Source organism: Lygodium microphyllum, chromosome 6, assembly GCF_053477565.2.
Source record: "Lygodium microphyllum isolate KBCC chromosome 6, Lygodium_microphyllum_v1.1.10, whole genome shotgun sequence".
Taxonomy (NCBI): Eukaryota; Viridiplantae; Streptophyta; class Polypodiopsida; order Schizaeales; family Lygodiaceae; genus Lygodium; species Lygodium microphyllum.
This window is the reverse complement of record NC_141140.1, coordinates 125,280,345-125,352,433: the sequence shown is the minus strand read 5'-3', so window position 1 is coordinate 125,352,433 and position 72,089 is coordinate 125,280,345. Positions and strand designations below refer to the sequence as shown.

The window sequence follows — 72,089 nt, the reverse complement described above, 5'->3', positions numbered from 1 at the left end:
GGGGTTGGGGTGAGACTTTGCCTTATGGGAAGAGGGGTCAATGTCTTAGCTCCCTCTCACTTATCACTCTCTTTGAACCAAGTGCAATATGGGTTTGCCTTAGTTGAAGTTGGTTTACATAAGAAGCTACATATAATTTGACTGGGGTCCGGTCCATGGATCTTCTTTCCGCCGCATCGTGCTCAGGTAGTTGAAGAGAGATAGTTCATCAAGCTGTTCGCAAGGGCCAACTCGATTCTCTTCCCCGGGGATCCCTACGAGATCCGGGAGAGCCTCGAGCTGACCCTTGGATTCACGCATTTTTGCTCGGAGTCAGGATCTTTTTCTGCCCCCCCCCCCCCCAAAAAAAAAAAGAGAACGAACATTTAGCGACGGGAGATTCTTGTGGGCAAGGAGGGATTCGAACCCCCGACACCGTGGTTCGTAGCCACGTGCTCTCATCCACTGGGATTGGCTTTGGGCTCCTCTTGCGCAGCTTAGGTGGAAGGCGAAGAAGGCTCCTTTCCGGGGGGGCCCGAGCCGTCAGTGAGATACCACTCTGGAAGAGCTAGAATTCTAACCTTGTGTCAGATACGGGTCCCTCGTAGAACCAGAACAAATTGCGGCATGCGTCGAGGGATCTGCGTGCTCCAAGCAATTGTCACGATTCGGGAAACTTTTTCTAGTTGCGAACCGGGAACAAAACCTTCACGCTTCATCCAAATGTTATCGGTTTGTACCCCAACATGATTCTACCCGTGTGGAACAGCCAAGTAGTCACTGTTTTTCCTTGATCGATAATTTCGCGATGAAAGGTGTTGTATCATTTTCATTCTTTTTTATCTATTACTATTTAATCAATAAAATAGAGGAATAAAGATCTTGTTAAAAAATGCTTATATATGGAAAACTTTGATGGGGAATCCACCTCACTTAGGATTCCCCATAACTTCTAAGAGATTGGATTTTTATAACATAAAATGCCCTTTTCCTCTATGAGTTTAAAACTGGAACGTCTATGGTGCTTCCCGCTTAGCTCTTCTTCTACCCTCCCGTAGTATGGCATGAAGAGACCCTTCTGAATTATTCTGGGTACAATAGAAAAACAGTGTTCCGGACGTTGCATAAAACGGAAATTTATCATCGAAGGTACGAAGCCATGAATTTCGTACTAGATTTGTAGGTCTTTACCTACGGGAAGAAAATATCCAAAGTTTTTTTAAGAATTACCGACGAAAAAAAATTAATAAGCGTCAAAACTTTTATTTTTGGAACCGAGATATTCCTACCGGTTTGGGTAAGTACCTAATGCGCTCCCCCACAGGAGAAATCATTTTTGGCGGCGAAACCATGCGCTTCTGGGACCTCCGCGCACCTTGGTTAGAACCTCTCAGAGGCCCGAATGGTTTGGATCTGAGTAAGTTGAAAAGAGACATACAACCCTGGCAGGAACGACGGTCAGCGGAATATATGACCCACGCACCTCTAGGTTCTTTAAACTCCGTGGGTGGGGTAGCTACCGAAATCAATGCCGTAAACTATGTGTCTCCCCGAAGTTGGTTAGATAGTCTTGCTACAAGTGTTTTCCACTCTACATTTTCAATAATGCATATCTACAAGCCCTTTTAACTCAGTGGTAGAGTAATGCCATGGTAAGGCATAAGACATCGGTTCAAGTCCGATAAAGGGCTAATTGAACATCTACTGGCAGAATTAGATTCCAAGATTAGGTTCGGTTTATTATTTTGTTCCCCCAACCCGTCTTTATATATATATATATATATATATATATATATATATATATATTTATATTTATATTTATATTTATATTTATATTATGAATATGTTATATCTATTTTTTTTTTTACTGCTATGCGCTACAGGCATGACAATACTGCGTTTTTATAGATATCGATTCAACTTCTTTTTTTCTATAATCAATAGAATATGATTAATATCATAATGTAAAATTAATGACAAGGGTGGACTGCCAGGTAAACTAACCCCCCCCATAAAATATTTTGAAGTGTTTTCAAAAATTCTTATTAGTTATGTCTTCGGAAGCCCCCGCCCAAACGAGTATTTTACAGAAACCCGGCAAGAAGTTCCTTTGATAACTGGCCGTTTTGACTCATTAGAACAAGTTGATGCATTCACCAGATCTTTCTAGGAGGTACCAATGACTCTAGACAGAACCTATCCGATCTTTACCGGTCGGATAGAGTGGGGGGGGGGGGGGGGGGGGGTGCGGAAGATCCCGGTCGTAGTTGATCCCGTCATGGTTTGGCCTACCCCCCCCCCCCCCCACACACACACGGCGTACTGATCAATAACCAATCACGAGTTTTTCTTCCTCCCTTTCCGAGAAGCATGGTAGAATAGTCACAGTATTTATTCTGGTAAGAGTCTCAGAATGGAAAAAAAACTCTTTTGAAAAAATAATTAATTATGAAAATTTATTTCATACACGTTTCTAATGTTTGAGTTGGTCTTTGGGAGATCAAGGAGCAGTCGCAATAATCAATAAGAATTTGGAGCTTTGTGGAACGAAAATAGCAATTTATGGTAAAGGCGGAATAGGAAAATCAACAACTAGTTGCAACATATCAATAGCCTTGGCCAGGCGGGGAAAACGAGTATTACAAATTGGATGTGATCCTAAACACGATAGTACTTTTACACTTACTGGATTTTTAATACCTACGATTATAGATACTTTACAATCAAGAGATTATCATTACGAAGATGTATGGCCGGAAGATGTCCCCGCAAAGTCGTAAGACCATGTATGGGGGCTAGATAAACTATTAGGCACTCTTAAAATTTATTTAGAGAACCTATTTTTAGGTTGAACCTCATGTATATAGAGCAAAGCTTGCTTTGTAAGTTAGACTCAAGAGACCCTAGGGAACAAAATCCACAATATCCCAAGGGAGTTTTGGATGGCTTTGCCTAAGCCTATTTCTTAATAGGCTACTAAAGTTGTGCCATCAAGGGTTCATTTAGATAGGCACGTTACACTTTGCCACACTGTCTAAGAAAACGTGTGTGTGTGTGTGTGTGCGTGTGTGTATGTGTGCGTGTGTGAACATTAGTGCACCCTAACCATCCTTTTACTTTCCAAAGGAGCTATCTACTTTAATTCTCAAAAACAAGGGGTACCCTTGCTCTCTCTATTCACAAAAGTAATGGCCACTTTTTCTTTTTCTAAGGTAATCTTTCATACATGATTCACCATGACTCCATTGTATAAGCATATGCCCTAATGGGAAATGCTAAAAAAGAGTAACAAAAGAAATAACCAACAGAAATAGTAGGAGTTATGTAGTAGCCATGAGCAAGTCATATGCCACTATCCACGAATGAGTCACATGCAAGAGAGGCCGAATGCCCAATGTGGCATTGCTAAAGATAAACTAGTCTAATCTAATTAACAAATTGTGCTAGCCAAAGAAACAACATACAAACAATTTGACCTACCCACCAAACCATGTACAACCATGTGGCTTAGGAACATCTATAAGCACACACAATTTCAATCATATATTACCATGTAATATAGCATTTGCAGTGTTTTCTCTTTGTCATATCCATCAAAGTAATGAACTCATGAGACGACTACAACCAAGACATGATATTTTAGTGTATTTTTATCATCTAAAAATCTAAAATACTCATTAGAACTTTTGCAAAAATGAAAAGAATTAGATTGGTTGATAAAATGTTCATTATAACACACACACACACACACACACATTCATTTTGTGTGTGTGTGTGTGTGTGTGTGTGTGTGTGTGCGTGCGTGCGTGCGTGCGTGCGTGCGTGCGTGCGTGCGTGCGTGCGTGCGTGCGTGCGTGCGTGCGTGTGTGTGTGTGTGTGTGTGTGTGTGTGTGTGTGTGTGTGTGTGTGTGTGTGTGTGTGTGTGTGTGAAGCCCACTTCATCATCCTCAATCAACTCTTGTTGCCCTAGTCAAGTGTTCCAATTGTCGTCACTGTTCATCTTGAATTTTGATGAGTGGTCAATATTTGTGCAACCATGAAAAGTACATGCTTTCAATCACAAGTTTCAAAAACCATCATTTTGATGCCCATTTTTTACAGCTTAAGCCCCAAAATAGGCATAATGGCTTTGGCCAAACCATGTCAATCATCTACATCTACAATCCATCTAGTTGTTCGTTCAACCATTGATCTTTGTATCAAATTGTTTTGTGATCTAAGAGTTTAATATATTTGTTCTATTGCCCACTGATCTTTGTATGACATTATTTTGTGATCTGGGAGTGCAATATCTATGCCATATTGCACTAATGTTTTCATGTAAAAAGCTTTATTTTAAATCCTAGCTACTGTAAACGAATGGTTTCAAACTAAGGTTGTTGTTGTCCCAACTTCACATACTAATAATGATAAAGCCCCCAAGGACAAGGTTGTGCAGCAGTTCCTTATTAGAACATTACGGAACAAGCTATTGTTTGAAATGTTCAAGAAGCTTGTGTCTATGTTGGTCAAACTATATGCCAAGATATAATAGTGTCTCACATGCTATAGTCTCCCATGTTGTGCAAGTACAATTCCACATTGCTCACAAAATGAGAGAGCATCCATAGCTCTTCTAGTGGAAGAAGGATATGCAAGCCAAACCCTTATGTGAATATTCTTGGTGTTACGAACTAGATGATGAGGCCCATCTTGTCATATGCCATCTTAAATTTTGTAGGACTTGATTGCTAAATTTTGATGTCATATGGAGGCAACCTTGTTTGCTAGGTCCACATGGTAGTAGATTTGGAAAGTAGAGAGTCTCATTTTTTTCTCTTTTAGCTGTAATACATGAGTTTTGCTATTTTAGTCAATCATAAAGGTTGCTTCATACCATGAGCATCACACTCACTTTGTGTCTTTCTTTTGTGAAAGATTGTGCATGTGGGCCATATACTTATTCTTTTAGAATTTCATGTTTTCTCCTTTTCATAAATAATTGTTCTTATTCTTCTCCATATTGAGTTGAAAAATATTTATTTGTGAGATTCCAAAATGTCTAGATAATAGCATGTTTTGATTATTTCTCAAATGTCAAAATGACCACTCTTTTTAAGGTGCCAAGGTGGCAAAGCATGCGTGTGCACGCACACATGTACGCACGAATGCACGCACGCACACATGTACGCACGAATGCACACACACACACACACACACACACACACACACACACATGTGTATATGTAATTGTAGCCACTCAAGACTCCTATTATGATAATGAATATTGAAGACTTTTATCATGTTACAATTGACATTTTGCTCATAATATAAATTCATGACTAAACTTTCTTGAGAAATTCTATCTTTAATTTTTCATGTCATACTTTGGTCCTAGATGTATATAGTTCAAGTTTCTTTAAGGGATTTTGTTACAACACATGCACGCATGCACACACGCACATGCAGATGCACACGCACATGCACACGCGCACGCGCACGCACACGCACACGCACACGCACACGCACACGCACACGCACACGCACACGCACACGCACACACACACGCACACACACACACACACACACACACACACACACACACACACACACACACACACACATACTCCCATTATCCCTATTAACCTCTTGCTAGATTAATACTATATATATTTAAGATATAAAGTATGTTTATACTTCTTCTGATTGGTAAAGTGCTGAATACATGGATCCCAAGAACTTGGCTATGGTACTACTCTCATTGGACTTGACCCACCACCCATTGTTATTAAATCTATTTTAGTCCACTTTTAAGGGCCAAACTTCTTAAGAAGCTTTTGGATTTTCAAACTCAAGCCTTTGATCAACCAAACCCTATCTACTTTTAAAGCAATTTTCTTAATGACTGAATTATCCTTTTAGTAAAAGCTAGAAAAGAACCTAACACATTGGTTGCTAATCTTACAAGGCTATTGGTCTCTCTTTCCAACATGAACTATGAAGATGCTTGCAATCCTTAGTTTTATGTCTCGTCCTTGCCCGATATAGTTAACGGATTGTACCAAGTCAATGGTCTTCCATTGATCCCTCTACCCTCCACATGTATTGAAAGCAAGGATATTCCTCTTATTGACCTTGATCTCTTGGATCCAAAATAAGAAAAGATAATATCTCCTCGCATAGAAAGAGCCACCATAAAGGAAACACAATTGTTTTCCTAGCCTTTGCTGGTGTTGTTCCTCTTCTTCGTCCCAAGCAACTAGACCTTGATGCTCTTTGACTCAAGAACAAGTTGTGGGATTTCAAAGTTATCAACCATTGTAGTTCATTTTCCATTCAATCCTTAGCCCTCATTTGTAGTTTTTCTTAGAAAGCCATAAATCAATGTAAATCTTGTGCCATTCAAGCCCGACCACTCTTATCATCCAATTGTCATTTTGATCTTCGTCTTATATTATGCTATCTAAACTTGATCACCTAAATGTTCTAGTCAACATTTCATTGCTTGTACAAAAGACGCATTAAATACTAATAAAACAATTGAACCCAAAAAGTTTCTAAAGAACTATTGGAGCATTTTTTAACCCTTTATTAAATGTCAATGTAGTGCATCCAATAATCCATGCTCATCCTCCATTATATGGGCTAACCATTTGCTTTGGTTTGTGTTTCAAAATTTGCTTGGATTTTTCCATTTATCATTTGGACTAGCACAAATGTTTGCCTTCATATATAATGGGTCTCTACTGTTGTAGTTGAGGTTAGATCTACTCTCATTATAAATTACTACTTCCACTCATACATGCTTGTGTCAAAAGTGGATGTAGCAACGGAAGCATAAATAGATTATGTAATAAACCACTAAACACAAGGATAGCAAAGAAAAACATTGCAAATAAAACTCATGAAGAATGCTCAGGAAATGAAAAAGGAGGGGTTGTCAAGCCCTTTCTGCAATTTGAAAGAGATGATCATGTCTATGCCTTGGCCTTGGCTAAAGAATCTGAGTCAAAGTCTGAGGGAGAGGATGACTCAGTAGAGGAGTCCAAATCCTCTTCTTCTTTCTCGAAGTTGCTAACTCTTTGCAATCCTTGTGCAAATGTTCCTTCTTACCACAGTGATAACATCAGGGCTTTGACTTATTCTTCTTGTCACCCCTCTCTAAAACAATAAGGGCCTCACTGGAACCACTAGAATACAATGGAAGCCTCCCCTATAATTGTAAAGATGTCTCATACTCAAGGAGTATTGAGTACATCTATAGAAAACATACAAGTGTCGGTGACATCTAAGCCCACAAAGCATTGCCCACTCCATCAAACTCCAAAGCGAGCTTGTAGAGCACATTCCCTATAAGATAAGCATGTGGGAGGACAAGACGGATGTGTCGAAGTTGGTATTGTACCTATGTCACACAAAGTAATAAGGACTAAAATGTATCATTCAGCTCAAACTTCATATGTTGGAGCTATCCATAAAGAGTCATGGTATGCATAGGCAAAGGAGCTTGTACAACATGTGAAGCTTCATCCAAATCATGGGAGAAGTCCTACAGGTGGTGAGTATCAGAAGACTTCTTTAAAGATGCAAAAGGGCAGAATATGCATGGACATCATCAATATCCTATGTGTGCAGAGCTTTTTCATACTTGTCCTCATCAAAATTGGCAAAAAGAGGACTAAGACACATAAAGCTCTATATACAAGGTACCATAACCACTTTTGTATAAACTAAGCTTTCATAACAACACTCCATGTTAGGTAATCAAGGTCGTATAATTTGTCATTAGTGGAACAACAAGGGGGAGCCATCTAGAGAGGATAGGGAGAGAGAATATAAGAATGAAGAGGATGAAAGAGAGAGGGTAACCAAACCAATAGTAGAGACTGCACAATACAAAGTTCAAACGCAGTGTATACAAGCTAATCGCAAAAAACACAATGTTGAAATCACAGTAATCTACTAGAGACACAACCAAAAGATGTCACCCAAAATTGTGCCAATAACAAATATTAGAAACGTAGATATGCTAAACAATCACCAATAGTTTAGGAGCTTCTTGGTGCAACACAAGGATAGCAGACTACAAACATAGGTATAGAAGGTCAAAATGTTGGTTGGCGATACAATAAATACAGTAGATGACAAATAGGTGGGATTGAAAACAACACAATTTCAATAGGGGTTGCCTAATCAGCAAGAGTCATTCGAAGATCTGTAATCAACAAAAAATAGCAAAAGGTGAATAGATCCTTAAATGTGATACCATGTCAAAAGTTGATGTAGCAATGGAGGCATAAACAAATGTTGCAATAAATTATTTTAAAAAATCACAAAAGAGAAAAACACAAAGGAAAATTGCAAAGAAGAAGAAAACTCAGAAGAATGCTTGAAAAGTGGAATCCATAGACCAAGCATGAGAATGATGCATACAACAATGAGTCATTGGCTTGTAGGCATTGGCAATAGCTCCTTCTCCAACAAAACCTGTGGTGATGATATAACTAACTAAGGAGAGAGCCCAATATAAATAGGACAAAAATATGCCATAAATGGCAATAGGTCAATCAACATTTAATGATGGTCAGCCATAAATGTCCAAATGCACATCATAATGACCATTAAAAAATTCATAAAATATCTAGCCATGCCTAGCATAGCTCAACTCACACAAGTTGTCTAGACTGCTAACAATTTGAAGTTGCTAAAAATCTTTATTACTCTTCTTCTAACCCACCTCTCTGGCTCAAGTTAGCCAATACCCCATATCCAATACCAGTGAGCTTATATTGTAGCCACAAAAAGAAGAGCTTGGAAACAAAAGGATACTCCCTTCAACCCCATCCAATCAAGGGTCTTTATCCTCTAAGAACCCAGATAATACAAAGGAACCATGGACATGCTCGATATTACAAAAGCATTGGAGTACTCTGACAACCCTGAATCAGTAAGATCACTTATTTGTAAGAATAACAAACCCCTGAAATTATGCAAACAAAATAGCAAAGGTAAGAGGTTCATTTATGTTAGATTTGCTAATAAAAAGGGATCCATTTAAGGATCTATCTATAACTTTATATTGTAGAATATGAGTTGATTTTCTATCTAAATAAAAGAAATCTTATAATCGGTCTGGGGAGTACTTCCAATAACACTTATAAAGATATAAAACTTTAAAAATGTTGTTTTGAGACCTATAATATGATAGCAAAAGCACAGAATGAAAGATAATTCACAATCATATAAATGGAAAGAAAATTGTATGACTAAAGCAAGGTAAATCACAAAATACAAAATTATCAATGCTCAACCTTGTTGCAAACAAATATCTATGGATAATATATTCATCAAATATAGGGCAACATTGATCTAGATTTTCTATTAAAGAGCATTTATATTCATGTTTATTATATACAAATGAAAATGCTTGAATGTCTCCATCTAGTGGCACTAGGTACTTCATTATTTTCATCTAGGCTTGTTAAAGATGTTGCTAATACTATCAACCTTGTATTGATATCCACATGATTTTACTAAGCATGAAGAGCATGTTATGTCTTTGAGGAATATTCAAGATTAATACTAACTATAGGTCTTGGTTGAACAATAGTAATACCAAAAGAAGCAAGAGAGGTTTATGAGCTAGAACAATGCTACTTACTATAGAAATCACAATAAATTTTTATCTTATAAAACCCATTGTTGTGCAACAAGTCTTCTTTTATTGAGATTGCATACAAAATTTATACCAATAAACATCATACATCTACTTCAATGTTGAAGTGACAAATCTCACCCATGTCAAGAAAAATGAGAGTTTACCATTTGGAGCCTGTCTTGGCAAGTTATGGAGCTTATAAGTCAAAGTGCTCTACAAAATAGCACGCATGAATTTTATATAGTAGTCTAAAAGAGCAAAATTTAAGGTACCTATTCTCAAAATTAGGTAATGGTTTCTTTTGGGGAGTTGCAGCGTACCTTCTAGGCTCCGATTCTACTGAAGAAAGTTTCTTAATTCACCTTACACAACAAAACTTATATGCAAATTTCAAGATGTTAATTTTATAAACAATAGCCTATTCATGACCAAGTCTAATATATGTGGTCATTGGGTTGAATATCTAACATGTTATAGTCATGATAAGTTATAGGGTTTGAGGCTTCTCCAAGACCTAGTATCCTTTCTATCTCCTATGGTGTTGTCTTGGGGGTTGATAGAGGCTAGCCAACAATTCATATGCCATAAATTTGAAAGTTGGAGAGGAAAACCAATATGTCTTTCCTACTAAATTGGTCCTTCTTCCACAACACCTCACAATGCAATAATAGTTCATTTGAGAGCTTTATAATATTACAAATTGAAAATCATATTATGCCTTCTCACAATCATAAGAGCTGAAACAAGCAACAATTGAGATCCTCTAAAGGATGCCATGGATCAATCTTAGATTTTTGTGCAGCATGGCAATCAAGTAAAGTGAAAGTTGGGACATCTATCATCATAGGTTTTCATGGGCAACGCAATCTAAGGTATTGAAGATGAGGAAACAATTGTCAACTAGAGAAAAGGGGCCAGTGATTAGCTTATTGTGAGAGACGCACAAGCTATTGATTATTACATCAAGTGTGGTATGCTATGACATGCAGGCTATGGGCTTTGTGTCATGATGTTCAATGACATCAGAGGGAGAAAAGAAAGCATGGAAAGGAGGACGATTGTGAAGGGGAGCAATTGTTTTGGATAAATTGCTACCATGGAAGACTAGCTATCAAAGAAGCTTACAAGCCATGCAATATATTACTATGAAGAGTAAGGGTGGCTTGATCCACAAGTTTTTTATAATCTCCTAGTCCATAAAGTAATTTTTATGGAATACATTATTTGGAAGGTGACAATAAATCACAACACTCTTACTTGAATCATAATATGGCAGGCCGTATTTGACAATTTCAGTAGCAACATATGGTTCAAGATGATGGATTAGTGAATGAGAGGCAAGGAGTTTTTTTGGGAGACTTGAATATTTTGGGGTCTCTTACTAGCATGCAGATCTATAACCCATGTTCTCATCCAGATTCAGTTGTCACTAGCTTCCTTAACAAACCACCATTTTGAAGTTCCTAAATGTTGTTGTCAACTATCGAATTTCTTGGTTGGCAAGCAGTTGACAAAAACATAGAGAAAACCATGAAATAGATCTTGGAGTCCTCAAGAAAGTTTAGCAAAAAACACAAGTTATAAGGCATTAAAAGCATGCCAATTTGGCAAGAAATGATGTTGCATACACAAGATGGATGTTGTAGCAGTGCACAACAAGTCCAATCAATAGCAGATGAAGGTGAACGTAGACCTGAAGCAATAAAAAATAGCACTAAAGCCCCTAATATGGATGCGTGATACCATGTCAAAATATTGATATAGTGATGGAAGTGTGAAAAGGCTATTATAATAAGATACACGAGCATAGAAAGAAAGAGAAACAATGCAAAGAAAAGAAGAACCCAAAAGAGAGGTGCTTGGGGGATGGAATCCATATACCAAGACAAGAGACAATACAAACCCAACAATGAGTCATTAGATATGGGCACCAACCCCCTCTCCGCAATAAGACTTGAAGATATGGTGTATGTTGAATGAGTGAGATGAAGGGAGTGCTTGACCTATATAGGCCGTAATCATGAACTAGTTGGCCATCCCAAATAGGACCTTAGATGGCTAGTCAACCCTCACAATAAATGCTGTGCAAATAACATAATGTAACCAATAAAGTACAAGATAGCCCATTCAATAACCAGACTTGCACATGAGCTAACTAATCTATCAACTTCTTTCACTATCTATACTAGCATGTTTAGACACTACCAGCAACAAGATCAGTCCCTAAAGCTACTCTAAAGGAGGCCTAGCCTATAGCTCCTCTTAGCGTTGCTCTTGAACTCCTAGTGATTTTGTTACTCCATACATGTATGGGTAGAGAGAGGGACTTACAAAGGGTGGAGGTGCAACCAAATGGAGGATATGGTGTAGTCAAAATGTGCATCTCATGATATGGATATGGTGTATGATTAGGTCTTTCCCTTCTCTTAAAGATTTTATCTTATAGTGTATGATTAAGTCTTTCCTTTGATTCCTCTTGCATCTACAACAATCTTATGACACAGCTAAATTGCTGCTTTTTTTGAATCAATTCATCTTTGCACTCCCATGTCAGTTGCATGTCCTTTATCTTCTTGACTATGGTATCTATCCTATAATTTCCTATCTATCAATGCTATTTCAATAAGCAATTTATGATTATTTAATGGCAAATAGTTCTTCTAGATTTGCAACTCATTCTACATGCAAATTACAGTAATAGGCGTTCACAACAGTGGCCTAGCAAAGCCCAACATGTGTAGCAGTATTGAAACACAATATCTTATTAACCAACTAACAAGCACAAATCACAATAGTTTTCAAAGAACAATGGGCACACCTAAAATTACAACATATCTAGAGCAATAGACCTAAGAAGCAACAAGAATAATAACATTATATTTCCTAACATTGGCTACAAAGCTAAAATAGTGGGCAACAATAATTACAATAGTAGATATGTTTGCTATAATAATAGTAAGACTCATAAAAGTAATATTTTATTGTGGTTTGAAATCTTAGAATTACATGCATTTACAACATGTAGATTTGAAGGTAGCATCACAAGATACAAACAAGACTATCTCTAGCAAATCTAACATGATGTATAAGGATACTAAACCAATTCATGCTTGAAGACATGTTTTGAAGCATTGTTATGGTAGGGATGTGGCAAGTGTACTCTTTGATTTTTTTCAAAAACTCTATTTGCTCTTGTTGTAAGGCAATTTCAACTTGTAAATCTCAATTACTTTATAGCTTACATGACTCATCTTTGTTGAAGTAAAGATGATAGCAAATACCAACTCCTTGTATGTGATTACACAAAAAGGTTGAGTTCTTTTCTTAATTTCAAGTAACCACTTTGAATACATGCTCTCCCTGACTAGAGGTTGAATGCACATCTCAAGGAGTTGGATTACAAGATTTTGGGTTTAATCAAACATGGATAGTGTCAATTGCAATTAGCTTATGGGTTTGCTAGTCTATCTACAAGAAAATTCCTAATCATGACTGCTTTGTATTTGATGAGATTGTGAGGATTCCATCATTCCCATATGTACACACACAACACTCAAGAATTGTTGCTTGCAGCCTACACAATAGTATATTTGTACCAAGAAGCAGAGATGGGAGAAAGGGGAGAGGGAGGGAAAAAAGTAAATGAACACATGCACTTCAAGAACAAGACTAAGCAAACTTCCAAGCTTAGGAGCACTTGTTATCCCAAGCTATGAAATTGGTAAAATCATATGATAAGATCATCATCAAGACTATTCATTGGTTGCATTATGCTATTTATGTAACCTGAAGGCATTACTACCTTGTAAAGTATGATCGATAGATGAGTATTAATCGCATTAGACTTTCTTTGAGTAGCTTGCTTGATGCTATCAAAGTCGATAGTCTTCTCAAGGCTATCTCAAAGCTGCCACTAAATATATGGACTGATGTTAACGGCATTTAAGCATCAATCCATAGGAAATGCTTGAGAAGGTTGACAACCACAATGACACCTCCAATTGCAATGATCACAATCTCCCCACCGAAGACAATACTTCTTGCACTAAGAACATAAGACGTATTAGTACCACAAGAACACACAGAGACACCACAAAGTAAAGAATTATTAGAATAGCTACTTGCATATGTACTAGACGGACTGTTGCAGGTGGACAGACCGATCTCTGATACTAGCCCACTTAACAATTTGTTAAAAAATTCAAATCCATTAAACTTTAATGATGTGTGACCACAAAGGCAAAGAGGTTAAAGATCTAGCTTTCATGGAGGGCCTTGCAACCTAATTGCACTAACCTACACCACCTTGATAATGATGATGATGATGACAAAGATGTTTCTACATGAGGAAGCTAAATGCTGAAGAAATGCATTCTACTATGATAAGAAGAATGCCTGCCTCCTGTTGTCCTGCTCATGAAACTCATTGCATATACATCTTAAACGCCTACTTTTCATATCAATCCAAATGCCCCAAGAGCTGAGAGTGTCAAGTGAAACTCGTTCACTGGTCATAGGATCTTTAAGATGCAAGAAAATGGCCTGTTTGAGTCTGGTAGCTGTTAGCTCTGTTGTGACAGCAGCATTCTCGAAGGAAGAAAGCTATGGTTTCCAGCACATCGCCTTTGGTCATGATGGAAGTAGTAGACATGGTGGCATCGCTAGACAAGCCCTTCGTAGATCTTGCCATGAAAAAATAAGTATTAAAGAAAAAAGTAATGAATTAAACATGATAATAATGGAAATTACATTTCAACAATAAAAACAATTTATTTAGTAGTACAAACATGCTTACTAAATATTGTACTAAAGTCATCATTTTACATGGAAGTTTGTACATTAGCAATGTCTTATATTAACTCTCTTTAATTTATAAGACACGCAATCTTGAGCATTTGAATATATCAAAATCATGTTGGAACCATCACATAAATATTTTGAGTGGTACATTCATAGTAATTTTTTAAAAAGAATGTGGTATTGTGTTAAATGATTGAAAACATATATGTCATCTTTTAAAAAGGAGACGATTCTAACTCACCTAGCTTAGTTGCTAGACTTTAAAGCTTTATAGAATGCTCTAAACAAAGAAACCTTCTTGCCAACCCCTCTAAAAGCAATCATTACATCAAACCTACATTGCTAAAAGCTAATAGAGAAAAACCTAGAGATCCTTTCAAAGACCTTTCCATTCTTGTGGGTCCATATGTTTTTGATTGCCAGTGCTCTAACAACATTGCAAAGCAATGCTTTGGCTTCTTACAAGCCACGCAGCCTTACGTACATTCCCAAAAACAATAATGAGTCATCTCCATTGCACCACCACATAAGCCAAACTTAGAATTCGATTTGAGCCTTTGTGAGGGGGTGCTCAACCATACTCCCCTTATCCTTTTTTGATAGCATTTTCCCATCTACAATAATTGAATGCCATTGCAAGTATTTATTCCTTACACATAGGCCAAAGCACAAAAGAGCAACATGGATACCATGGAGTTTGAAGAAGATATGAAGTAGAATAAAAGCATGTACGTATACCTAAAGGATTCATTGATTGCTCTTTAATTTATTTGTGTTGGAGAGACAATGGAGTTGCTTGATCACAAAACCTATGGACTTTTCTTCCTTGTGTTTGTTAGAGTAGGTAAGGCAGCCAATAAGGCTACACTCCCCCAAAACAAAACACTGCAACCATTAGAGATTGGCAATATAGAATGACAATGGATGGTGTATATTTCATCTCCAACACCATCAAGTGGCTCTTTAATTTATTTGTGTTGGAGAGACAATGGAGTTGCTTGATCACATATATGAGTTGTCTTTGACCTATGGACTTTTCTTCCTTGTGTTTGTTAGAGTAGGGTAAGGCAGCCAATAAGGTTACACTTCCCCAAAAAAAAAAACATTGCAACGATTAGAGATTGGCAATATAGAATGACAATGGATGGTGTATATTTCATCACCAACACCATCAAGTGGCTCTAATCTGGGTGTGTCTATCTACAAGGTGGTCCCTTACATGTCCCTTGATGAAACCTTCGATTGTTCTTTGTGTTTAGCATGGTCGATGAATATTTCATAGTGAAAATAGTTGTATCACAAAGAGAGAGAGAGAGAGAGAGAGAGAGAGAGAGAGAGAGAGAGAGAGAGAGAGAGAGAGAGAGAGAGTGTGTGTGTGTGTGTGTGTGTGTGTGTGTGTGTGTGTGTAAGATTACCAAAAATATAGAGAAGGTTAGGTTAACAGGTCATTGCACTATATACATGAGTATATATGTGTGAGTCTACATGCATGCATGTGAGTGTATATCTATATAATATGTGTAGAAAGTGTGTGATATTGTATGAGAGAGGACATGTGTTCAACTAAGAAAGTATGTCAAATGTGCATGTATCAACAACTATGACCTTATAGATATTTGTATATCATAGTGCTTGGGTCACATAGGAGCTTAGTATGGACAAGAAAGAAACAATTTAACAATAACATGTGTATGTGTGAATTAGATCAAGAATACTAATGAGTGTGTATTAGTCTCTTAGTGAGAGGATATGTACTATATATGTCCTAATTTAAATGAAAATTTCAAAGTCAAGGTCTCATTGTGTGTGTGTGTGTGTGTGTGTGTGTGTGTGTGTGTGTGTGTGTGTGTGTGTGTAGGAAACTAGTAAGTAAGAAAGGTAGAGGTGAAGAATGAAGTGTATATATGTGTGTGTGCTGAGAAAGAAAGCAAGAGAGACATAGGTGGAGAATGTTTCTTCTCACAAATAATTAACTAATTAACATCTATATAAACCTCAAGTATAGGACTATGTGGTGAATCATTCTCTATATACCCCAAAACTTATGAACATTGGGGCAAATTTAACCTTTTTCTTTTTAATTTCCTTTCACATAAATTGTGAAAGAACCTTTGTAGCTTCAATATACCTTAGAAATGTGGGTGAATAAAAAATCTCAAAGTTATAACTCAATCTACTCAACTTTTAAAAAAACATTACAAATATATAAAGTTTTAGCCAATTGGTGAATATTAGCTACTAAAGTGAACACTACTTTAGATCTAATTCCTCTATTACATCAAGTAGGGAATCAATCAAATGATATATAAGTTTGTTTGGTTTAATCAGATGACCATTTCATGATGGTGGCAAAACTGGCCTTTAGGCCATAATCTAAATGGCGAGGGATACATTCATAACACTTTCTAATATCAAATGAACAAGCACAATTTTTATACTTTTTGGTAAGTTGATAAATTCTAGTGTGGATCCAATAAGCCAAAAAGTCTATATTTTCAATCTTGAAGTTAGGAATATATGATTATTGAGTATCTTGCATTCTCTAATTGCCTCTTTGCATGGGAGTAGTAGAGAAGCACAAAGAGTGGATACTTCTAAGTAGATACATTTAGAGGCATTGGAAACAATTTAAAGTTTGATTTATGTGCTTTGAACGAGGCCATGAGGGAAGGGATGGTTGGAAAGGAGTTCAAGGTTATATTTAGTTCTTTGGTAAGGTTAAGGAGTACGATAGCAACATCCACACTATTGATAGAAGTGTGTTCAAAGTTTGCAAATCAATGCCATTGTTAGGACTATCAAGTGGAGATAAAGAAATGATCAATTAAGTCTTTAGATAGATAGTTTAAATCATCATGATAACATAGATCATAATATGAGATGCTTTCAAGTCTATTGTGAATCAAGTTCTTAAATAGAATAACCAAGTGCATTTTATTTGAGTTACATACTTTAAGAAAGCTAATGAATGCTTCTATCAATAACTTGTCCACACTACATGGCTTGTGTGATTGTAAGAGGATGTGGTTAAGACCTCTCTTTTTTGTTAAGTATAATTTCCAATTCATATGTTCCTACATGTTTCTCAAGATGTGAGAAGTACAATTTGGAATCGTAGAAGTGGCAAAAACATTGTTGCTCATTTATATTCAAGAAGTATGCTTTCACTTGATACAATGCATCTTTCAAAGATGGGCTAAAAGACCATTCAAACAAAACTGAAAGCCAAATGTTACTAGGCAAGGATATATCTTGGGAAAAGAAAAACTCCTTTAGAAAGGATTTGAAGTGAAGCCTTTTAACAAGATCGTTAGGGTACAATATATGGATAAAGACTCCGCGATTTTTATTCTTTTATAAAGTTCTCCATCCATGTAACAACTTTAGAAATTAAGCATGTCATCAATCATACAACAATACTTTAAATATGCTATTGTAGTCATCAAGAGAAACACCCTTTCTTTTGAGATTACTAAAAGTAACACTTCTACTTGACAGTTCATGTAGTTCCATTCTATTGCCAAAGTTTTTTGGATTTGCACCGTACTACACGCATCTACTACCATGTGAGAGGAATGTTGATTGAGATTTCCCTTTTTTTTGTAGATTGTGGAGTAGCTTTTTATTTGTTCCTTAAAAGATGAAGGATACATTTATCAATGAGTTTTTGTCTTTTTTTTAATTGAGTGTGCTATACGATGCTCTAGTAGTTTACTTTTCAATAATAAAACTTCATTTTTGCACAATACAACAATAAAACTTCTTTTTTGCATAGAAGAGCAATAAGACTTCGTCCCTTTTGATACATCTTCCATAGGCATGTTAGGTGGAGACTTATTTGCCTAAGATGCTAACTTATTCAACTTAGACCTACCACTTCCCTTTGCTACCCTCTTTGATATTCCTAGATTCCAATCATCTTATTTCCTCTTTTCCTCCACAATAGCCTCAATATTCTAGGTTTTTGCAACATATGCATACACAAAAGAAAAACCAACAAGAGCATTCCATCCCATCACTTATAGAATACAATTTCCCATCTTGTTCAAGTCATCTCTTAGAATTTTTCCTTTTTTTGCAATATGCATTGCATGTGTCCAAAGTTTCATTTTCTTACCAAACATAGTCTCACAACTAGGATCCTTCTCAATCTGCAAGCATGAAAACATGATTTGATTTTCATGCTAGTGAAAACCAAGTAGTGTACCATGCTAGTGTTGGGACTAGCATGGCAATATCCAATCCTAAATACGTATTTGGGGAGTATACACAAGGGGCTTCATTATGTTGATGTGTTTGAGATCCATAAATCTCAACACCATTGTACAAAATGCACAAAGCACTGGAGTTTGGAGGCACAAGCCAACTTGTTAAAGGCTATTCAACAATGGATAGGAGATTGGGTGCCATCAAGTGGTAAGCCTTAACTTGCACCAATGAGTAGTGGTATATGATGGGAGATGCGGTTAACCAACCAAAAACGGTGAACAAGTAGACACAAATGCAAAACCAAGTACAAAATTTATATCTTGGGTTGGCCAATGACTACAAAGTGGTGTTGACAACAAATAATTGTGCAATACAACCTTACAAGAAGCTAGGCTTATCTTTCTAGGAAAGGATGTCCCTAAGATAAGAGTAGTCTTCCAAACGAAGGGGAATAAGAAGGGTGATAAAGCCAATGGAATGAGCTATAACAAAGACTTGTATTCGTAATAATGCAATAGGCTATTAATTTGGAGAGGTATTGTCCACAAAGAAGAAACAAAGCATTGAAAAAGTACATCACCAATTAAGCATACTACACGTGCAAGGCTAGATGACTCGTAGCCTAAACTTAAAAGCAAAGCTAACACACATGAATGTGGCACCGCCCGCTTGTGTATCCTTTATGTATATGTAGCAATGAATATAACAACAATTAGTATTGGGCACAAGATAAAGTCTTTACATAGTGTTAATTACATTATTGCAACATAGACTACGTGCCCAAAGGTTGCTAATAGGCTAAGAAAATGGCTTGCAATCAATACGGCAACTAGCAAGAGCTACGCCTACAATTAGCATGAGACACAAGACATAACATTTATACACAACTAATGGCATAAGTGTGGTAAAGAATGCATACTATTCTATCAGCAAGCAAGTCAAATGGCCTACCATCAATAGCTACTACAAATATGGCAATAAACACATGCTACAAGTATAAAAAATCAAGTAGCAACCATGGAGACTAAGCTAAGAATCAAAAGAATGTTGATAATATAAAGGAGAGCTGCCAAATCTCATAATGGCGATATTAAAGGCAACCAATGAGGGGCTAGACATATTGAAAGAGGCTTGTAGAAGGCTCACTATGTGGTTACATCATCACTACTAACCAACTATGCTCAAGAAGGGTGAGAGATTAAAGTCTCAACAAGTTACTTTTTATAGTGCGATCCAAAATCCTAAAGGGATCCAATGCCTCAATTGCAAGACTTATATTAAATTTTAAGGGGTGTATAAGAAGTTAATATAAGAGGTAAACAAAAGTTCTTTATAAATGGAACTTTTTTCAACCATCATGTTCAAGAAATGTCTCTTATGTTTAAAAATCCGCATGGTAGAGAGAGAGAGAGAATAAATCCACATGGTTGTGTTTAATATAAATTTCTCCTCAAAAAGAAATGAATCATATATGTTTATTTAAAAATTAGTAAATTGACGTAATTTCAATAATGGATTCAAAGATAACCAAGGAGATAAAATTAAAAGTACACAAATTTTAAAAAAACTAATTACACTAAAAAAGAATCCTCAAGACCCAAAAAAGATGTAATTTGTCCTTTTGAATGTATTAAAATAAAATGTCATAAAGTATACAAAAAATGATGAATTTTATCAAAAGGGAGTCCTTGGGAGTAGCCTTTCTATGCTTGAGTAGGTAAAGGGTTACCTGAACATCACAATTATGCACATAGCTTGTGTCCCTATGCCATTGAAGCATCCATTGGTGCATCCTTCCAATGCCAAAAAGACCAAAAGGTGAGATATCAAGATAGGCAACATTGTAATGTTCACGTATTCCTTCGCAAATATATTAGTCTAATTCGTTGCACATTGATTATTCCTGTATATTATACATGTGGTCTCAGACGGTGCCTAAAATATGGCCTGATCACCGATAACAATGGCTATATTAAAGATGATTTTTCACAAGGCAGTGCCAACAATAGAGAGCCACCGCTTATAACAAAATTAATGGTCTTAATGATACCTAAGGTTTCAGATTTAGTATACAGAGGATGACAAAGACAAGGGAGGCAAGGAAATGTCATGGTGTGTGTGTGTGTGTGTGCGCATGCGCGGGCGAGAATTTGTGTGACATAACAGTTGTTAAAACTAGATTAGGTTGTGCGCATGAGCATGCGCAAGCGTTCATGTACGCATGCATGCTTGTGAAAGCATATGTATCTAAGAAGTTTGATCAATGTCCTGTAAGTATGTGTGTCTATATTTAATTTCCTGAACGTGGCAAAGCATGTTAAGTATAGTGGTTTGAGCTAGGCCAAGTAATGTGCCTAGCTCATGGTTATTGCAGGTACACTATAGCTTTCTGGAGAATGATTTTCACAAGCATGGAAAGAACAGAGTAAATCGTAGATGTTCCGGTGATGCATGGAGCCCATTCAGCCACCTCTTCAGTTAAAGACTTCCATTAGTAATTCTATAGGTACTTAAGTGACTTGAAAGAAATTTGATGATACAAAATTTCTAAAGCTGATCAGTTGCAAGTTCCACAAATTACAGACAGGTGCACCTCATATTTTTCTGACGAGAATACACGGACATACCCCCAAACTGTTTTGAGTCAGAAACCTTCAAGCAAACAAAAAGCCCGCTGTTGCAGGCTTTGAGGAAGATTCTTCATTGCACTCTTGATCTCCTGTGAAACACTGCAATTGCTCAGCCAATAGTTTTGAAGATATGCAAACAACTGGCACGGCTTTGGATGTCACAGCATACCTCCACTCTATAGCGTGCTGAAAAGTGTATAAACAGGATCCCCTTATTCTGAAATCTGTCCGCCAAAGCAGCAACCTGTATTGAATCGTGTCACCAACAACAGCCACATCAAGGTCAGCACATGCACAACAGCCGGTGGAATGGCTAAATTTAATCTATAGCAGAATTTATACATATCAGCTGTTTAAAAAAAAAAGCCAACACCATGTCAATATAATAGAGATCCCAATATCAAACTTTTGTAAGGATGCAAACATGAACCTTATCTGCAGAACACAGATAAGAGTACAATACGGAGGACAGAAACCCTGCTTCTGACTCTCGGAACAGCTAAGGAAACTGGAGAATGAATTGAGCTCTAATCTTTACTTAAATCTATGCCTCAGCTTACCTCTGATAAATGTGTGTGACCATATTCACGTGCATGTTCCACAGACATCATATCATCAACAAATGTAGCCTGCAGGATGAAAGGGGTCTTGTGAGTGTTTGAGCATAATGGCTGCCCATTGTACCAGTCTGCATACAATCTTAATCCAGCTCAATCTGTAATTTTACAACCAAACTCTTTTCCTCGCAATAGGAGCCAACAAAGGCTTCATGAAGGTCCTAAGAACTTCACAGTTTTCAAAAACAATTTCAATTTGTCTATTAAATTTTTATAACGAGAATCAAGGTTGCTCTAATGCCACCAAAAGGCTCAGAATGTCACAATTCAGGAGCCTTGACATTTCCCCTAGCTCAGCCTTTGGAAATGCCCAATTTGCATATAAAAGAAGCAACCAGAATGCCAATACAACTAAGATTAAATAAGTTAAAAAGTACCTCCATGACAAGCACTTTAGCTTTTAAGGCATCTGTATTATTGTCATCAACAATAAAGTCTGCCATGGTATCACCTGTAAATGCCACCTCAGGTACCCTAATCTCATTGGTAATCTGTCAAAAATTAGATTCGCAAAATTCTGAGACTCCAGCATTGCATCTAGATATGTAAAGTGAGGTTATTAACTAAAAGGTGAAATCATCAACTGTATGCTATGACCATACATGTAGTATAATCAAGCAAATTTGCCTGTATGATTCCATCTTCAACAACATGACAAAGTGCAATAAAGCAACACTACATGCTGTAAACTATCTACAGAAATACTAAATGTCTGAACCAAATGGCATACATTAGCAAGACTTTTGGGCATTTGAACATACAGTGTCTGGATCGTGGCTTCAATTTTACTGAATTTATTTTGGAGTTCTAATCTCCCAGTTATAGAGATGTAAGCATCATACTTTTTCAGAAAGAGGGTTACTGCCAGATCATTACTAAACAAAGGACTGAAATCATTACTGGCAATCCATAAAAGAAGAAAATAACCATTGTTTGGCTTCTGTCCATCTGATCCCTTCTGTTTGCCATCAATGAAACAAATTCTCAAAGCAATTGAATTTCGAAAATGTGTCCTGTGAATTTCAATGGGGATACAGCAAGTCTCAAAAGCTGACAAAAGATCAATCTTACCATGCTTTCATACACTCTGGAGAGTGGAGACTTCACCATGACTTGCCAAAAAGCGACCAGCCAAAAGGTAGAAAGGATACAACAAGCACTATATAAAAGAGTTAATAAACATAGCATGTAGCACCCCTTATTGGATTATCTCCATATTTCCCCGATCAGCTAAGAAACAATTGAGCTACTTTACTGCTTTTTAGAACCCAAGCTCTTTACTTTTTCGCTGTTTCAATCTATGTATTGGAGATAAAGTTTTCAAGCATTTGAATATATCAGTGGTCAAACGAAGTATCAAGGATTTAATGAAAACATGACAAAGTTGCAAGCACTAGAAAATTAGCGAGGACCCCCTGCAATGTACAGGACACATACAGGTTCCCCTAGCCTCACTTCACCAGAACCACTTAAGTTCCACTTCTTGCTGCAAGTACAAACTTGAGAAGGAAACTATTTCTGTAAGCAGCAATAATATACCTCAACAGCAGACTCTTTCAGATTCTTTATCTCCTTGCCAGAAAGACCAAGATACTCCGACTTCAACTTATGTCTCACCGAATAAATGATGTACCCCTGAGTTATTAGATACAAGCATTTGGTCATATCTGATAACCACAGCATTGATATTAAACACCTACTGGAGAGCCTACCTATAAAAGAAAGATACATAAGTCTTGGATAAATGCATGGGCATGTAGTATTCTGAAGAACTTGTAATAGACCTGACTGGGTATGACATGGTAGGTCTTGAATGCCTTTACTAGGAGGCCCTTGCCCATATCATAACTTTCTCCAATCTGATAAGGAGCAAAGAGATTTTCCTGCTCAAAAAAGGGATGCTATAAAGGAGTAATATTTAAAATGTGAAAGGCAATAGGCATACCCACATCCAGACCTATTAATTGATGATTGAGCTCTGACCCATCCAAACTCCTGTATACTTCAAAAAGCTTTTCCACGGTCTCTTTAATAGATTTGGGTACAATAACAGTTGGGGGCTTCATCTTGTATAGACCTCGGGTCGCAACATACATCGCCACTCCACCCTGAGAAAGCATTAAAATGGTTAGTCTTCAAACAAACTACTACTCTACTTTAAAGGCTCAGCACCACCAGCTAGCTAATCACACACTTGAACAAATATAACGGATGAAAAAGCATCCACAGCTTAGGATAAACACCAATTAAGATCCTTCATCATCTTCAAGAAAGGGATATAAACAGAAGGCACAGACAGAAGCTAGGTGTGTGCTGAATAAGTTGATGTAAACTTTCTACACAGCTAGGGGCCAAAGGCACAGACAGAAGCTAAGTTCCAAATTTTCCTGGTGGGAAATATGTTAGCATAGAATGAGTTCTTGGCCAAGTGATGCCATCTTGGTCAATCAATCAACAAATGACCTAGGTGTTAACCCTCAAACGAACGAAGGTGGAAAAGGGGATGACCGCCCAAAAGGGATTTAGGGTTTTGTATATAAAATTGAAAAGTGAATGAGAAGCTCATTCTTGTGTGTGGCAAAAGTAGCTCTCCTCTTCTTCTTCTTCTTCTTCTTCTTGCTTGCTTGAGCTTATGCTTGAGAGAGGGAGTGTGAGAGTGTGTAAGGGTGAGGGACCGAGGAGGAGAAGCTCTCCATCTTCTCCTCTCTTCTTCTCTTCTCTTGTCTTGCTCGTGGCAATGGAGCTTGGAGCTTGGAGCGGGAGGATCGAGCTTGCTTAAAGCTTGCACTTGGATCGTGGAGCTAACGGAGTGTGCGGGAGAGGAGGTCTCGAACGGCACGGAGGTAAGCTCACTACACCCGTAGATATGGATGGCGCGTCGGTTATGTGAGAGGTAGCCATTAGTGCTCGGCTTGGAACGCTTGAAACAATAAGCGGTCCGTGGGCCTTGGCGGTTGAGTGAAAGCTCCCACATTTTGGTTCCGTTACCGGGACTAACGGATTCAAGCCTTGAGCGCTTGCGCGCTTCGAATCGAGCATTGGAGTAGGGTTTTCCCCGAACCGGTGCTTGAGATAGGTAGGAAGTGAGGGGGTTGAAGATGGTATTCGATCTCCTTGGCAAGTAGGTTTTTTGATTTTTTGAGATTTATGTTGTGAGATGGAGTAGTGTAGGTATTTACTTTGTGATTTGGATGCATTTAGGATAGGAAAAAACAAAGAAAAAGAAGTAGGGTTTTCTGTTGCTGTATAACAGGCTAAAACAGAAAAATAGGGGCACAGATCCTTGGAGTGCCATTTGATTCGAGCACCATAGTGATTCCAGGCATGTGTGGCACTTCCTGGTAGTGTTTTGTACCTATCTGGAAGGCGCTGGCTGATTCGGTGTAGTAGACGTCAGTCTAGAGGCATCACGTGCAACTCGCGGGCCGTCGGCCGCGTCGTCAAACCAGGCCGTCCAAGCCCCAGAATCGGACCAGTTCAGAATCGGACCGTCCGACTACTAGAGTCGGACCAGCCCTGTCCGATTCCCAGAATCGGACAGTCCGATCGAACCTGCCAAGTGGCACTCGGACCAGGCTGTCCGAACCCCAGAATCGGACCAGGCTGTCCGAACCCCAGAATCGGACCAGGCCGTCCGAGTCCCAGAATTGAACCACTCAGAATCGGACTAGGCCGTTCGATTCCCAGAATCAGACCACTTTTTGATCCGACTCCTAGAATCGGACGTGACCAAAATCGGACCACTAGTCCGATCGGACCAACCCAGAATCGGACGTCCGATTCTGATAATCCGACTCCTCAAAATCGGACATCTGAGAATCGGACAGAAAACTGTCAAAATCGGACAGGTATCTAAAACACAAATTCTGACGTATCTAAACCCCAAGATTGACCCCAAAGACCATGTAGAGCTAAAGGCACATCACAGATCTTCACTGGACTAAAATTTAAAGCACGTAGTTCAAAATTTGGCTATAAACGGTCCTCCAAATTGTGCATGGATTTTACCGTAACGGCTCTGCGGGCCCGGGGGGACTGCCCCCCCCGAACCCCCGTAGAGGGGGCTCTCAGCCCCCTCCGCACCTCTCCCAAGTAGGTTGGAGGGAAAACACGCGCCGTGACAGGTCCTCCAAATTAGACCCTAGTGTAGTAATGGCTCTACACGAGCATGGATCCTCACTTGTAAAAGAGCAACCAAAAGCCCATACCCGAACAGAGAGAAACAGAGACCCTAGAACCTCAACGGGCCAATCTAGCCATCCAGGGCAAAAAGGCCACACCACAAGAACACATGTACATTGTGTTCAACCTGCGTCTAGTCGAAGCAAAATGCAGCATCATCGAGCTATCAATGCGAGGATGACTAGACATGACACTCTTGATGAGAGATGTACCTTGAGCAACACTGCACAGACAACCCAAGACATTGGTGAAGATTTCACATCTGGTCATACAAATGGGAACTCAAGGGCATTTGTCAGAAGGCTTAAATTTACAAGCCAAGACCCGGAAGATGAAGACATAGTACCACCTGCTTATCTTAGGGTCAAACTCACCGCAGAAAGAGAGGATAGTGTTGATGCTCTCATTGATGAAGGAGCAGATTTCAATATCTTGACTTACGAAGCATGGACCCTACTAGGCCAACTAGAGCTCACACCGACTGATGCAACTCTTAATCCTTACAGGGAACACCCACAAGCACTTCTAGGGAAGTGCAGAATCCTTGTAACTATTGAAGCAGAAAGCTTGCGACTCCTGTTTTATGTTCCTCCCAATAGCGAGAATGGTGGAAAGGAAATCCTCCTAGGAAGGCCCTTCAAAAAGGCTACCAAGTGTGAGGCTGACTACGTAACTCAGAGGATACACTTGACACTACCGAGTGTGAGGATAGTCACGACCTTTAGCAAGGGTGACCTCAACAAACCTCGAGGGAAAGGCAAGGAAGGTGCTGACGTAGCAATCAAGCCCATTAACAAGAGCAAGGACTTGTTGGAAGAGTTGATACAAGCACAGGTCGAACAACGAGAACCAGTGAGTGAGGCCATGCTTGAAACAAAAAGGTCAGGAGACAAGGCCAAGGATGGAGTTGGGACTTACAGATATCATAAAAGTACACGAAAGAAGTCCAAGCCTTATAGATGCAGGCATCGATGGAGGGTCAGCACAACGCCGCGATGGATATCCAAAGCGTCGCTTCGTGCTCAAGGGTACTACGCAAGCAACCGATGGATTTGGATACCAAAACCTCCTCTTAAACCTCCTTTGTTGACTGAAGGCCAAGACATATCAAGAGCAAAGAAGCGTAAAAGGAGATCGAAACGAAAAACCAAGTCCCAAGTCAAAAACTGTGGAGTGACCGAGCCCCTCATGGTCGAAATCAAGAAACCCAACGGGACCAATTGGAGGGTAGATCCTCAGCCTAGTGTGCTTGACAAGCAAACATCAGATGTAATCGTTGAGGATATGCAAAAGCCACTAGTGCCCAAGGAGCTTTTGATTCCCCAAGAGGATAGCAAGCATCATAGGCACAACATTGCTCAGGGCAAGGTTAAATGCTCAACAAAGCAAATAGCACAATCATCTAACAGCCACGAGCAAATCTCCTAGCCAGTGTCAAAGCCACTTAGGAGTTCCAAGTCTCCTACACCCTCTTCTCCTAAACGGACACAGGAAGCACAACACTCGTCAAGTGCGGCTACTCAATCCCAATCTCGACCTACACCAAAGCTTCCAAATGTCCAAGACGCAAGACACGACACCACTCTTAGCTCTCAACCTAAGGATGTGCCTGTGCAATCCACCGTGGCTAGCTCAACCGCTACTCAATCTGTACAAGTGAATACGCAAAGGGCAAAAAAAGGCACGACCACTTTTGATCTGCCTAAGGACTTGACACCACAAGCTACCAATGGTAGCCAGTCCACTGAGCTAGCCACCACTACTTCCAATCAGAAATCACAGCAGTCACAACCCTTGGCCGTGATAACGCCCCTTGTGGAACATGTCCTTAGTAGTTTACCTGTGGAGGGGGTGTCGCAACCAACTTCCTCGACAACTCCAGCACTTTCAAAGTGCCTAAAGCCTAGGCTGGAGGAGTTAAACTCAAGAGAGTTGGCTGAATAGCTAGACTCTCCGAAAAGGGAGGTAGTTATGCTCTCACAACCTAGCAAGGCTATTCAGCAGGCCACGGCCATGTCCCATAAGGACACACTAGAGAAAGATAATGCTAAGGCCCAACCAACCACATCAACGGTTGACCTAGTCCAGGGTCTTGAGTCGTTGAGAGATGCAGCTTCACTGACCAAGAAAAAGAGGAGAAAACAACGAAGACAACAGCAATCACAGGTGGTTGTGGACCCCAAGAGCGTTGAGACCAAGAGCGAGGGAGAGCTGGGAAATAAAGCATCAAGTCCATCCACCAATGAACCCATTGATGTCTCTCCTAATAGCGGTGAAACCTCAATCACATCTGTGCGCTCTGAAAAATCAAAGCAGCCATTGCCATCAACAGTTGCTTTCCACACTCAATCCACCAATAATAGAACTCACATCGCCCAATCAAGAGTGGATACAACGTCCTCACAACAGGGTGACAAGATCATACCAGTCACACCCAAGGAGAACCATGACGCAATAACGAAGCCTCAAGAGAAACAAGGAAACCCCAAGAGCATGAGCAATCCTAGCGTTGACCAATCTTGCTCATACAGGCCTGAACCCCCAGCTATGCTAAAGCCTAGGCAAACTCCTAGAACCTTGCATGAGATAGCAATCGAGCAAGCCTTCGTTGAACATAGAAGTGTCACAGAATGCTTAACTGAGTTGGATGCTAAGCTCAAAGCGTTCGCACGTGTCTATGTCCTTGCGAACATGGGCGCATTCCCTAAGAAGCAGCTCGAAGAATACTTACCATTCCCCTTATCTTGGGAAGAGCAAGAACATCTTGACGAGCACTATAACAAGCTCTTACATGAACGCATGCAACTCATCCCTGACGCGGAGGCTGACGAACTGCGCTTAACCGTCACGTTCAATGAAGTGCTTTGCCGACTGAATCTCGTAAACCTGGAGCAACAACTAAAGCGACTGTCAGCAGGCCGAAGTCAATTTGAACAGCGTTGGTGTGAAAACCGCGTTGTAATGACCGAACTAGGGGCTCAGATCATGACAGTCTCTGAGGAGCGATTGGCCAAATGGCGATCCCTAAGGGACCCAACCTATGTGGCACCAACTTCCCTACGAGTGCTGACTGCCATTCGGGGTAGGGACTTGGCTAAACCTAGCCAAGAAAACTCTCTGTTTGATAAGGTTCTCACTGAGGAGGAGTTACATGTTGCCAGTAGACTCGGACAAGGGTCCATGCTGCTCGATGTGGCAAAATATCTATTGGTACTAAGTAAGCTGCCACGAGTGCTGGATGTGTGTGCCACGCTTCAGTACAACCCCGAGTTCTACAATCGGTTCTTATCCTCGTGAAGTGACATTATGTATATAAATAAACACTGATTCTTGTGTCACCTTATATAAACAATATCAACACACACAAGCAATGATGGTCAAGCGCAGGGACAAGAGTTGGGTCTGACAGGCTAAGCTCCTTAAGTCCTCCTCTCATCACACATTTAAAAGCCGTGTGACCATCCCCACCTCCAAGTGAAGGGCATGCAACCCACATTACCGCCATAGGAAGCCTTGACCAACAACACTGATGATGTAGACAGGGTGCAGTCCCTTTCTATATACCTTCTTCCCTTTTTGGTCTATCCTTCCGAGGATGTGCCCTGTCCCACACCATGACAACCAATCCACACAACTTAGCATAAGCCAATATCTGCTAATGGCTGGAGGCAAAATGAACATAATCATGGGGGCCATCCCTCTACGACAAACACTGCATGCCTCACCCCTCCCCTTCTTGTCATATGCGCTTGATAAACCACACTAAAATCCCTTCCATGCGAACAGTTGTATCCCATATCAAGGTCTAACCCTTGGTTCGCACCTTGCAGGTCCCCCCACGAGGAAAACATGGAGAGCCTAAGGCAGCTGGCTTGCAAAGACACTCTCCGCTGCCGACGGGAACATGCAGTACGTGCCTCTCCACCGGTATGCTATGTACCCACCCTCAAGAGGTATGCCAAGAAGCGAGGCCCTAAGCGATACCGTCCCGAACGAAGACTGAAGAACCCCCGGGGCAAGAAAGTCAAGACTCGAAGAAACGCGCAGCATGTGGCAACGCCAGTGGCACAAACCCCCAACGTACGCTCGGGCACCAAATGCTCAAGGGTAGAAAAGGCGGCCTAGGATAGGGAAGAATTTAATGAGCTGTTTAAGGATATTTTGGAAACGGTCGCGGCCCGGGACTACACCATTCATGTCCCAGCCGACATGTTCCCTGCCCAGCCTCACGAGAGCCCCGTACTAGCACCGCCCCGGTCGCCTAGCCAACCGGACTCACCCCACCTAGTACCTATCGACTAAGCCCCTATGATGTACAAGTAGCTTGGCAAGTCATCATGCCATAACTTTTTGTTTTTGTAGGTAAAGGGGCACAATCCCCACTTGTACACACTTCCTTCACCTACCGTTAATGTATGCGACCTTAACAAGTAATGGGATAGGCATCATAGTAACCCTCAAACGAACGAATGTGGAAAATCCGGAAAAGCTAAAGCGGAAGACAAAGACAAAGGCCAAAGCAAAGGCAAAGAGAAATGAAAGACAAAGGCCAAGGCAAAGGCAAAGAGAAATGGAAAACAAAGATGCACAAGGAGAAGAGTCCTAAATAAGGGAGAAAGGGAGAAAGGCGCACAAGGAAAAGCGCAAGTCAAAACTTTTGTAAAAGAGCGCAAGCGCATCATGGTTTAATTCAAGGAGCGCCGGGCTCTCACCCGTGCAATTTGTAAATGTAGACGGGCGGTGAAAAGGAAGCTAGGAAGATAAAAGGACAATGGAAAAAAGGGCCTAGGCTACGGCCGGCCATGTAAAAAAGGGGAAAAGGGGATGACCGCCCAAAAGGGATTTAGGGTTTTGTATATAAAGTTAAAAAGTGAATGAGAAGCTCATTCTTGTGTGTGGCAAAAGTAGCTCTCCTCTTCTTCTTCTTCTTCTTCTTCTTCTTCTTCTTCTTCTTCTTGCTTGCTTGAGCTTGTACTTGAGAGAGGGAGTGTAAAAGTGTGAGGGAGTGAGTGTGCAAGGGTGAGGGACCGAGGAGGAGAAGCTCTCCATCTTCTCCTCTCTTCTTCTCTTCTCTTCTCTTGCTCGCGGCAATGGAGCTTGGAGCTTGGAGCGGGAGGATTGAGCTTGCTTGAAGCTTGCACTTGGATCGTGAAGCTACCGGAGTGTGCGGGAGAGAAGGTAACTCGAACGGCACGGAGGTAAGCTCACTACACCCGTAGATATGGATGGCGCGTCGGTTATGTGAGAGGTAGCCATTACTGCTCGGCTTGGAACGCTTGAAACAATAAGCGGTCCATGGGTCTTGGCGGTTGAGTGAAAGCTCCCACACTAGGTCCTAAACTGCACCTTAGTCAAAATAAAACAAGCCATCTTAGTCAAAATGGCCCAATTGAATCATGGCCTTGATTGCACAAGTTGTAGTCCATGGATATACTGGTCCATTTCTTATCATTGCAATACATGCAAGTATCAATGAGCCTACCTATTTGTGCCATTCAACTTTATGAAGCTGAACTGTCGCATGCATAAGTTTCACAAAGGTCTTCATCCATTGTTAAGCTAGAAAAGGTGCATTTAAACATTAGCTCATGCCCAAAAACTCAAAAGCACTTTGTGTGCTTCAGTGTCCCATAAGCAAACCAGTCTTTGGTTGTTTCCATCTCTATAAATAGAGAATGTGCTAGGTCATCTGCATCATTTTGCATCCCTTTTGCCTCCACAACAACTTCAGTACCTGCTCAAGACACTCCAGCTGCTGTTGCCATCCTTCACAATGCTACATTTGCTGTATAGAGTAGGCCAACCTGCTGTCGCCAGCCCTTAGAGGTCTTCTACTGCTCCATTTGGCTTCTTCTGCTGCCACCCCACCTGCTGATCACCTGTGCAGCCTGTCCCCATCCTCAAACCAGGCAGTGTTTAGAGTTTCCAGCCACGTCTCAGCTTCACCGAGCTGCTGGTCTGCTTCCGGTGACTGCTGATCAGCCCACCTTGACTGCCACATCATCATTCCCGCTGCAAGTTGTTGCATCTTCAGTTTTTCAACACTTTTCAGCATCAACCTGATCTGCACTTTCATCTACAGAAGGTCTTTCTTTGTTTTCAGCATATTCTTCATCAGTCTCTTCTCCAACTCATGGTCACTGCACTCAGGATCCATCTCTGATGGACAACACACCCCGGCACCTTCCTCAACTCACTCCCATGAAAGTCATTGGCTGTTGGACTGCCTTGCCTTTGAGCATTGTGTCAACGTTCATTCAGTCTCACCAGATTCTCTTCTACCATATTTTGCATTTTTGCAATTTGAGTTAGTGTTTGGATCATGTTTGTACATTCTATGTTTTCTCAGTGCAGACCCTAGCATATCTTCACATGGTATCAAATCCGGTCGTCACCAAAATGAGAAATGAACTTAATGATTCAATTAAACTTCACGAAGATTTTTAATTAAAATGAACTTGAATTCCGGTACCCCTAGCTGTTAGCATGGTAACCATTGCACAAGCAATGAAGGATTTGACATTGGGCATGCAATGGACAAGTGTACAAGCTATGTGGTACAAGAGCAAGGCAAAAGTAACAAGGTGCAATGCGAAACTTTCATTAAATTGAAAGTTTGCACCTTAGAATCAAGTTATATTGAAAGTTTTGCCATAGTAAGCAGCTCATTTACAACAGTTGGCTTACGAAGCAGGCCTTGAGCTTAAGTTTGGTCCAATGAGTAGCTCACTGATGATTAAGAACTAAGTCATTGATTAGCCATTAATGAAAAATGAGATTTGATCAAGAAGCACTTGGCTACTCATTTGGAAATATTATCCTAACTATTCGAGATGACTTCTCTCTCATTTTGAGCAGCCCGAGTTTACAAAGAGCCATTTTACTCTTCTTTGTTGTAGAAGTTGTAGCTTTCAGCCATGAAATATGAGCTAACAGCATGGATGGAGTGAAAACAACAACCAATCTTCTCCTCTTGGCATCGAGAATCCATTGGGTAGCTTTGTAACTCCATTAACAGCAAGGTGCACAAAAACAGGTTATTACAGCATTATGGCCCATCTGTCTACTATTCAGGCTATCTTGGCTCTTGCAACCAATCAACATTGGCCTGTTTTTTAAATGGACGTGAAGTCTATCTTCTTGAACAGCATACTTGAGGAGGAGACATTTGTTTGTCAACCTCTTGGTCTTTGTATGCAAGGTAAGGAGGATCACGTCTACAAGTTGCGGAAGGCTCTCTATGGCCTGAAACAAGCTCCGAGGGCTTAGTACCAACAGATCAATCAGTTCTTTATTCAAAGTGGCTTTCATCAATCAAGCAATGATCCTAATCTTTATTATGAAATTGAGGGTCGAAGATCTGTTTTAGTCATCCTTTATGTGGATTGCTTGATCATTACAAGAAGAGATTCACAAGGGGTGGATCAGATGCAATAGATTCTGCACCAAGAGTTAGGCATGGCCAATCTCAAGTTTCTCCACTTTTTCCTTAGTCTTGAGATTTATCAAATGGCACATGGCATTCTTGAGCTAAGAAAGTATTACATTGCTGATTAGCCACGTACAACAGCCCCAAAACAAGCTTAAATAGTACAATTACCAAAACTTTCATTAAACTGGTATCAGAGCATTGGCAAGAGAGTGTGCATTTCCAAGGATAGTGACAAGCAGGACAAGCAATCATGAGTAATCAATGGTCAGTTTGACCAGCTTTGATTGCTAATGGACAGTGTACAAGTAGAGATTCCACAATCTCCTTTGCTGATTCAAAAGCCCCTTAAGCAATTTGAGCCAATTGCCCCTTGATTTTCACCAAAGACTTGTACAAATAGAGCCACCAATTGGCCAAATGCTACCCCAATTTACAATGGACGGGCTAGCATCTAAAATCCTTATCAATTCCATGAATTTCATGGTGCTGTTTTCAATGTACAATGCCTTCTCCTATTGGCACAAGTCCAAGGTGGCTGTCAAACCCTAATTTTTACAGCAAAAATCATTGTGTTGACTACAAAAATCTAGCTAAGATCTGCTAAGAATGGCAACGAAATGCTAAGATCTTTTGAGAAATTACAGGAGAAGGTGAGAGAAAGCCAAGATGAAAGAGAAGTCTGATTTTCTTCGTGAGAAAACCCTTAAATCTGCCTACTAACTGCTTCAACCTGCATTTAATGCAATCCCCTACTACCAAGCACCTCCAAAATGCTATCACCTAATCAACAATACTGTTGTCAGCCGCTGGAAAATGTCTCCCTACACGCATGGTGGAAGGTGCCTCGTACAACATATGAAGCTTTGACCATACTTCTGAGAATGTCCTATAAGACTTCTTTATAAATACATCGAAGAAGAGTAAAATAGGCACGCTCATCATCCGTATCTCATGGAAACAAAGTTTCCTCATGGTTTTGCTCATCAAAATCTTTAGGAGCTAAGAAAGGGCACTAAGGACATGGAATAGCTTCACAAACGATGTTCCATAACCACTTTTGCACAAACTACGCTTTCACGAGAGCACTCAATGTTAGATAGTCAGATCCATGTAACTTATCATCAATAGAAGTGCACAAAGGAGCCATATGGAGAGGATAAGGAGGAGTGAAGGTATGAAAAGAGAGAGTACAGCCAACCAAACAGCAAAGACTACACAAAATGAGATTTCACACACAGTATTCACGAGTTGATCCCACAAAATAAACTGCAGAAAATGGAAAACAGCCAACAAACACTATTAGAAGGCAGTAGATGCTGTCGCCGAGCTTTCAAGAGAGTAGATGCATAAAATGCAATAGGTGGACATCAAAACACAAGCTAATCAACAATAAAATAATGCAAAAAATCAAAAAGTAGCCTTCGGAAGGCTGGAAACAGGGCGATGGCAGTAAACAACAATCGTCAAGCTATAGACAGTGTGCAACAAGAAGGAAAAATCAATAATCAGCAAGGGAAGACTTATAATCAGGAGCACATAACACCAGGAGCATAGATCCTGAGATCTCATACCATGTTAGAAGTGGATGCAGCAATGAAAGCATAAACAAGTGTTAAAATAAAGCGTTGAACACAAGATAGAAGAGAAAACATAGAAGAACATTGCAAAAGAAGAGAACTCAAAGATGTGCTCGAGAAATGGAATCCATATACCAAACATGAGATAATCACGTACAATAGTGCGTGGACACTGGCACTAGCTCCACTCTCCACTAGGATATGCATTGGATCTGCAAGTGATGAATGATTGAATGTGGAAGAGGAGCCCAAACAAATAGGCCAAAAAGAATGTAAATAATGCATCATGTCGGCTAGCAATAAAAGCATACATCATACAGGCCACAATAAAATGCCTAAAATAGCTAGTAATACTGGCCATGGCCTAGACTCACTCATGAGCTTACAATACTACTAACACACAATGCATTGGTGAATGCATACCATAGGGAGTTGTGCCATGCATTCCCATATACAGTCCCTATCCAACCATTGCATAAAAAATAGTGCTATCACCAAAGTATCATACCTATCCCATCATTGCATGCATGCCTAACTATCCAAAATCCATTGGATTGGCACTTCCATGATGGCCTTGCATTTGCACACCTTGCCTCATAGGTAGCAACTATTTCGCTTCATTGACCTCTTTGAGAGCTTCATGTGAAGACTTTGGTAGCCATGAAACCAACCTTTATTCTCAAGTTCTCAGATAGGGTGGTAATAACTAATTAAGTACTTAAATACAACAATGAATTAATGAGCATAATCATTGTGGCTCGAAAGATATGGCTGAAGCTTAATCAAATGTACAATCAAATGACCGTGATGAAGCGAGTGTCTCTAGAGGTTCATGTGAGGACTTAGAGTCCTAACAAGTCTTCTTCTATGCGGAAGCATGTCAATAAGCTTTGGCAATTGCAAATCCAAGTTTAGAACATAGGCAAGGCGATTACCTCAAAGGGCATGGCGATAACTCTTCTCACTTACCACCCCGATTTAGTGCATTTTACTCCGCTTTGATTGCTTCAAAGCACACAAAGACTCTTTGTTGAGAAGAGTTGGTTTCTATGGTTTTGCACCAAGAGGAGCAATTGAAAGAGCCGAATGCTTCCAAATCGGGGGCATTGACAAGTCACTCCTCTCAAAAGAAGAGTAAGGACCAAAAGGAAGAGGACAAATAGAAGGACAAAGAAAAGAATTCCACTTGTCACATCTGTGGCAAGTCAAGTCACTAGAAGAAGGATTGCCACGACATGGAAAACAAGAACAAGGAGAAGAAGGAGAAGTCTTCAAAGGAGTCAATATTAGTAGATTAGTCCGCTCAGGTGTGAGTCTGTGCTGCAAAGGCTGTGGCATTTCATGTAGTATTTTTCTGGCATTTTTCTAGTGCCCTTTTTAGGGCTGGGGAGCATTTAATACTAGCCGACTGCATTTATTGCTCCCCCCATTTTATGCCTATATATTACTGGGCTCGTCCTCCTCTTTGTGTACTTCAATCATCACTTGTGGATTCTTCAAGAGAGAGAGGAGCCGGTGCCAAGGTGCCCACACAGCCAGTGATTCATTGTTATATGCTGCTGTCTCGAGGTCAATGTGGATTTTGTTTCCCGAGCATACATCTGAGTTCTCATCTATATTTGTGTTCATTCATTCATTCTTTCTCGTCTTGTGTTTCAGCAATTTATTTCAGCAAGTTGTTTATGCTTCCATTGCTGCACCACTTCTGACAGCCAGGAGCGGAGACTACTCCCTCATCAACAACCTTCCTCCACTTGGAAGTGATTGAGGCATAGACCCCTAGGGGTTTCAATGCTACATTGATGGCCCCACACCCTCATGAGTGGATTGTTGACAGTGGTGCCTCTTAGCACATGACTCCTTCTACAGCAAGTGTTGCCCATTTGCGGCCTTTGCATGGGCAAATTCTCATTGGAAATAGCTCTTCTATTCCTATTCAAGGGAGGGATAACTGTGAAGAAAACTACTAGGGTTTGCACTGAGGACACACAGAGCATACGACCACAATAGAAACACAAAGAGACAAACACAAACACAGAGGCCAAAACTCAAACCCTAAACGCAAAACTCAAAACTCAAACACAAACAGAGGAAGGGAGAGAGAGAACACAACTCTGAAGTGAATGAATGCTATAAATGAATGTAAGAGTATACAGTGTGCTCAAGGACAGAGCAATGTCGGAATGTGACATCCACCGGAGACGAATCCCAAGTCTATGACCACCAGTCGGAGTGTAGGAGTGCTGAATAGTGAATGGCAACAGGCTGGTCACCAAAATGCAACAGTTTGGAGATTGGACATAGGTAAACTCAGTAGTGTACCACCAATCGGAAGCTGGAAATTGTGCACAGGTGCTGTAAACAACAGGGTGAGAGCTGGAGAAGGTGTGTCGGAGAGTGTTAGGGCCTGCCATGGTGTAAACGCAAGCTGGGGATAATGTGGCTGCAATTGATGATGGCTGGACAGCAAATGGAGGCGGTGGCTGCGGGCTGGAAACTGGGCACCAACAGCAGCACAGGGTGAATGGGCTGGTGTAACCTGCAAACAAGGATGATGGCTAAATGGTGGGCAGCCTATCTATTTATAGATGTGAATTGGAGCCTGCCAAATTAGGGTTTCCACCGCACTCTCTCGAGCTGCTCCCCATTTTAGGGTTTTTACTCTAAAAGAGCATTTTTAGTGTGTTTTGGTGTTGTTTAAGAGGCTAATCAGCAAGTAATGCATATTTTAGCTCAACAATAACATGCAGCTTATTCCAAATGGGTAAGGTGGTGCCCATACTTCAGAGGTGCTTTATGTGCCAAGCTTGGGTAACCATCTTCTTTCAATATACAAGATTAGTGCCCTCGGTCTCTTAGTTGAGTTTGATAAGGGTTCCTTTCGGATTCTTGATCAGGATCAAGACAAGTGCTTACTTCCCGTTATGAGGAGAATGGAGTCTACAAGCTAAGGTCTCCTTCTGCCTTGAGTTCTCTTCTTCTTACCTCTCATACACAATCCAAGCTTTGGCATGCTCGGTCTAGCCACCCAAATTATGATTACCTTCGAAAGGCATCTAGGGGACAACTTGTTCGAGGTATGCCACACATTGTGGTGAGCTAGCAGCCATGTATATCTTGCATTCGTGGAAAATAGCATCGTGATGCAATTCCCAGCAAGGTTTCGAGGCGGTCATCAATATCCTTGGAGCTTGTTTGTACAATCTTTGTGGACCTGTAAGGATGGAGTTCCTTAAGGGGAGCTTGTATTTCATGCTAATTGTGGACGATTTTAGCATGATGACATGGGCTTATTTTTTGCGGCTGAAGTCGAAGGCTTTATCATCCCACTTCAAGGATTGGTTACTCTTTGAGGAGAACCGATTAGGCCAAAAACAGAAGACGTTACAATCAGATAAGGGAGGAGAAATTGTTTCTAATGAGCTCGCTAGGTTTTTGCAGATCAGGGTATCCACCAAGAGTTTGCAAACACAAACACACCTCAAGAAAATGGCATATTGGAGTGGAAGAACCGAAGTGTGATTGAGATGGCTCGCACCATAATAGAGCACAGAAAGACAACTCATTGTCTCTAGGGTGAGGCTGTGGCTAATGTAGTCCATATCCTTAGTCGATCCCCCACTTCAACCGTTGTTGGTATGACACCCTATGAGGCGTATTTTGAGTCTAGGCCTAATGTTTCTTATTTCAAGGTTTTTGGGTGTATTCACATCCTGAAGACACAACGTGATAAATTTGAAGCGGCTTTCCGAAGACGAGTGTTTGTGAGCTACAGTTCGCAGTCCCAGGGTTACTAATTGTATGACCCCGTTAAGCAACATGTCTATAAGAGTCAAGATGTTCAGTTTGTGGAGGTTCTAGTCTCAAAAGGGGGGGGGGGGTTTTAGGAGCACCCCGTGCTTGGAGATCCACGAGATAGTTGGCACTAGAGACTGTACCTTTGGAGCCCACACCTCCTACAGATGCTTCATCTTCGAATAAAGATACTACTTCTCCACCAGCTTCCTCGATTGAGTCGCCGCCGGTAAATGTTTTGGAGACTTCTCCAAATGAAGAGCTATAAAGAGAGATCCCGTTGCCTTCTCGTTGGGCTTGAGACACACTATGATTCAAGAATTAAGGGAGTCCTCCCTGAGGAGTGGCAACTGCAAGATAGTCCACGATGTTCTCGAAGGAACCAAGCACATACTACCAATTGTTTATACCAACTATCGTTTGATAATCCGTCCCCTACTACATAGAAAGCCCACCTCCATGAAGGAGACTTTGCAGTCATAGCATTGGAAGAAGGCTATGGAGCAAGAGTTGGATGCTATTGAACAAAATGGCACTTGGGATCTTGTGCCTTGGCCTGTTCATAGGAAGGTGATTGGTGTGAAATGGATCTTCAAGACCAAATATCATAGCGATGGTACTCTGGATAAGCACAAGGCGCAACTTGTTGCAAGGGGCTTTGCACAGTGGCTAGGGGTGGATTTCCATGGCACCTTTGCACCTACAACTTAGATGGCTACCATTAGAGCCATTTTTGCCTCAGTTAGCCACCACCACAGGAGACGGCTAGTTTATCAGCTTGATGTGAAGTCTGCCTTCTTGAATGGTGACTTGAAGGAGGAGATCTAAGTTGAGTGGCCTCCTGGCTTTTCCTCATCCGATAGACAAGTGTACAAGTTGAAGAAGGCCCTTTATAGTCTCAAACAAGCTCCCCGTGCTTGGAACGAGAAGATAGACTCATTTCTCTAAGGGAAGCTGGGGTATCAATGTTCCTCTTCAAATCCCCAGTTGTATATCCACACCTCAGCTCAAGGGCACGAGTTTTTCGTGCTTTATGTGCATTGTGGATGATCTTATTTTGATAAGTGACCATGCCCAAAAGGTTAAAGGAGACTAAGGTGGCACTAGATGAAGCGTTCGAGATATCAGATACAAGCCTTCTCCATTTCCTTTTAGGCCATGAGATTTACCAAACTCCGAGGGGAATTTTCATCTCCCAACAATGGTATGTGCAATAGCTTTTGGCCACATTTGAGATAGAGGGGTATAAGGCCATTTCTACTCTTATGGATCCAAACTAGAAGGCTACCGCCCATACAGATTCTCCGATCGCGAATGCTATCCGCTATTGGCAATTGATTGGGTCCTTGATTTAGCTTCTTCACACTCGGGTTGATTTGTGCTTTCCTATAGGTTTGTTAGTTGGGTCCATGAGTGAACCCAAGCCGGTACATTGAAAGGCTCCTATGAGGATTTTATGGTTCCTGAGGGGGACCCCCAATCTTGATATTCGTTATCTACCAGGTACTGGGGGTTCACCTTTGATTCTTACAAGCTTGACGAATTCAAATTGGGCCGGAGATGTTGACCAACGGAGGTCAACAACAAGATATTGCTTTACTTTGGGTGCAAGTGTTATCCCTGAGCCTTATGCTGCGTCCAAGATCTAAGAGGAGGTGTTAGAGATTAGTCATCCCCTGGACTAGCATTTCTTAGGCTACTATTGGTGCAATCAGCTCTTCGGTGGGGGAGATCTAGCTGGAGGAGATATACCAATAGCCCTTGTAGATCTGCCCTCTTCATTTTAGCATTCATTGAATGCACATTTCCACGGTTCTTTTGTCTCTTTTCTCTCTCCCTTTCTCGTGTTCATTGTCTTCAAACTTATCCATATGCTTCCGCATCACTACACTTTGACAAGTTGAAAGTGGAATATATGATTTACAAATCACTAGTAACTAGTGATATGGTGGAACCTCTCGTTTTTTTGAAAAAAGATATGCTAACAATGTTAAAGAAGTGAAAGATTGAGGTTACAGAAAAAGACTTTCAACACATATCTTTGTGAAAATGATACAAAGTTCAAGGAAGATAGAAGAGACTCTGTGACATGAAATGGAGCATATACGAACTTAGCAAGGCAAAAAGCAAGCTTGCATCTTGAGATAGCACAAAGAGTTTTAAACTTCCAATAGGCACACTAAAACTTGTTCAAGGATACACGATAGGACAAATAGCATTATTATGGTTCAAAGTAACATGAATTTCATCTCAAAAGAATCATATTTGCTCATAATGTGGGAAATGGAGATACCATCATAAAAATATTTTGATCACTCACACTCTCTCATGGAAAAAAAAAAGATCAATGCTCTCTTAACACACGAGTGTGCTCTTGTTTCATGTGTGTAAGTTTATGTTCATTGTTCTTTAGATTATTTCCGAAGGCCAATTTCATTAGAGGTAGAATAGATAAACCTCAATCATTATGAAATTCAAAATCACATTAGATGTTGCACTTTGTACAACTAATAGCAATACATCAAAAATGGCATTTGCCTTGTCCAAACTCATCAATTGTTGGAAGCTCAATGACTATGTGGTTGTGCTGTCTATCAAGATTCTAATGCAATATATGTTGGTTTTGTTAATCCTCGCTCCATCTACAAATGGATCAAAAATATATTATATCTGGTTGGTCATTTGAAACTAGCCTCCCTCTTCAGAGAGTGTGGTAATGACCTGATTTGATAGTAGTTACAGTAAGCATAAAGTTCACATAAATTGAAAAATGCAAATGTTACCACTTTAATCTTAGATAATGTCTCTAACCTCCTTCGTTAAACCAAGTATTACTTGCTGTCCAAACTAACCAACAAGCCTCCAAACCAATTTGCCTCTCGGTTTGCTCCGGGATTGGCTTTCACCCTACTCCTTGAAAGACAAATTCAACCCCAAGTCTGATATTGGCCGGCTGGCCTCTTGAATATCCCTGAAATTCATCAATTTCACCTGTTGGAATCCAAGCCCTAGGCTCTCAATTTTGATCATGCATTCCAAGATGGCTATCAAACCCTAATTTTTGCTATAAATTAGGGTTTATAGTAGAGATTTTTCAATATTTCCATCTTTGATGATTCAAATGGCTGGATTTTACTAGGATAACTTGAAATATGACTGGTGGATGAGAGGGAATGCTATAGAGGGAGAAATTTCAAAGTTTCATCGAGAGAAAGGCTGAAAAACTAATGCTGCCCTGCTTAAATAACCATGGAAGTTGTCACCTACAATTTAGGACCACTATAAAGGCTGTTGCCCCCTCCTACATGCTGTTGCCTGCACCAGACGAACCTTGGACTGCTGTTATGTGCTCTTGAAGGGCTCCAAACTACTATCACTTACTGTAGAAATAGTCCCCAATGGCTGCAAACCACATCAACATCTTCTTACTCTCTAACAATCTCCTCCCCTCTCACAATGGCTAGAATAGATTGCCACGAGTCCCCCAAAAATGTCTCATTTTTCAACATTATCCATCTTATTTAATTATTTTTTAGAATATTAATTCTAAAAATTTATTTTATAATTATTCTAGAGCTCAAAAAATTAATTTCACTAGCCAATAATTAAATTGGCTAGGCCAATTTGTCTTCCAAGTATCCTTGAGTAGTTATTGACCCTTAGACTAGCATTAATAAATTAATTAATGCCTAGTCTCCAATATCACCAACCACTAACATTAGTGGCCAATAAATTAGTCTAGGTTCAAATCTAACACTAAGTACCACCTAGTACCTGTCAAACATAACTTATTATAACTTTTACCTTTGGCATCAACAGATATTTTGGAATTTTAAATCCCACATTGTGAAATAATTAATTTGCACCTTACATATACAAGTTACACTTGCATATTTGCTTAGCTTTTGATCACATGCTAAGCAAAGCAACAAAATTTCACATTCTCGTGACACCATTAGCATAATTATTCAATGGTTCATTATCAAACTTTCATACAACAAAACAAATAACTATCGTTTACATAGAGATTTTGACAAGTTACCACTTTAAAAAAAGAAAATAAGAACAAGTGGATCCATTGTCAAAGAAAAACTTATGGTTTGGCTTCCCTTTTTTTTAGTAAACTGACAAAATTGCGTAAACCATCCAAGGTTTAATAATCATGATAATTGGGGCATACATTACAATTAGCAACTCATAATTGTAAAGCACGAGGCTCTTGCCAACTAACTACTTTCTCAAGAGCAATGAATGTTCATGCAACCAAAAAAACGGAGAATCCAAAATGCCAATAATTTAGTACTAATCTTCAATCACTACATACTATTCTCTCGCCTTCCATCTTCCTCTATTTTGATGTACTAACAGCTTTCACTATAGGGTACAATTGATACGGCTCTCTCTCTATTTTACATTCATACCAAGTCACCAAGTAACCTATAACTATGGTCAATGCTACAAATACCCACCATCCTAGATAGGCAAAGATATATAATAATAAAGATGAAATGTGGATGACATGGCCAATGGACCTATCTTTTCTTTTGACTATTGTGAACATTTTATTGGAGATGAAATTTGATTGGTGCAGCTCTTGGATCCCTAATTATCGCAGGTGCATATGCGGGCACTCAAGATGAGACTACTATAAGTGCATGATTATTCAAAACATTGAAGTATGTGAATCCGCTATAAGCTATCTGTGTGGGTAGTAGCTCATGGTTTGGCTCCCATGGAGAAGAGACCTAATCCTTTGAATTTTTTATGAGAAATATATGAGGAAGACACCATGAAGAGATGGTGTTTAGGTATAATGCTTATGCTGATACCAAAGAAAATAATCAACCTTACTTATATGTAAATTAGTCAGGATGTTAGAGGACATAATTAGGAGGGGCGATTCACATCATGTGATAAAGGAAAAGAATCATCTGGAGGCTGACAAAGTTGGTTAGCTTTTGAAAAAAAAACATTAACAATAGAAAAACTTTAAAACTTTTTAAAATGACAACAAATAAGAGAAGCTTTAAGCTTTAAAAGCTCATGTCCTATGTGAGGAGGAAAAAAACTATATAAAGGGGAATAAACTAAGCATCTTGGGACCTTCTTTTTTGCAAAGATTGCTAATGTGAAGAGAGAGGAGGGTCACACCAAGTCAAGACGAAAAATCTTAAAGTATTCAATTAGAGCCTTGGTCCAATGTAAGGTTTGAAATTTATGGAAGTCTCAAAAAAGTGGATTCTTGTGCCAATGTTGACACAATTAAGGTATGATACTTATTGCTCTAGTATCAATCGTCTCTTGTGTGTATTCTATGACTTTATGCAGCTTAAGTTTTGGCATGTTTGTTTGTGTTTAAAAAAATTTCGTATTATAGTACATAAAAAAAGTCAAGTACGCATTACCAGCACTCGTCATCTCATTTTTGTTGTGTGAGAGGATTATCTTCGAACACTACTCATGAAACATCTTTTGTCGGTGCCCTCATTGAGGACTATTGAAATTTGACTTTGTTTGTGATTTGTGAATTGTTTTGCTTGAGATTGTTTTCCAATAGCCAATTCTTTTTCAGAATTTCATGGTATAAAAGGAGAGGATCCTCAATGATTTCTTGAAGAATTAGAGCTTAGATGCATAATCTAGCGAATTACTGACTCAACCATGAAACTTCAAATTTTAAAATTTCAATTGTTGGATGAAGGTAGAAATTGGTTTGAAGATTATGAAAAAAGTTTAAGATTGAGAAATCCTCCTATTCCTATAGAATATGAAGTTACCAAATAGGTGTTTCTTGATTAATTTAAAGAAATCAAGACTTCCTAGGACCTTTGGCAAAAGATAGAGAATTGCCAAAAAAAGAATATCAGACCATAGAATATTTTGTCCTAGAACATACTCGTCTATGGGATCATTGGAACACATCCTTATGCCCATGAGCAAGAGCACCCAAAATGTTAAAAAATAAAACATTTTAATCACCACCCCCCAATGCTGGCTAAGGCTCAACTCACAAATCAATTGCATAGGGATAAAATGGCACAATTTGCTTTCAGAGAAGCCAGGCACAAAGCACTCTTTCGATGTACGCTAGATAGTTTTAGTTAAAAGCACTAGTTGGGCTTCACCAATCCAATGGAGTTGTAAAGGGGCTAGTGGAGTCTCAATCTACTTCATTCGATAAGTGGGGAAGAACAAGAAGTGGGTTACTCTCTAGTGAGAAGCACTAACTACACACATACAAGATAAAACTTTTGCTTCTTGGTAATGAAAGCCTAAGCTCTTACACCGCCCTTACACACCGACAACTTTCATTCAACTTGCGCACACAACTCCTTCACCAATAATGAGCATACCAACAATGCAAAGCACAATTGTCTATGCATGATACTCTACTAGATTTCAAAAAGGCAAATGATATGAAACGAATTATAAATTGAGAGAGAATTGTTGCTTCTTTCATGAGATATTACAATGCTCCTAAATGATGAAATGTCTCTAATATCTTAAGTACACTTCTCAAATGTTGATGCTCCAGAGATTACCCAACTCTTATTTTCTAGGCATGACTTAAGTCATATAGAGATAGAAATATCACTATAAGACTATATTTTGGAATTGATATTGAAAAATCTTTTCGAATCAAGTCAGACATAATTGATCTCTACATTGATAGTAAAACACCAAGTGGCAAACCATAGCACTAACTTCCAAAACCAGGAATAAAAAAATAAAACTTGCCAATCCAGTCTGCCAGCCTAAGGTCTTGAGTCTCAAGTACCCTCATCACAATTATCATGGCACACCAAAATCCAACCCTTCAAGGGCTAAATTTAGGCATGAATTGGCAAAACAAGAGTTAGACCTGAATTCAGTGGATTTATCATTGTTTATCTTGATGTAGCAGGTCCTAAGAAGAGCACAAGGGACAAACAGTTCCATATCATCATTGAGACATGCTGCCTAGTAGCCATGGATTGTGCAATTTTAGTGTGTCCACATTCAACACAGCAAAAATAATCACAATATATTGACAGAATTTTACGGGTGGTTTGGTAAGCCATCACATTTGCACATTGTAACATTGCTATCACCTTTGGTATATCAAGCATCCACGTACACTCTCCTGACTATAATGTATGTTGCTTGCCAATAAGACGTTCCATTCTACCTTGTCTCCTCTAAGATATTTCATCATTCTGAACGACAGGATAGCCTTTAAGAAACCTGGTCGACTCTAGGGCTCTCAGATAATGCTTCTCTGCCCACTTGATGAGTTCATGGTCAATAATAAAGGCGTATAACTTGGGCAGCGTATGGCCAACCATGATATTGTTATAATTACTAAGGACCATGGGATCGCCTACCTTCAAGAAAGGCTGGGTCACGGAACATGAAAGAGGTCTACTCCTACAAGAACAATCGAATGACAAGGTTCTACCTGCAATGCTTTTCCCAGCCAGACACCGAGACACACACACACGAAAAAGATAAGAGCAAGATTGAAACAGAAAACGTCTATCAAGCAAACAAAATTCAAATGGAATGCTCACTATGTGATCCATGTGGGCATGAGAAATGAAAAGGAAGTCTTGGGCGATGGCGCGCTGAGGGCATCGACCAATGTCGAACGCGAGCTTGAGCTTAGGGACGATGATGCAGGTCTCGTGACCTCCGATGGAGATCCCTTCGAAAGCGTAACCGTCAATCTCGATGCCGACTGCTGCCTTCCTAGCTGCTGCTGCTGCTGCTTCTTCGGCCTGTCCACCATTCTTCTTAGACTTCTTGCTGGTGCCCCTGTCTCTTCCTCCATCGTCACCCATGGCACTGGAAAACAGACGCACAGGAAGTGCCCCCCGGCGAGACAACGATACCAAAGATCTTGTTCTTCCAGACGTGCAGGGACCCAGGTGCGTCGTGTTGAATAGGATGAAGCTTAAAGACGGCAACGTGTGAGAAGCAACCAACCGGAGGGGCAGCATCTTATTGCCTAGTTCTAAGACTTAGTACATGTCTTTTTTGCGCGTCAAAAATCTTTGGGCCTCTCGTTGTTTTTTTATAATGCGAGATTGTACAAGTAGATAATAGCACACGGAACACTAGGTCGTTTTGCGGGAGCTTTGTTGCCCCCAAGTGACATGCGAAGTTGCTGTGTTATCTCTCTCAATAATTTATTTTTTATTTTTCTCTCTCTCTCTTTTTCTCTCCGTTATTTTTTTATCCTCTCTCTCTCTCTCAATTTTTTATATCTAATTTTTTCTTTCTTTCTTTGGTTTCTATTTTAATTTATTTTTTCTCCTCTCCTAGTTCTCTCTCTCTCTTTTTTTTTTTCTTCTACTTCTCTCTCTCTCTTTTTAATTTTATATTTTCTCTCTATTATTCTGTCTCTCTCTATTTATATTCTCTTTTTTTCTCTCTACGCTTTTCTTCACTTTCTTTCTCTCTCCTCTATTCTTTATTTTCTCTTCTAAAATTTTATCTATTCTCTCTCCATGTTCCCTCTCTCTCTCTCTCTCTCTCTCTCTCTCTCTCTCTCTCTCTCTCTCTCTCTCTCGTTTTTTCACTTTCTTCCCCTCCTCAGTCTCACTTAAAGTATGTAAATTTTATATTTTTCTTATATATAATTCTATCTTTTTATGTTCATATTATCTCTCTTTTTCTCCTCTCTCTCTGTCCCCTTTTCTTCTTCTCCCCTTTCTCCTAATTTTTCTTTTTTTCTCTCCCCCTCTTTCTTTTAAATGATATCTTCTCTCTCTCTCTTTCTATCTCTCTCTCTTTTCCCCTGTCTCCTTCTTCTCTCTCTTCCTCCCTCTCTCAAAAAATATTTAAATTTAAAATAGACTTTTCTCTTTTCCTCTTTCTTCTTCTTCTTCTTCTCTCTCCCTCTCCCTGCTTTTCTTCTCTTTCTCTTTCTCTCCCCTCTCCTCTCTTTTCCTTCTCTCTCCTCTTTTTTCCTTTTTTTTTCTTTTTCTCTCTTCGTTCTCTCTTTAAATTTTTTTCTTTTCTCTTTGTTTTAAATTTTATCTTTCCTCTCTCTATAATTCTCTCTCTATGTGTTCAATTCTCTCCATTCTTCTTCTTCTTCTTTTCTCTCTCTGTAAAGGGAGCTCTTGCTTGCCGCCAAGACCCATGACCACTTTATTTCTTCAAGTGTTTCAAGCAAGCAATAATAGCTACCTCTCACATAACTGACGTGTCATCCCTCTCTACAAGTGTGAGCTTACCTTGATGCATGATTGAGTTGCTTCTTCTCTCAAGCATCCTTAAACCTCTTTCTCTAAGCTCCATCCTCCATAACCATGCGTGAGACGAGAGAAGAGAAGAAGAAGAGAGGAGATGGTGGAGGGCTTTACCTCCAAGATTCCTTACCCTCACACACTCATTCACACTCCCTCCCTCAAGCACTCACAAGCAAGCAAGCAAGAGAAGAGAAAGAGAGAAGAAGAAGGTCCACTTTGCCACACACCAAAAAATGAGCTTTTCATTCACTTTTCAACTTTATATACAAAACCTTAAATCCCTTTTGGGCATCCATCCCCTTATCCCCTTTTTTACATGACCGGTCGTTGTTGTGGCAATGTCATTTTTCCATTTCTTTCTATGTGCCTTCTATTTGCATTTATTTCTACCGCCTATCTACCTTTACAATTTGCACAGGAGGGAGCCTGGCGCTCTTTCACAAAAAGTTTTAGGAGCGCCTTGCATTTAAGAATGCATTTCTGCCTTTGACTTAGCTTGCACTTTTTCACTTTTTTGCTTTCTTTATGTGTTGAGATTAATATTACCCCCCTCCTAGTTTAGTGCCAATCCCATGGCATTGATGGTGGGTAGCAGTTGGAAGGTGGGATGGGTGTAGCCAGATGGCTTTTTTGAGTTTGTATACAAGTCCTTGCAAGGGATGGTGTTGTGTGGACCGGCCTTGAAATTGAAGATATAGTATAGTTGGTTCGGGTCCTTCCTTGCAGCCCCGTGACCTAGAGTGGATCTGTCCCTTGAATATAATGTCGGACGGATCTCCCTCTCACCAGCCAAGGTTGCAACGACACGAGTGAAACCTAGCTTTTCTCGATTCCCTTCAAGTTGCCTTATCTCTTCGCCTATGTATGTTCATAGTTCACCATTTGCACAGGAGGAAACATGTATTCCTCATAAAATAAATTACATTACGCCTTACACTTTCCTTGTGAGGGCCTTCAGAGGTTCTCCTTCATTCTTGAGAGAGCCTTGCTAGAATATTCGATGCTTACCGTCATCCTTGAGAGAGCATCCTTCATCCTTAACAGGGCCTCCATCATCCTTGAGAGGACCTTGGCACAGTAGGTGGAGCTCCCTCTTTTTCTAAGCTTGCATTGTCCTGTGTTTTTCCAAATGAGCTTCTTCATTCACTTTTTGACTGGGGATGCCCTGGTCTGTATCCATTGTGTTTCATCTGCATGGTGACATGTCTTGTAAGAGGACCCCCTCGTAGACAGGTGCTAGTTCCAGGACACTTGCGGTTTGGAGCTAACGAAGGTTCGTTGATTGGAAAGGGCGGTGATGTGACTCGATGATGATGGGGTCTCAAGGCTATTGGTCTTCATAAGCAGCTGATCAACTGGTTAATGTGGTGGAGACCGGGAGCGCATTGCATGGATGATGGGGCCTCCGATGTTGGTGGTTAGAACTTTGTTTGTACCTGAAAAGAAAAGAAGGTGCACTACCTGGGGGTGTGTCTGCTTTGCTGTGTGGTGCATTGTGCTTGTGCTAGTGGAACTGGGATATGGGTCGGCAAGACTAGGTGTTGTCCCCTACTTGAGGACCCAGTTTGTCCATAAGGGAGGTGTAGTGCGTATAGCTTGGGGTGACAGGTCTAACCATAGGTGAGTGTTACCTCCCTAGGTATGTCCTTCCCTTGATGTGCCCTAAGTGCTTGAAGTGGGAAATCAAAATGAGGCTAGGGGGTTAGGGATAGAGCCGGGCGACCAAAGCCACCGGACACACCCAACTTGAGAACACCTAGGTGCAATGACTGTGATCTATGTGGAGTTAAGTGATTTTCTTGCATTTGCTTCTCTTTCATTTGGATTTATTTCTTCCTTTTCTTTCTCTCTCTTTTTCCTTTCTTTTCTCTCTTTTTTTTTTGTCTTGGATTTACATAGTTATGATGAAAGCTAGGCTTCGTCCTCAGAGTCATGATGAGGTGGAGAAGGGGGTCTAAGAGATTTATTAAGGAACAAGTGGCCTTAGATATATCCCTTCACATCAAGGTAGACTTGGAGAGTGGTGATGGAGAGGAATGGATGATTGTAGCATTTTAACTGGCTATCATTCACGTCCTCCAAGAGAGCTAAGGAAAATGAAGGAAGTAGTGTAGCTATCATCATTCGTCAAGCCATTGCGTAGCTATCTATAGCATTAGGGTCAAAATAGAGGGTTGAAAGGCTGCACTCTTATGGGGTGGGGGCTTGCCTAAGCAGTATTCTAAGTAATCTAATATAATTACAGGTGGTGTTCGTGGAAGCGGACTAAGGAATCATAGAGGTCTTCTAAGGTGAAGACAAGGGCGTCTTCAGGCTTAATGCAATGCTCATTGTAGATTATAGGGAAGTCATACCGGACGTAGACATTGCAGTCAAAATCCACTTCTATCCTTCAAGGGTATGACATGAATGTAGGATTATTTTGCTCATAGGGCATGATGTTACAAAAAAGTTCAAAGTGTCCATATTTACATCACAAATACGCCTCCTCCACATAGGCTGGCACTGATCTCGAGACTTCAGAAACCTTGTTTTGCCAAAATTCCGCATCCTCAATGCCCTAAAGGGTGGGGTTCTCCATCAGCCATCTGTCTCCTAGCCTGCTTCTAATGGCAATTACCTCTTCTACCACCTCAATGGGCAGGACTTGGCACAAGTTGGTAGGGAAGTGGAAATTAAGATCAAAGGTGCAATCCCAAGCTTCTTCTCAATTGTTTTGATGGCCTCCCTTTCCTCTATCTGAGTGACATCAAGTAGCATATTGAGAAAGGCATGTTGATGGGCCTCGAAACTCATGTGGATGACCTATGCTCTGCTTTTGGTCAATACTTTGTCTTTCTCCACTTGAGCTAGATGGTGCACCAAGGTTTTAACTCTTCTTTCGTTTTGATTGACCCATTCTTCTGCTCTCTTCTTCATGTATTCCAGGCTTTCCCCCTACCTTTGGGGGCAACACTATGAGCCTTTACTCCCGATCCTCCATTTCTCTTTTTAGCGTTTGTTGCTCCTCCTCCTCCAAGGCTACTTCTTTTTTCAATGTCTCCACCTCTTCTTCATATCTGCATACCATTTCCTCTCTCACAACTTCTAGTTCTTCTAAGGCTTTCTGGAGCTTTTTTGCATGTACTTGCAGATCTTCACAAAACCTTACAAGCTCATCATTATGAATTCGCATGCTCCTTAAGACTTCCATTTCTTCGTCTAATCTTGCCTGCCATTCAGCTTCCATCTCCTCTTTTGCCCTACAGCTGCTCTTTCAGCTCATTAATTTTCCTTTCGGTCATGGCTATTTGGCGTGTTTTCTCCAACTTGAATGTAGCTGTGGCCTCCCTTTCAGCTTCGAGCTTTGGTACTGCTATTTTCTTTTCTTCCTTGGATTTTTCCAACTATGACATCAATTGTTTTACATATTCATCATACTCCTTACCTGGCAGCTCTATTGTGGGTATGGAGGTGGTAGAGGCTTCCACCTTCTGCCTCTTCTAATCTTGCCTAGACTCAATGTCAGCTATAGTCGAAGTCTTGGTCCTTGTCACTGAGGTACCCTCTCTGGTCCCTTAGGTTGTCTCCTTATCCACAAGGTACTGCACCCAGGCTAAGACATTGCTGGAGTCTACTTTTGGCATGGAGGAGCCCTAGGTTGTTATGACTGTGGGCATGGTTGGCACTAGGAGGATAGGAATGGGTACAATTGGTTCCTTGCCCTTGCCTTCTTTTGGAGGAGGCAGCGTGACTTCCGGCACATGGGTGCTCGAGTCTGGCCCTTCCTCTCTTGATGGGCTCATGGTATCCAGCTCATCTCTCCTGCTCTACTACTCGATTGATCGGTGCGTAGTTAGAGCCATATCCTCATCCTCCTTTCTTTTCAGCTTTGCTTCTTCTTCGGCTCTCTTCCTTTTTCTCTCCTCCTCAGACCTTCTCGATTCTTCTCTCAACCTTTCTACCTCTTCTTCTGCTTTCTTCTTTCTTTATTCTTTGGTCTTTTTAGACTCCCTGTGAGCTTGTTGCAAATCTGCTTTTTCTTTTTTTCTCCTTTCTTCTTCCATCATTCCCTATGAAGCTTTCCTCTTTTACTCCCTCTTAACCCTCAAACGAACGAAGGTGGAAAATCTGGAAAATCTAAAGTAGAAGACAAAGACAAAGGCCAAGGCAAAGAGAAACGGAAGACAAAGACGCACAAGGAGAAGAGTCCTAAATAAGGGAGAAATGCGCACAAGGAAAAGCACAAGTCAAAACTTTTGTAAAAGAGCGCAAGCGCATCATGGTTTAATTCAAGGAGCGCCGGCCTCTCACCCGTGCAATTTGTAAATGTAGACGGGTAGTGGAAAGGAAGCTAGGAAGATAGAAGGACAATGGGACAAAGGGCCTAGGCTACGGCCAGCCATGTAAAAAAGGGGATGACCGCCCAAAAGGGATTTAGGGTTTTGTATATAAAGTTGAAAAGTGAATGAGAAGCTCATTCTTGTGTGTGGCCAACGCTTTTTCTTCTTCTTCTCTTGTTTCTTGCCTTCTTGCTTGTGCTTGAGAGAGGGATTGAGAGAGTGTGAGGGAGTGATTGTGTGAGAGTGAGAGAACTTGGAGAAGAAGCTCTCCATCTTCTCTCTTTATCTTCCCCTCCTCTCTTCTCTTCTCTTGTCTCGCGCATGGCTATGGAGGATAAAGCTCATGGGAGAGGGATTGAGGTTGCTTGAGCTTGCCTCAAGGATCATGGAGCTACTGGTGTGCAAAAAAGAGGAGGGTACTCGATCGAGCATCAAGGTAAGCTCACTACACCTGTAAGGTACGCATTGCACGTCGGCTATGTGAGAGGTAGCCATGGCCGCTCGGTTCGAAACACTTGAGTAATAAGTGGTCCGTAGGTCTCGGGGTAGAGCTTGTAGCTCCCCTTTATTTTGGTTCCGTGCCGGGACAACGGATTCAAGCCTTGAGCGCTTGCGTGCTTCAAATCGAGCATTGGAGTAGGGTTTTCCCCCGAACCGGTGCTTGAGATAGGTAGGAAGTGAGGGGGTTGAAGATGGTATTCGATCTCCTTGGCAAGTAGGTTTTTTGATTTTTTGAGATTTATGTTGTGAGATGGAGTAGTGTAGGTATTTACTTTGTGATTTGGATGCATTTAGGATAGGAAAAAACAAAGAAAAAGAAGCAAACAGTAGGGTTTTCTATTGCTGTATAACAGGCTAAAACAGGGAAATAGGGGCACAGATCCTTGGAATGCCATTTGATTCGAGCACCATAGTGATTCCAGGCATGTCTGGCATTCCCTTGTAGTGTCTTGCACCTATCTGGAAGGCGATGGACGATTCAATGTAATAGACGTCAGCCTAGAGGCATTGCGTGCAACTCACGGGCTATCGGCCGCGTAGTCGGACCAACTCATCCGAGTCCCAGAATCGGACCAGTCCATTATCGGACCACCTAGAATCGGACCAGTCCATAATCGGACCACCCAGAATCGGACCAGTCCATAAATCGGACGCTCGGACAACCGTCCGATCGGACCATCTTGTCTGATCGGACCACTCGGACCAACCCGTCCAATTTTGAAAATCGGACCACTCGGACACTCGGACTCGGACCACTCGGACCATCCTATTCGATCGAACGCTCATCCGATCGAAGCAATCGGACTAGTCGAACACTCGGACTCGGACCACTCGGGCCATCCTGTCCGATCGGACGCTCATCCAATCGAAGCAATTGGACCACTCTGTCCGATCCGATTCCCAGAATCGGACGTGACCAAAATTGGACCACTGGGCCGATCGGACCACCCAGAATCGGACGTTCAATTCTGATAATCGGACTCCTGAAAATCGGACATCTGAGAACTAGACAAAAAATTATCAAAATCGGACAGGTATCTAGAACACAAATTTTGACGCATCTAAACCCCGAAATTGACCCCAAAGGCTACGTAGAGCTAAAGGCACATTAGAGATCCGTCACTGGGCTGAAACTTAGAGCAAGTAGTTCAAAATTTGGCTATAAACGATCCTCCAAATTGCGCATGGTGTTTACCGTAACGGCCCTGCGGGCCAGGGGGGGACTGCCCCCCCCCGCGGACCCCCGAAGAGGGAGCTGCCCCCTCCGCACCTCCCCCGAGTAGGTTGGAGAGAAAACGCACACCGTGACAGGTCCTCCAAATTGGACCCTAGTGTAGTAATGGCTCTACACGAGCATGGATTCTCACTTGCAAAAGAGCAACCAAAAGCCCATACCTGAACAGGGAGAAACAGAGACCCTAGAACATCAATGGGCCAATCTAGCCATCAAGGGCAAAAAGGCCACGCCATGAGAACACAAAGACATTGTGTTCAGACCGTGTCTAGTCAGAGCAAAATGCAACTTCAGCAAGCTACAAATGCGAAGATGACTAGACATGACACTCTTGACGAGAGATGTACCTTGAATAGCACTGCACTGACGATCCAAGACATCAGTGGAGAATCCACATCTGGTCGTGCAGTTGAGAACTCAAGGGCATTTGTTAGAAGGCTTAAATTTACAAGCCACGATCCGGAAGATGAAGACATATACCCACCTGCTTATCTTAGGGTCAAACTCACCACAAAAAGAGAGCATACTATCGATACTCTGATTGATGAAGGAGCAAATTTTAACATCTTGACCTATGAGTCATGGACCCTACTAGGCCAACTAGAGTACCGACTAGTGCAACTCTTAGCCCTTATGGGGGACACCCACAAGCACTCATAGGGAAGTGCAAAATCCTTGCGACAATTGAAACGGAAAGCTTGCCTATCCTATTTCATATTCCTCCAAATAGTGCTAGCTGCGAGAAAGAAACCCTCCTAGGGGCGACCAAGTGTGAGGCCGATTATGTAGCACAAAGGATACACCTGACACTACTAGGTGTGAGGATAGTCATAACCTTTAGCAAGGGTGACCTCATCAAACCTCGAGGGAAAGGCAAGGAAGGTGCTGACGTAACAGTCAAGCCTACTAACAAGAGCAAGGACTTGTTGGAAAAACTGATACAAGCACAGGTCGAACAACAAGAACCAATGAGTGAGGCCAGGCCTGAAACAAGAAGGTCAAGAGACAATGCCAAGGACGGGCTTGGGACTTACAAATATCGTAGAAGACCCCAAAAGAAGCCCAAGCCTTATAGACACAGGCATTGATGGAGGGTCAGCACAACACCGCAATGGATATCCAAAGCGTTGCTACGTGCTCAAGGGTACTACGCAGGTAACCGATGGATTTGGGTACCAAATCCCCCTGCTAAACCGCCTCTATCAGGCTGAAGGCCAGAGTGCATCAAAAGCAATGAAGCACAGGAGGAAATCTAAGAGAAACTTTAGGTCTCGAGGCAAGAAACTAGACATGATTGTTCGAAGGAGCCTCAACCTAGCATGCTAAATAGACAGATGTCATATGTAGCCATTGAGCATGCACAAAAATCGTTAGTGCCCAAAGAGCCTTTGATTTCCCAAGGGGAGAACAAGCATCATAGGCACAACATTGCTCAAGGCAAGGCTGATCGCTCAACAAAGCAAATGGCACAATCGTCTAATAGCCTCGAGCAAATCATTCAGCCAGTGCCAAGTCCACCTAAGAGTCCTAGATCTCCTACATCCAACACAATATTAGTGAGTTTGGGAAACTCCCAATTCCTATTTTTTAAATACTAAAAAGATGGCACCTGGATAACATGCCCATAAGTTTCTCAAAACCATATGATGCGACCTATCATTGGAAAGTGCTTGAAAAATGGAATCTATTGAGCTATAGAGCGCTCGATTTGGAGTTATAGTATTCAAGTTATGACAAATGCAAATATTTGACCATGTGTCCCAAACTTTTGGAAAATTCCCATATTTCCCAATATGGTGTTATCCTCTTTTTCAAAACAGACACAGGAAGCACAATAGCGGTTGTCAAGGGAAACTGCTCAATTCCAATCTCTATCTCCATCTAAGCTTCCAAATGTCCAAGAGGTGGGACATGACGCCATCTCTAGCTCTCGACCCAAGGATATGCATGAGCAACCTAATGTGACTAGATCAACTTATGCTTGATCTACACAGATGAGCGCTCAAAGGGCAACAAAAAACACAGCCACTTCCGATCGCCCTAGGGACTTGACACCACAATCCACCAAGGGTAGCCAGCCCACTAAACTAGCTGCTACTACCTCCAATCAGGGATCACAGCAGTCACATCCCTTGGCTGTGACAATGCCCCTTGTGGAACGTGTCCTTAGTAGTTTACCTGTGGAGGAGGTGTTGCAACCAAATCCCTCAACAACTCCAGCACTTTCAAAGTGCCTAAAGCCTAGGCTGGAGGAGTTAAACACAAGGGAGTTGGCTGAAGGGCTAGACTCTCCGAAAAGGGAGGTAGTTGTGCTCTCACAACCTAGCGAGGCTATTCAGCAGGCCACGGCCATGTCCCGAAAGGACACACTAGAGAAAGAGAATGCTGAGGCCCAACCAAGCACATCAATGGTTAACCTAGTCCAGGGTCCTAAGTTGTTGAGAGATGCACCTTCATTGACTAAGAAAAAAGAGGAGAAAACATCGAAAACAACAGCAGCTACAGGTGGTTGTGGACCCCAAGAACGTTGGGACCAAGAGAGCTGGAGAATAAAGCATCAAGTCCATCCACTAGTGAATCCATTGATGTCTCTACTAGTAGCGGTGAAACTTCAGACACATTCGTGTGCTCTGAAAAATCAAAGCAGCTGTTGCCATCAACAGTTGCTTTCAACACTCAATCCACCGACAATAGAACTGACATCGACCAATCAAGAGTGGATACAACACTGTCATGACGGGATGACGAATTCACACCAGTCACACACAAGGAGAACCATGACGCAATAACGAAGCCTCAAGAGGAACATGGAAACCCCAAGAGCATGAGCAATCCTAGCATTGACCAATCTTGCTCATATAGGCCTGAACCCCCAACTATGCTAAAGCCTAGACAAACTCCTAGAACCTTGCATGAGATGGCAACTGAGCAAGCCCTTGTTGAACATAGAAGTATCACAGAATGCTTAGCTGAGTTGGATGCTAAGCTCAAGGTGCTCGCACAAGTTTACGTCCTTGCGGACATGGGCACAATCCCCAAGGAGCAGCTTGGAGATTACTTGCCCTTTCCTCTATCCTGGGAAGAGCAAGAACATCTTAACGAGCACTAAGACAGGCTCCTGCATGAACGCATGCGACTTATCTCTGACGAGGAAGCCAACGAATTGCGCTTAACTATCACTTTCAATGATATGCTCTGCCAACCAAATCTCTTAGAGATAGAGCAACTAAAGCGACTAACAGAGGACCGAAGTCAATTTGAACAGCGTTGGTGTGAGAACCTCGTTGCAATGGCCGAACTAGGGGCTTGGATCATGACAGTCTCTGAGGAGCGATTGGCCAAATGGCGGTCTCAAAGAGACCCAATCTATGTGGCACCAACTTCCCTTCGAGTGCTAACTGACATTCGAGGTACGGACTTAGTTGGAACTAGCCTAGAGAGCCCTTTGATTGATAAGGTTCTCACTGAGGAGGAGTTACACGTTGCCAGTAGACTCGGACAAGGTTCCATGCTGCTCGATGTGGCAAAATATCTATCGGTACTAAGTAAGCTGCCACGAGTGCTGGATGCGTATGCCACACTCTAGTACAATCCTAAGTTCTACAATTGGTTTTTATCCTCATAAAGCAACATGGACTCATGGACATCATCAACACACACAAGCAATAAAAACCCAAGCGCAGACAGAAGAATCAAGGCCAACAGGCTACGCTAAGCCGATCCCCCTTTCACTAGATCATGTCCGCCTCCGAGAAAAAGGCATGCACCCGCATTGCCACCATGGAAAACCCTGGCCAACGTCCCTCATGATGTAAGCAGGGCGCAATCCCTCTCTACACACTTTCCCTTCCCGGCCTATCCTTCCAAGGATGAGCCCTCCAAACATAGGACCACCAACCGACGTAACTTGGCATGAGTCAAGATCTACTCGTAGTAAGAGGATAGAGGGACACCATTACAATGAGTACAACATGTTCCGCGCCTTCTCTTCTAGTCATACGCATTTGACAACCCACACGAAAATCCCTCCTATGCGAACAATCTTATTCCATATCAAGGCCTAACCCTTGGATTCCATCTTGCAGGCTTCCAGATGGAACACATGGAGAACCACAAATATCTAGCATGCAGAGACGCTCTTCACAGACGACGGGAGCATGCGGCACGTGCCCCTCCACCGGTACACTATGTACCCACTCTCAAGAAATATGCAAAGAAGCGAGGGCCTAAGCGACACCGACTCGGACGAGGGCCGAAGAATCCCCAGGACAAGAGAGTCGAGACTCAAGGAAAAGCGTAGCAGGTGGCAACACCAGTTGCACAGACCCCCAACGTACGCTCGGGCACCAGGTGCCCACGAAGAGAAAAGGCGGCCTGGGACAGGGAAGAATTTAACGAACTGTTTAAAGACATTTTGGAAATGGTCGTGGCCTGGGACTGCACCATTCATGTCCCAGTCGACATGTTTCCTACCCAACCTCAAGGGAGCCCTGCACCAGCACTGCCCCGGTCGCCTAGCCAACCGGACTCACCCCGCCTAGTACCTATCGACTAAGCCCCTATGATGTACAAGTAGCTTGACAAGTCATCATGCCATAACTTTTTGTTTTTGATGAGTAAAGGAGCAAGATCCCCACTTGTACACACTTCCTTTACCTACCATTAATGTATGCAACCTTAACAAGTAAGGGGATGGGCATCATAGCATTCTGAAAATTTATGTTTTAACATGATTGCATTGGTTCGGTGTACTTAATGCAAGCGAGCATATACTCTCACGAAGTGACAAATGGATGCAGAATGTCACAAGTCAATGTCTAGAAGCGTTTAATATCCAAGTCACCACAAAACCACCAACCCCACAAAGAACCATTATGGAGAAACTGATAGGAATACCAAGAAACAAAAGCCATGATGGAAACACAATTGGATGAGAACCCAAGGACACCTCTGTAGAAAAAGCACATATTGCAATTGAGCATGGCAAAAGCATAATCATCGATTACCTCCTCCTTCGTGGCCAAACTCTATGTTCGGGCAGGAGCCACACTCTCAACAAGGACGAATGTCTCTTCATCATCCAGGATTCAATTTGCAAGATGCTCTGCCCTTGTCCATGCACAGCTCACTCCAAGTGCTACCTCAATTATTCGATGTCTCACATGTTACAAAGAGGTTTGCAAAATCTCAAGTGTATCTCTTCATTACAACAATAGTTCCTCTAGCATCAAGGCTGGTGACACAATCATCTCTGTAATATCAATTCTTCATAGCCTTTGAATCCCAACATTTCTCAATCCAAATGAAAGGCTAACAGTCTCAATGTATGGCATTGATTGTATTCACTTTTCCCACAAAAAAAAGGGAAAAAAGAAAAGAAAACAAAACAAAACAAAAAAGAAAGAAAGAAAGAAAAAAAAAAAGAGAAAGAAAGAAAAAGAAAAAGAACCAGAAAAAAAAAACACACACGATCACAACACCACACCTAGGGGTTCTCAAATTAGATACGTCCAGTGACCTTGGTCGGCTGGCTCCGTCCATAATTTCCTAGCCCTTTGTACATCCCCCACAATTGTTCAGGGCACATCAAGGGCAGGACATACCTAGGGAGCTTAGCTCGCCTATGGTTAGACCTGTCACCCTGAACCACTTGCCATTTCTTTTGCACTCCATCTCAATGCCATTACAATCAACAGTGGTAAGTAAGGCATGAAAGACACTGGAAAAGTACACTATACTTTTCAAGCACTACAAGTAGTCACTAGCTACCAAGAGCTAGACATCAAGGAGCTCAATTATGCTACATGACCTTGACAAGACCATAATAATGTCTCAAGCAATCTTCAAGTGTACTCCCCGTCTTCATCGACAAAATTTTCCATCAACTTAGCCCCTTGCTTCAGTGACCCATTGCTATACAAGGAACCAGGCCGACAGTCTTCTAACTAAGTAATATCTAAGTATGCACAAGCACTCACATAATACTTGCACCGAAGTATATACACAGTTTGGGTCCTCAAGTGCAAGACAATACTCTCAGCTTGCTTAGAGTTCGACCTGTCTCCCAAACTAATTGCACTATGTCTTGTGCACAATAGAGAAGATTGGCACTATCCTTAAGGAGAGAACACATGAGAGGTTTTCCAATTGCAGGTGTTGAAGACTCCAACAAAAGTGTCGTTCGTTCTTCATCAACACCCAACTCTGAATGCTTATCCCTTACCATCCGACAAGCCCGCAAAGAATCGTCATGTGCAGAATCCCCAACACACCAACACTTGTGCTGGCCATCAATGCGATTCCCAACACAGAATAGCCCTACCACCAACTCCAACAACCTTCCACCAGCCACCTTGGCCACCAACAGGCCCCCAGGACCTTCTGCCACACCACCACCAACACTCCTCCACGGAAACCACATGCGTCCTTGTCACCCACGTCTTCAGTGCATGCTACAGCCTGCTACCTACAATGGTGAGTGCCATGGGACTGGCACTCGTCTAGGAAGGGGGGGTAATGTTAACCCTCAAACGAACGAAGGTGGAAAATCTGAAAAAGCTAAAGCAAAAGACAAAGACAAAGGCCAAGGCAAAGAGAAACGGAAGACAAAGACGCACAAGGAGAAGAGTCCTAAATAAGGGAGAAAGGCGCACAAGGAAAAGCGCAAGTCAAAACTTTTGTAAAAGAGCGCAAGTGCATCATGGTTTAATTCAAGAAGCGCCGGGATCTCACCCGTGCAATTTGTAAATGTAGATGGGCGGTGGAAAGGAATCTAGGAAGATAGAAGGACAATTGGAAAAAGGGCCTAGGCTACGGCCAGCCATGTAAAAAAGGGGAAAAGGGGATGATCGCCCAAAAGGGATTTAGGGTTTTGTATATAAAGTTGAAAAGTGAATGAGAAGCTCATTCTTGTGTGTGGCCAAAGCTTCTTCTTCTTCTTCTCTTGTTTCTTGCCTTCTTGCTTGTGCTTGAGAGAGGGATTGAGAGTGTGTGAGGGAGTGAGGGAGTGATTGTGTGAGAGTGAGGGATCTTGGAGAAGAAGCTCTCCATCTTCTCTCTTCATCTTCCCCTCCTCTCTTCTCTTCTCTTGTCTCACGTGTGGCTATGGAGGATGAAGCTCATGGGAGAGGGATTGAGGTTGCTTGAACTTGCCTCAAGGATCGTGGAGCTACCGGTGTGCAAGAAAGAGGAGGGTACTCGATCGAGCATCAAGGTAAGCTCACTACACCCGTAAGGTAGGCATTGCATGTCGGCTATGTGAGAGGTAGCCATGGCCGCTCGGTTTGAAACACTTGAGCAATAAGTGGTCCGTAGGTCTTGGGGTAGAGCTTGTAGCTCCCCTTCACTCCCTACGCATTTGACAACTAGTCTGCAAATCTCCTTGCCCTTCATCATCAGTCTCTGTCTCTTCACTTGTTTGTGTCTGCTACTCTTGTTGAGGAGGTGATCTTAGTGGTCTCTCTTCAACTTCTTCTTCTTTTCCCTCTCTCTACCCTTGCCCCAAGGCATCTCTGATAATGGACGCAATAAGGAACCCACCGAATCCAATGGTTGAGGCCTTAGAAGATGAGGCTTTCCTTTTGGTCTTGGTAGTTGGGGACTCTCCTCCTGCTAGCCCTCCTCTTGTTGCCAAGGCCTTAGCCGAGGTCTCAATGGTCTTTCTCATGAAACCATTGAAATTCACATCATCCATTGATCATGCTGCAATGCTCTCTAGCAAAGGGACATTAATGCAACTCATGATGGTGTTGTACCTCTAACTAGAGAACAACTCATGTACCATTTTTGCTTGGAGTTGAATCTTAGGGTCAGGGATATTTGCCAAGCTGATGTCGTTGTTGGTATGGACCTTCACTTTGTCCACTCCTAGCATGGTGTACACATTTCTCTCTAGCTTCCGTTCCACCTTATTGGCCAATCCCAGGGCCCTTTCTACCAAGTCACGGGTTAGCTAAGTCTATACTTGGTGAGTCTCTTCCCCCTCTCGCATATGGTGATGGTGCCACGGTTCTTGTTAAAAGTTCTTAGAAATTTTGCACAGCGGGTATAATCGACTCCTTGGCTCACTGCTTCCACGTGTTTTCGCAAATGGCATTGGTACCGAAAGGCCATATTTTGCCTACCCTTCTTCTGAAAAATGCAATTTTCCAGCCTTTTCTTGGCCTGCAATGATGATTGTTGTCATGAAGTCATATTCACCATTAGTGCTTTTCAGAATAATTACAAGCAGAAGGAAATGACTACATGGTTGCTAAACTGAAATGCTTGAGTGTAGAAGTAGAGTTTTCCTTCAAGTAGACTATTGATTTCAAACTCTATTGACATTTTCCTCAATCACAAGTTGTTTCATCCTTCCATTTCTATTTTTAGGCATTGATTGAGGTTTCTAATGTGTGCTTTTCCTTTATTGTTTTCCTTATGTGTTTGATTTGATTAATGTATTTGGTTTGATTCACCTTACCCCCCCCCCCCCCCCCTGAAATGAGAAGAATCCTTCCTAGGATTAAAGGGTTAGAGTATGAAGGGCCTTCAGTACATAATCTTAGTGTTTTATTTTCGGATAAGCCAAGTATAGAAATTTGGATTATATTCTAAATTATTATAGCTGCCCATGTCGAAAGGATGAATGCCTACATGCGTAACGTAAGTGAGAACATCAAGCGAAAAGTCACCAGAGTCCACTCTGCTAGCAATGTGCAACTCCTCCTCGGTGAGGATGCGATCTAGATAGGGATATCCCCTAATGTGTTCTTCTAGGGGTTGATTACGGATGGTAGTCAACACCCTATAGGAAGTTGAAGCTACATAGGTTGGGTCATATTTCGATATCCCCTAATGTGTTCTTCTAGGGGTCGATTACAGATGGTAGTCAATACCCTATAAGAAGTTGGAGTTACTTAGATTGGGTCATATTCCGATGCCTTAATTGCGCGCCGCTCCTCAACTTTGGTCATTATTTGGCATCCTTGTAGCTCCCATTGCAATCAAAGAGCGCACCATTTCTGCAAGAAAGAGAAATCATTGTTAGTAAGCTGTTTTAACTCCTCAATTTCTTGGTCTATAGCGATGATCATGTTCTTGTTATACGACGTAATGAGACAGTGTTTGATTGCATGTTCTCTGGATATCTCAGTGGCAATTAACTCCTCAACTGCTTCAAAATCCTTAATGAATACAAATTCCGACTCCTCCCAAGAGCAAGGGAGTGTATGCACTTCCATTGTTATAGGCTCTTCCAAAAGACCTAAGTCTAGTCAATCGTAGTTTTTAGCCAATATCATGAAAGTAACATCCAAGTGTCTAAGGCAAGCAATCAAGTCATTTGGAAGAGAGTTCAGCAGCCCAACTGAATGGTTGACAGAACTAGGGAGTTCAATAGCCCAACTGAATGGTTGCTTCTTGGTTTGCTCCGCAGTTTTGGGTGATAAATTGGTTTAGGCCTGGTCTAGGCTTTGAAGGTTCTATGGACTTAGCAATCTGATTCTCTAGTGGCCTAAGTGCCTGACTTGTTTGGATGTTTTGTGTGGCCAAGTTTGAGGGTAGCTCATGAGGAGTGGCTTTGGTTGTCTTGGCTTTAGATACCTAGATATGGGTGTTACCCTCATGGTAACCTTGCACTTGCAATAAGGTCTTTGGGACCCATTGCGGCTTGACCGTTCATCGATATTGGTAGTTTCTTCAGGTGTGGGTCCTTAACCTTGCGAGGGCATGGGTGTCTGCTCCTAGATGGCGGTCCTTGATATTTAGGTACCCATTTGAATTGGGGTTCATGGGCTTCAGCTTTGGGTTTAACGGGTTGCTAACATTGAGGCTTGGTAGGTTGTGATGAGTCATAACCCCCCTCCTTAGACTTGTCAGTGGGTTTCTCTACCGGTGGCTTTGCGGACTTTGAAGGAGTTGCGCAGCTTTGCTGAAAGTGGTGACTATACGTACGTTGCCTATAGCGAGGTGAATACACTGGGACTCGTAGTTGACATTGCAATGAGTTTGGTTTTTAAATGTGTGTCCTAACAGTGATTCAGTACTTGCATCTTTGGTGTTTGGCAACACATAGAAGATTATTGGTATGCTTTCAGACTCGATAGACATTGCAGCCTTGCACTTTCCCAAGAGTGCATATGATTGGTCCCCATATGGCAGGCTGAGTTTGATGTTAGTGGGTTGTAGCTGTGGTTTGTCGATTTGAAGCCAATGATCGTGAGCCAGGACATTAAAGTCGGCTCCCTCATCGATCAATGCATTGAAGGTGTGTGTTTTCTTAGCAGTGACCATTATGCTTAAGTAAGCCGATTCTACGGCCTCATCGTCCTCATCGTCTATCTTAGTGATAGTGGCCACTCATACATTGGCAGGGGACTCTAGCATCAGAGGCTCATATAGCGGGTGCATGGGAGGGTAGTACCTCTTTATACAACTACCATTGAAGAAGCATATGCCCCTTCCTTCTAGGGTTTCAAGTTCTACATTGCCAGTTTGACCGATGGCACGAACTCTGAAAGGTCTTAACCCCCAAAATTTTATTTTCTATTTATGTCCCTTGACTAAGTACATCAGTACTAAGTCGCCATGTTCAAAGTCTCGTTGCTTGATATGCTTGTCAAACTAGCATTTGCATCTTGCCTTCTCTCATATTAGCACATGGGTGGCTAGAAGCCGAGCCTCTGATAGGCGTTCCAGCTTGACTAGGCGCTCTATCAATGCCTCCTTTCCATCCCATCTCTCTTGAAGAGTGATTCTTAGGCTATGAACGAAGAACTCTACAAGTAGAATTGCCTCAGTTCCATAGGTCATCTTGAAGGGAGTTTGATTGTCTACTGTTTTATATGCCGTATGGTAGGCCCACAAGTCTACCATGAGTTTGTTATCCCAGTCACTGTGAGAAGCAGAGACTACCTTGGTTAGGAGGTTACTAGAAATTTATTTGTAGACTCAACCTAGCCATTCGCCTAAGGGTAGTATGGTGAGGATTTTCAATGGATGATTAGAAAGGTGGATAGGAGATGAGCTATCACTTCATTGATGAAGTGTGTGCCTTGGTTGCTAACAAGTTTAATGGGGTAGCTGAATCATTGTGAGATCACCTCCTCCCATAAGAACTTAGTAGTGGTACTAGCATCATTTTTTGTCGTAGCTCGTGCTTCCACCCACTTCATGAGATAGTCTGTGGTTATTGGTCCAATGAAGTCGATTCTCCATTTCTCAAATGGTTGTCTTGCAATGATTGGGGTTAGCTCCATTTGATCCTTGCGAATTGGAACCTTGGTCTGTTGGCACTTGTCACAGTGTTTTACCAATCATACTACATCTAGGAAGAGTGTAGGCCACCATAGCTGAGACTGCAGCACCTTGCAGACTATTGTGTCTCCATTGAAGTCTCCTCTTGCAATTCTGCCATGTGCTTCAGTAAGTGCATCATGCATTTCATGTTCGCATACACATCAGTGCAGCAATCCATTTTTCCCTAGCCAATAAAATTGGCTTGCTATTAGCTGCCTAATAGGGTTGGATTTTTAGGATAAGTCACTTAAGTCGGGGCTTTTCTATTGGTCGTTCAGGGAGTCTGTGCTCAAGTACTTGGACTATGTCATTTGCCCAATATGGGGTCAAATCAGCTTTAAATAGATCTCTTTCACTAGATAGATTAAAGAGATGGGCATCGGGTAGTTTGTCCATAATGCCTTGTCCAATGGCTTCTCTTATGGGAATACGAGACATATGGTTAGCCATGTAATGCTATTTTCCCTTGCATACAACCACAGAGAAGTCGAATTCTAAAAGCAAAAGTAGCCATCGAGTGATGTATCCTATAGCACAAGGTTTGTTAACAAGATATAGCAAGGCTTGATATGGTGAAAAAAGAAGGTAAAGGGGGTAGCCATAAGATAGTCTTGAAACTTCTTTACAGCAAATACCATGGCTAACCCCTCTCTCTCTCTCTGTTGTTGAATAATTTATTTCTGTATTCGTGAGTTGTCTGCTAGCAAAACTCACAGGATAGTCTAAGCTGTGTTCACCAAGCTGGCACAACACCGCTCCTACAATGAATTTAGAAGCATCAATGTGAACATGAAAGATGATTGTCCAATCTAGGGCCCATAAAATTGGTGTAGTGGTCAGAGCCTTTTTCAGTTGCTCGTACACGTATTGGCATTCCTTGGTCCATTCGGATATGATTAGTAGCTTGTATAGAGGTCTAGCCATCAATGCATAGTTCAACACAAACCGTCGACAATACCCTATATGGCCTAGGAAGCAATGAACTCCCCTATAATCAATTGTGGTAGTGGGAGATCGACAATGACCTTGACTTTCGAGAATTCGGTGGCGATGCCATTCTTCGACACCACATGTCCTAGGATGCATCCGTACTTCACCCAGAACTGGCACTTTACAGGGTTCAACGAGAGACAATATAATCGACACTATTCAAAGATAGCTCGAAGCTTGTCTACGTGCTCCTTCCAAGTGGAGTGAACACACAGATCGTCGAACGAAAACCTTTGACTCCTTTCTAAGCATATCCTTGAATATAGTACACATGAGCCTCTAGAAGGTAGCTGGCGCGTTAGTCAAACCAAAGGGCATGACTATGTAGGCAAAGACTCCCTACTCTATGGCAAAGGTAGTCTTGTGCCTATTGTCAAGGGTGCACTTGTACATGGTTGTACCCCGAGAACTCGTCCAAAAAATTGTAGGCCTATTTACTAGCCACTCTCTCGAGCATGTGCTCACTATACGGTGATGGATAATTATCTCTCTTCATAGCAACATTTACCTTTTTGTAGTTTACGCATACTCTGATCTTCCCGTTCTTCTTTAGTACGATGACTATGGGTGAAACCTAGTTTGTATGCTCAATCTCGTAGATGAATCCTGCTCTCATTAGCTTATCAATTTCTTCCTTGACAGTGTGAGTGTGCTTTGGATTCATAGGGTACGGTCGCTGCTTGATTGGTGTTGCATCAGGTGTCATGGTGGGTATGTTGTGAGTCACTATACTTGGATCTACCCCCTTGAGTTCATCGAGAGACCAAGCAAAGACATCAATATACTCTCACAAAAGAGCAATGAGACTTGCTTCCTCTTCCTCATTCAAGTCATTGGCAATAAAGATAGATTAAGGAGTTTCCCCTTCCTTAGCTAAATTGACATCCTTGACCTTGGCATGTCCTTCTATTGGTTCACTTGCTTGCCCCTAGTGTTTGGCTCCCAGCAAGATCACTACCCTATCGCCTTTCTTGAACTTGGTGAATCCCCTTGATAGGTCTTGTGGTGTTCTTTGCTCCTCCACCTACACATCCTTAGGCTATTTCCTTCTTTTCTCTTTTAACCTTTGATGCCTGAGTTGGATGGGTAAGTCCCCTTTGGTGCGTCTAGTCTTAGGAGGTTGAGGTAATTTGGGATCACTATATGAGCTTACTTCTGATTCAAAATCAAACTCTCCGTCTTCGCTAGAAGAGGAAGTTTCTCCAGATGGTCGTAGCTCCGATGGTGAATCCATCAACAATGGCGCGGCACTTGGTTGGGCTAGGCTTGCTTGCTCTAAGTCTATTGCATCTACGTGCTCCAACCAAGTGCGATCACAATCCATGCGCTTGACTCCTTTTTCAATTATGAAGGCATTACCCTTGTGCGGTTTGAAGTCTGCTCGTATTTGCTATCATGTGTCTCTTAATGTTGTATTATGTTGTATCAATCTCCCCTTCACTCTTGTCATCATTGAAGGAGTAGCAGTCCTCGTACTCATTCGTCAAAATCACCTCATCTGACTATCCATCATCTCCTAAGTCCTGATACTCATGCTTCTTTCATCAATGACTAAGGCCCAATTGTACATCAAGTTTAAGTCATGCACTTTGGTCCATCGTCCCGCTACTTAGGTTTCTTCAAGAGATCTTTAAGTAGTTTAAGATTTGCTAATGAGTTACTAGCTAACTTGTCGGTCAGGTGCTCTAAGATCACATGGAGCTCTTGCTTATTGTTCGATCCTTGGAATGTGACAGGATTGGGTTTTCTACATGGGCTTCTAGCCATCATATAGACTACACTAAGGGCACATTGTTGGCCTTACCAATTGCCTTGATGACTTGTTCATACTCCTCATTGTCCGAGAATGGCAGGTCAATTGTAGTAAGGACATGCATCTAGTTTTGCTCATCCTCAGGACAAGGGATATACTTAGTAAGTGGCCTGTAAGATTTTCTGTCTGGATCGTCACCTTTCACCATAGTGGAGATGGCATCTAGGTCGACTGGCGTGGCCTTCCACGTGTCCATCTCTATTCTTATGGGTTCCATTCGATTGCCTAGGAAAATTAGACCATTTTCCCAATCTTCTATGACTTTTGCATTGCGCATCCAGGGTTGGCTTAGTAGGATATCATAGTCCACTCCCTTCATGACTATAAAATCTTGCGAGAATTGGACCACTGCGATTTTTATTGGCCAATTCTTTAACATGCCGAATGGCTTTACTTTCGTTCCATTAGCCAAAGTGACATTAAACTTGGTCATCTCGACTAGTAGTTTGCCCCAGGTCTAGAGCACTACATGGCTCAACACACTGACTCCCGTTCTTGTGTCCACGACCTCTTTCCTTGTGGTGTCGCCTAGAGCTAAGACCAATTAGATAGCATGCGTTTCAGTGCCCTCCCAAAAAGCATTGACATGTAAGGATTTTGGTATTGAGTGCAACATCAGACTCAGTATCTATATATCTACGTCGTGTTCATTCAAGTTAGTAGCACCTTGCTCCATTGGTCCTTCAATCCACTGTTTTAGCTCTTGCCATAGCGGCTGATGCTGCCTAGCCAGATCTCCTAAGCTTAGCATCACACGGGTGGTTACTAGTGAGGTGAGCACATTGCTAGCTGCTTGTCGTGATCCTATCTCTGTGCTTCCTGGGCAATGGCCTTGGCTGATTCATTGGCTCGTAGCGTTTAGGCTTTGTTTATGTGGCACTGTTTGTGGTGCCATTGTATCTCTTGATTTTGATTGTGGAGGTGACACTACGTACTTATGCTTGAGAGATCATCAATCTTGTCCTCCAATATGGGCTTGACGTCTTTTAGGTGTTCTTGGGCTTCCTTTACCCACTCCTTCACCTTTTTGATGGCTTCAATTTGGCGCTTTGGGTTGGGGTATTCCCCAATCCTTACACTTTCTTTCTCAACCGTCTTTGAAGCTAACATTTCTACCTCTATGTTAGTCACTTTTTTTCCAATAGACAACATCGTGGCACTCTTAGTTTTCAGTGTGACCTTCGCATCTGGTCTCTTCTTTCTTCGTCTTCGACTCTTTTCCCTATTGAGGCTGCGTCTAAGTTGCTAGGCCCTGGCAATGATATGTCGGCCTGCTTGGTTTGCACACGGATCATGACACACAATGGGATAGGCATGACCTCCCCATCGAGTGTCTCAACACTAAACAACCCTTATGGAACTGATGGCTCATTTGCCAAACTAGGAGATGGATTTCGTCTAGGGCAATTAACAAAGAGATGAATGATTCTGCATTCAACGCATCTAAGATCAGCCTTGTCTCGACTTGCTTGCTCCATTTCAGGGAAACGTGAAGAGATATGTCTTAGGTAACCACAGCATGTGATTAGTTCTTGGGTCTGCCCTCCTAAGCCTCTACCTCTCCCTCTACCTAACACCATCATTGGTACTGGTCGATAGTCATAAGGACTACATTGCCCTCTTCATCGTAAGAGATGTAAGGGTGTACGTAAGGCTCTTCGTCATTTGGCTATTCCATGTAGTGGATTGGAGTGTCACTAGGTGGTTGGGTCACGTAGGGTGGTCCAAGTGGTCTAGATATGCCCGTAGGGTTTATTTCCATCTTAGGAATAGCTGGGTTGGTGTCATTGGGTGCTAGAAGGGCCAATGGGGCTCCCCTTCCGAAGAAGTTTGGTGGCCTATTCACTAGGTAAGGCTGATTGTACGGCTGCGAGTACATAAGTCTCCCCAACAATCTATAATGCATGGCATCATGGCCAAACCTATCGTAATTTGCACAAGGTCGAGACCTAGGGTCTTGACACTCAGTTGGCAAGTGATTTCCGCCACAATAAATGCATTAGACGTGGGGGCATATTGTTGGGGGTAAAGGCGCCTCTACCTAGCCGCTCGTGTATTACTACACTGACAATCACCGCCACTGCACACTGTAGGTGGCAGGTGCCCGTTGCTGTCACTTTATTCTTTATCCTTTTAGTGACAGTTTGAATAAAGGAAGGCCCGGTCACACATTGTAACTGTTGGAGTTCCCATTTCTAGTCTCTCCCTTTCTTGCTCTTGCTCTCCCACCATAGCTCTCGAGTCCAACCTTCGATCCGTCACTCCCTTTCAACTGGTATCAAAGCTTTGCTTTCCGACTCTTGAGCTTGATTTATGGCATTCTCAACATCCCATCGACTCCCTACTTGCATTGGGTCTCCTTCCTGGCAGCCATATCCAACTCCTTCGAGCTCCCGTCACTCCCCGGCTTCTCGAGCACCTTCCCGGCATTGTTGGGAACCTTTAGGGCATTACATAAGAGGTATTTGATCATTTTCTTTAGGGTTTACTTCAATTCTCAGGTCTCACAGGCTGTAAACAAGATTGGGGCAGCCATCGTTGAAGCTCCTTTGCTTCATATCTCACTTGTCTTTGAACAAGACTTGCTGGAGCTTCTTTGAGGCCTTCCTTGGCTTTAACCGGACCCCTCCGAAGGTTGACCACCATTTTTTGCAGCCCCATGACTAGCATTTATAGTTGGTGGAATCATGCAGCCCTCCCATATGTGTCTTCAGCATTGATAGTCACAACAGCAGCCCTCCCCCTCCATTGGCACTTGGAAAGGCTTCATTTCGGGCATATGAATATGCTTTGATGCTTGGTTTTGATGGTTGATGTGTTGGCATAGCATTTGGATTGATTTAACACTATTTTGGGAATGTCATAACAGTCCACAGACAGTTTATGACAGTGTTACATTGACATATGGCATTGTCATTTTATGCCCGGTTGGTCCCGTTTGATGCCTGGATGTTAGGGGAAGGTATGCCTATTGTTTGGCAACCATTTGGAGCTGATTTTGGTGCTGAAATTCTTAGTTTTGAACATAAATCACTGCTGTACACAATTGGGCTGAAGCCATTTTACTCATGTATACTTATGCCATGCTTTTCAGGCTATGTTTCGGACATATATGGTGATGTATTGACACTTGGAGCTCGACATAGAGCTTGGTTTTAATTCGGGATCATTGGTTGAGCTTGAGCTTGCTTTGCAAAGCATTTGGATGCTCCGTCTTGGATGTACTTATGGCATGTATGTTGCTTATGTCTGACCGGTCTTGACATGCTTAGCCTATGCCATTACTACATGCTAGTTACATTGTTTGGAGCCTATTGCTACTGGAGCTCAGTCTTGGATTGTGACCTTGGATTCTCGGAGCTTACTTGAGCTATTTATTAGCTTGCCAGAGTTGTATCTTGGGATGTGCTTGATGTCTTACATGCTTATGGGTGCTATATACGGATGCTTTATTGCCTACATGTTCGGGATATACTATTGATGTATTGTCTTGGACTTATGTCATTGGCACTGTGTCTTGCCTTGGCTTGAGCTCTTGAGCTCGTACATACGGCTTTTATGCCAGTGAGAACATTCTTGAATGCATATCAGACATTGAGCAGGTGGTACTTTTATGCATTAAGCCGTTACATGCTATTAAGCAGTTACAGACACTTGAGACTTTGGGACTTCTTACCTTTTGGGATGATACACCATATGTATTGGTTCACTGTATGCTTATGAGCTAAGTCTCAGTTTTGGATTCGTATCTTTGTGAATTGACACTTACTTGTGTCAAGTTTTGGTAGTGGTAAGAACACTTTGCCCCGTTGCCTGGGGGGTGTGCCTACTCACTGGTAGATGTTTGTATGACATACT

At 41.6% G+C, this 72,089-nt stretch overlaps 1 protein-coding gene and 1 non-coding gene across 4 annotated transcripts; one reads left to right on the top strand and one right to left on the bottom strand.

Moving 5' to 3' along the window:
• The first annotated feature begins 1,598 nt into the window (after positions 1 to 1,598).
• On the top strand, positions 1,599 to 1,670 carry TRNAT-GGU (transfer RNA threonine (anticodon GGU)). The gene has a single exon. It is a non-coding gene; the product is annotated as a tRNA-Thr (tRNA).
• Positions 1,671 to 20,234: 18,564 nt separating this feature from the next.
• On the bottom strand, positions 20,235 to 46,893 carry TRZ1 (tRNAse Z1). Of its 3 annotated transcripts, XM_087680035.1 has the most exons (9): positions 46,409 to 46,893; positions 23,822 to 23,980; positions 23,657 to 23,731; positions 23,412 to 23,507; positions 22,250 to 22,363; positions 21,816 to 21,884; positions 21,425 to 21,499; positions 21,253 to 21,344; positions 20,235 to 20,418 (listed from the first exon to the last, which is right to left on the bottom strand). In XM_087680035.1, exons 1-8 carry the CDS (start codon positions 46,835 to 46,837, stop codon positions 21,270 to 21,272), a joined length of 1,092 nt encoding a protein of 363 aa, XP_087536161.1. In that variant the 5' UTR covers positions 46,838 to 46,893; the 3' UTR covers positions 20,235 to 20,418; positions 21,253 to 21,269. The 3 variants fall into 3 exon arrangements, with proteins under 3 accessions (XP_087536161.1, XP_087536159.1, XP_087536162.1); XM_087680033.1 differs by lacking the exon at positions 20,235 to 20,418 and having other exon boundaries at positions 20,425 to 21,344; positions 46,409 to 46,892; XM_087680036.1 differs by lacking the exons at positions 20,235 to 20,418; positions 23,412 to 23,507 and having other exon boundaries at positions 20,425 to 21,344.
• Positions 46,894 to 72,089: the final 25,196 nt, after the last annotated feature.

Coding starts and splice junctions, on each gene's coding strand:
- TRZ1 (XM_087680035.1), bottom strand. CDS start 46,837: ATGCTGCCCCTCCGGTTGGTTGCTTCTCACACGTTGCCGTCTTTAAGC. Junction 23,981..46,408: donor ATGCCCACATGGATCACATA/GTGAGCATTCCA, acceptor ATGCTTTCTCAG/GGTGGAGTGGCGATGTATGT. Junction 21,345..21,424: donor CAGCACGCTATAGAGTGGAG/GTATGCTGTGAC, acceptor AGTGTTTCACAG/GAGATCAAGAGTGCAATGAA.